Here is a 53,825-nt window from a genome sequence, read left to right as displayed (position 1 = left end):
CCTGCCCCTCGTCCTCAACCCCGCCCCTTACACACAAAACCCCGCCCCTCATCTACAAACCCCGCCTTTCATTCACAAACCCCGCCCCTCATCCACAAGCCCCGCCCCAGGCTGTGCAACTTCACCCACGGGCCACACTGATCAATAATTAGGGTTCAGTTAGGCATACTCTGGTTCTGGTTGATTTCTGCGCAAACACCTCATAAGTGGTTATCTCGCGCAGGTCGGAGTGAGTAGAGTAGTGATTACATTTTGAAGTGGGCCTTTTTGACCAAGTTGAGATCTAATAATAATAATAATAATAATAATAATATTCATTTATTGTCATTGCAACGAGTACAACGAAATTAAAAAATAGCCAATCCTGACGGTGCGTACAAACATATATGCAATAAATGCAAAAACAAATAAATACATAAATACAATTATATTAAGTACAAGATATTTTAACGGTGTTGCCTAGTGCAAAGGTAGTGTTCAGTTCTCGTATGGCCCTGGGGTAAAAACTGTTCTTAAGTCTGTTTGTTCGGGATTTGATCGACCTGAAACGTCGACCAGAGGGCAGATGAACAAACAGACGGTGGCCGGGGTGGGATGGATCTTTTATTATTTTGCCTGCTCTACTGAGGCAGCGTAGGCTGAACAGGTGCTCCAGGGAGGGCAGTGAGCAGCCGATGATCTTCTGGGCCGTCGTGATGACCCTCTGAAGGGCCTTCCTGTCCTTTTCTGAGCAGCTGGCATACCATGTGGTTATACAGTATGCCAGCACACTCTCGATGGAGCAGCGATAGAAGGACAACATGAGCTTCTCCTGCAGGTTGGTTTTCCTGAGGATCCTCAGGAAGTGGAGTCTCTGCTGTGCCTTCTTTACTGTGGTGATGGTGTTGGTAGACCAGGTAAGATCCTCTGCGATGTGCGTACCCAGGAACCTGAAAGCGGGTACCCTTTCCACACAGACCCCATTGATGTAGAGTGGGTCGTAATCTACACTGGTTTTTCTAAAGTCAATTATAAGTTCCTTTGTTTTGGAGGAGTTCAGGACCAGATTGTTCACTGAACACCATGCTGCCAGCCTTTGGATTTCATCCCTATAGGCTGTCTCATCTCCTCCTGAGATGAGTCCAACCACAGTCGTGTCATCCGCGAACTTGATGATGGTGTTGGTGGGATGGGTGGGGGCGCAGTCGTGAGTGTAGAGGGAGTAAAGGATGGGGCTCAACACACAGCCCTGTGGTGAGCCGGTGCTCAGTGTAATGGTGGAGGAGAGGTGAGGGCCTATTTTGATGGTCTGGGGGCGGTTGGTCAGGAAGTCCTTGATCCATTGGCAGATGGTTTGGGAAAATCCAAGGTCGGAAAGTTTGGTGACCAGTCTGCTCGGGATGACCGTGTTAAAGGCAGAGCTGAAGTCGAGGAAGAGCATCCTCACATAGCTCCCCTGGTGTTCAAGGTGGGTCAGTGCAGTGTGAAGAGCAGTGTCGATGGCATCCCCTGTAGACCTATTTGCTCTGTAGGCAAACTGGTGTGGGTCGAAGGTGGGTGGGAGGCTGGCTTTGATGTGCTGCAGGACCAGTCTCTCGAAGCACTTTGTGATGACCGGTGTGAGTGCTACCGGACGGTAGTCGTTAAGACCGCTGATGACAGACTTTTTCGGCAGTGGGATGATTGTGGCGGACTTCAGGCAGGGAGGGATGGTGGATTTTAAAAGGGACAGGTTGAAGATTTTTGTGAAGACCTCAGATAATTGGTCTGCACATTCCCTCAGCACTCTGCCCGTCACACCATCGGGGCCTGCAGCTTTCCTGGGATTCACTGCTCTGAGCACGCGCTTAACATCATACTCCTGCACAGTGAAGGTGTTGCTGTCAGGTGCTGGAGAGGGTGTTATGTCTGCCACTGTAGCTTTCACCTCGAAACGAGCAAAGAAACAGTTAAGTTCCTCTGCCAGCGAGGCATCGCCGTCGGCAGTCGTGCGGTTGCTGGTCTTGTAGTTGGTGATGTGCTGGATGCCTTGCCATACCCGCCGTGGGTCATTGTTGGTAAAGTGGTCCTCAATCTTCCTCTTGTAGGACGCTTTGGCATCCTTGATGCCTCTCTTCAGGTTGGTTCTAGCAGCACTGTATAGAGCTCTATCACTAGACCTGAAGGCGGTGTTACGGTCCTTGAGGAGAGACCTGACATCCTTTGTCATCCAGGGTTTCTGATTGAGCTCTAGTTGCTCAATCCCCTTTTTAAATGACTGAACATCGGGAGCGGAGCGTGTGTTGGGTGGTGACATGTTCCATTCCCTTATCGTCCTAGGGTAAAGGGAATATTGGTAGCAAAGTTTATTGAAATTCAGCGAGTTGGTGATGTAAGGACCGGTATTTTGTCTCATTTCATGGCAGTTGGTGCTCTGGGATGACGGGAGATTTGATTACGTGATTTTGTGAATCTCTTTGTAAATTGCAATAAGTCAGCCTGATTCTGCGGAGCTCTAGGGTATCCCATCTGAGAGAAGTCAGCATATTATTCACGCTTGATTTGCGCTTGTAGTCATTACATACAAAGCGAGCTGCTTGGCGTTGTACTTTCTCCAGGGTGATCTTGTTGTTGTTGTTGAAAGGATCCCATACAGCTCCACAATACTCCAATTTGGGCCTGACGAGGGACTTGTAGGCGTTCTCTTTGACGGATCTACTACATACGTGAAAATTTCTTTTAAGAAGGCCGAGCGTTCTATTTGCTTTGTTAGACACTTGACCAATATCACATCACATCAGAGGATCTGACATGGACAACACACATTGCCGTGCTGGTGAGTAAGGCAAGGCAGCACCTTTACCACCTCAGACAGCTGAGGAATTTCAGAGTCTCTCTGAGGATCCTCCAGTGCTTCTACTCTGGGGCTGTAGAAAGCAACTTGTCCGGCAACATCTCAATCTGGTTTGGGAACAGCTCTGCCCAGCACAGGCAGGCTCTGCGGAGAGTAGTGCGTTCGGCTGAACTACACTCGCCCCCCTGCAGGACCTATACATCAGGAGGTGCAGATCCAGAGCCAGCAAGATTATGGGGGACCCCTACCACCCCAGCAACTGACTGTTCCAGCTGCTACGGTCAGGCAAACGCCTCCGCTGTCACGCTGTGAAAACAGAGAGGATGAGACGGAGTTTCTTCCCACAGGCCATCAGGACTGTTAACTCTTATATCACCAGGGACTAATTTACTGTATTAATTTATTTTTTGTGATGTGTCTGTTTTAAAAAAAGTTCTATTCTGTTTTGTAGTTTTAGCACAATCCGCAGGCATTGCCACTTTCATTTCACTGCACATCTTGTATGTGACAAATAAAGTAGACTTGACTTAAAATATGCGTCGCCCAACTTAAATCTTTGTTTAATTTGACTCCTAGATATGGGTGATGGTCGACAGCAAATAATGTATGGCTACCCATGTTGTATTCCAATAAAAGTGGTTTAGTCTTGTATGAGGCATGCATGGTATGACATTTGGTTGTATTGAATGACATCTGTCAGGTTTCCCCCCACTCACAGAGAGCATCCAGATCCTTTTGTAAGGACAAGCTGTCTTCTGGTGTTTTAATCTCTCTATAGATTATGTCATCATCTGCGAAGAGTCAAACTCTGGACGAAACTGCATTTGGAATGTCATTGATATACAGTAGGAAGAGCAATGGACCCATGACAGTCCCCTGTGGCACACCTGATGTCACAGGAGTTTCAATAGACGTCTCTCCCTCCAAGAGGACTCGCTGGTGTCTCCTTGTCAAAAAGGTCTCAATCCATTTTAGGAGGTTGCCGTCTATTCCTACATGGTTGAGTTTGTACAGAAGCCGCTTGTGGGGAACCTTATCAAAAGCCTTACTGAAGTCTAATATAATCAGGTCAGTCTGACCCTTGTTATCGAGTGACCTGGCTAGGTCATCGATGAGTCCCGCCAGTTGGGTTTCACATGATCAACCCTGTCTAAACCCATGTTGGTGGTTTGTTAGTACCTTGTGGAAGTCAATATGGTCCATGATATGTCGGTGGATTATATGTTCGAGAATCTTGCATGGCATGGAGGTCAGTGAAACTGGGCGATAGTTTGCAGGATTTATCCTATCTCCTTTTTTATAGATGGGGACAATGTCAGCATTCCACCAATCTTCTGGGAGTTCTCCACTATTCACAGACTTCTGAAAAATCTTTTGAAAGACTGAAGCTAAGCTTGCTGCACAATTCTTTAAAACTCTGGCTGGTATCTGGTCTGGTCCTGATGCATTCTTTGATTTTGTTTCTTCCAATAATTTCTGCATCCTGTTCATTGTTACCTTAAGAACTGCAATTTTTGGAGTTTGTTGTGAGTTCAATGACGGGAATTTATCTAGGTTTTCTTCCGTAAAAACTGAACAAAACTGCTGGTTTAACACTTCGGCCGTGTCTGCTGCTGAGGATACTGTCCGCCCTATCGATGTGAGGCTTGAGATTCCAAATACTTCTTGGCTCATTTTCTTGATGTGATTCCAGAAAGGCTTTGTGTCTTCTGATGTTAGACTTTACCCTATGACATCATGGATGTATTTTTGATGCATTTTCCTGATTTGTCTGTCGGTTGAATGCTGAAATTTCATGAAATCTGTCCATGCAGAAGTTGACCCAGATTTTCTTGCCCTGTTATAAAGCCTTTGCTTGTCCCTAATTGCACGCCTAATTGATGAATTTACCCACGGTAAATTATATCTGGCGGAACTCATTTTTGATGGAATAAAACGGTCCATGAACTTGCTTAAAATCTAGCCACAAAATTTAGCTAAAATCTAGCTAAAATCTAGATGGGTTCAGTTCAAGCTGTTTATATCCGCTGCTGCCACATAATCTTCTGTTAATTTCTCATTAAATTTTGATACGAGTTCATCTATATAAGAGAAATTTGCCTTTTTGTAGAGGAATATTTTCCTTCTCGGTGGTCTAACTGTTTTGGCGGTCACCTTGGCTTGGACAATAACAGCATCATGGTCGCTTATGCCTGATATCACCTCACAACTTTCTACGAAGGAGGGATGGCTGACAAAACACAAATCAAGTATATTCCTGTCTCTAGTACGTTTATCAACCATTTGAGTGAGATTGAAATCTTTGGCCAAATCCAACATAATCTTGCTACAGGCGGTATTTCTTCCCCCAGTACAAAGAGTATTGCTGGACCAGTCTACATCAGGGAGATTGAAATCCCGCAGTAACCATACAGAAAGACTTTGGAATCTTGGATAAAGAAGCTTCAAGTTCTCTTAAATGTTCCTGTCCTGACGATTTTCAATATCTAAACAGCTTGAACTCAACACATTTATAGAAGGCGAATTCAAGCAGCCAATTAGATATTACTTAAATGCTTGAGAAAATACTTTTTCAGCACAGGGGAATTAAAATATTTAAAAATTCAGGCTGTTATGATTTCTCAAAATTCACAGGCTGTTATGGTTTTTAGAATTGAATCTGAGCAAACAAAAAACAAACATCATGAGACTAGCACACATTTCAAGAAAGTTTAAAGATATTCGGCTTTGGTGGCACGTTGGTCTCTTATTTTCTACAATACAGATCCTCATCTGGATTTCTAACCCTGGGCCTGCAACAGGCAGGTTGAAGAGGGCGAACTCGGGAGAGTTCGAGCATTTAAGCAGTACCTAATTAGCTGCTTGAATTCGCCTTATATAAATGTGTTGAGTTCAAGCTGTTTAGATATTGAAAATTAAGGGTTCGGGGCCTAAAACGTTAACTTTTTCTTTCCACAGTAGCTCCATTTTCACTCAGTTGCTGCATGCATAGAAGACAAGCCATAGTCAATATAAGAAAATAACTGCAGATGCTGGTACAAATCGATTTATTCACAAAATGCTGGAGTAACTCAGCAAGTCAGGTAGCATCTCGGGAGAGAAGGAATGGGTGACGTTTCAGTTCGAGACCCTTCATCAGACTGAAGAAGGGTCTCGACCCGAAGCCATAGTCAATAGCTGGTGAATGGAGATTGTAGCGGGGAACAAGGATAATTGTTTCCATTTTCCAATCTTTAATTGAAGGAAACCTCTGATCATCTACTACTCGATGTCATACAAATATTCAGACAATTTGATGACAAAGGAGGAGTAAAGGAAGGTGGAGGGGATGACGTGATAATTTCCAGCTATGTGGAAATCTAACAATAGTGCCAGAAGCATCGCACAGATTCAGAGCAGGTTTAAGGATGGAAACCTATGCGACAGGAAAAATAATTGCAAAGGAGGGAAGAGAGAAACTGAGCCAGGGGAAAGGTTTTCTGTGTACAACTTGAAAGGAGCTCAGCCAACGAAATCCTTTATCTTTGGTTGATCATGCGGAATGGTGGCCAACTGTATGAAACCCATTGACCACTCCAAGAGGAAGAGGAATTGGAAAAATACCCCAGTATGTAAAGCATTGGCGTATGGTCAGAACCTGCATGCTGGGATTCAAACATGCAGTTCTGGAAATGATAGAGAATTAGAGTTGAATAGTCCTCTCCAATCATGGCAGCAATTGCAATTAGATCACAGGAATACTTGTCTGTTTATAATAAATACAACCGGCTGAAGCTTTTTTTAAATTTATTGATATACATAAATTACAAAAAAAGCAAAAGTACACACATGTACATGTTTTAATTTTAAGACAGATTTTCAGACTGCACAAGTATATTAGACAGAGCACATACTGTGTAACAGCAGGCACCAGCCAATGCATCACCCATCTTTAACACCACTGATATTAGGTGCCTTCTGGAGATGCTATAAATTAAAAACCTAGCTGTACCATAATGAGAAACAGTTCAGGAGTCTGTCCTGAGGGTACAAAACCAGCTATCAAGAGGTTCCCTTCATGCCCAATGTGTACTGCATGTGAAAAGAAATGAGTAACCTATACACGACCACACTGTACAGAGTTTAGGATGTGACCTCGTGCCTATTCCCCAATCCCACCAGATTCATCAAGGTGTTATTCATTTTGACCCATCTCATGCACAGGAATGCAGGAACTTGGGATATGAAATGATTGCTCGTGCTGTCAAGTAAAGCTGGCGTTAAAATAAATGGCTTTCAGCATCCCCACTGTAAAAGAAAATGTTCCATCGCTCCTCCTGCATAAATAAAGTTACAGCATAGAAACGGACGTGTGGTGTGTTATTACCTTCACAAATCAGACATGAGGATAGCTTAAATTGTCATTGCACACACATGAAACATTAATAATGCCGAGCTGGTTAATTCACACATAAATGCCACCACTCCAGAATCACAATTAACAACACATTTGTAAATTAATTCATAGTTTATAATGTTTTTCAATACATTCTGTTAAGTCCAGTAGTGATTTTTAGGGCACAACCAAAAGCAAAGTAAAAAATCCACTTTCAGCTCTCTCCTTATTCTCCAGGTGAAAATCAAGAACAACAGATGTTACAGCAACCAGCAGTGCCATAGAGCTATACCATCATAACAGCACCATTTATATTACTAATATATACTAGGGAACTGGCCTGGAGAATTGAAGGGTGCTTAACAAAGCCTGTGGCAGTGGGTATCATAGAGAAGGAACTGCATTTGTACTTTTCCCTTAATTGGACATTAATAATTTTGCCATTCATGGGGTTCACTGGAGTAAAAACAGTGAAAAGATAGAAATGCCTAATTAATGTGGTTTCATCATAGCTCCTGACAAATCACACTAAATGGCATTTATTTCTACTTACTAGTACATGTACGCTTGCATGTTGAAGGTAAGAGGGTCTTCTGTACGTGTCCCATTGTATATTACTTGATTTTCAATTTGCTACAAAATCTACTTCACAGCATAGCTACATCAAGCCACTAGTATCTCGAGTAGAAATGCAGCCCAGGTTCCCAGCCATGGTTCCTGGTTATGTGGAGATTGGGATATTTACCTAATGTAACAGATCCCAACCAAACAGAGATCTTGTTCGGAAGATAGACACAAAGTACAGGAGTAACTCAGCGGGACAGGCAGCATCTCTGGAGAGAAGGATTGGATGATGTTTTGGGTCGAGACCCTTGCTCTCCCACATACATGTAATCAAAGCAAAAACATTTAATTCATCAGGTCCAATCCCTCTGCGCACCACCTTCAATCTCCTAGTGTTGTTATAAAGTTATTTAATCTGGAGGTAAGTCTTAAAAAAATCCGTCCCTCCCCCTGCAGTTAATCACGCAAAACTCCAGAAAATTGTCAATCAAAGGACATTGGCACAAATGTGCATACTTAAACAAGTGTCAAAACACAACAATCTCACATAACAACGGTTTAGGATTTTCTTTCAATAATCTAAGATGGGTTGAGTGGAGATAAGAAAATGCTTCACTTGTGGAGACAGGAAACACTTCACCATTGACGAATAATTAAGGAAGGATGCATAGCCTGGACCTCTTGGAAAGTAAACTCTGTCAGGTGATTGAACCAGAGGTTTTAACAGAGTGCACATAAAGCATGGGGAACAGTAAAACCAGAGGCCTTCAATATATATACACAAAAGAAAAACCAAGAATCTAAAGCAGTAGTTTAAAATAAACTTTTTTTCACACAGATAATTGTGAAAATATGGTACCTGCTATTACAGGGAAAATTGAGGTGAATAATTTGGACATATTTAATGGGAAAGATGTGATTGAGAAATGTTTGGGTGACAAAAGATCAATGAGAAAAGATTGCAGGATCTCTGAGTGCATCATTAATGTCAGCATGGCCTCTCAGGATCAAACAGACTTTTTCTATTTGAAGTCACGGCAATTCTGCAAAGCCTCCAGGCACAACCAACACCAGAGCAATGTGTGTTTATCGGCACACCTCAGATTTCCCTATTCAAATATATCATGTTAGTCAATGCTGTACCAACCCAATCAAGGAACTCCAATGAATGGTATCCAGTGAAATGTTTAACCCCATGTTTGTGGGAGCTACCACTTCCTGTATTTTTAAATTTTCATATGTAATAATAATAATAATAATATAAAAACCATGGTAAAAGATAGCCTTTGGAATCATCAGATCAATACCCCAGAGGAATCCATGTGTATCTGCTTAGGGACTACATACCACCACCACTATTCAACAGATTCCAACTATTTTCAATGGTACAATATTCAATGAGCACTTCACATGCAATCTGACTTCACTGTCCAAATTGTGCCCAATTTTGTCTCAGTGAGCATACAATGATTCCCAGGATTCGAGTGCTTATGGCAAAAGTGCATATTTCTGAGCCATTCTTGGCTGTACTTGAGAAGGTAATGATGAAGGGCCACCTTTTTTTGAGCAAAGCCAATACTATTGAGGTTCTCAAGATTTTGACTCAGATATGAAGATGGAATTATGATAAGTATCCAAATCAGAATTCCGTCTCTTCCTTGAAGGGGAAAATAGAGGCCTTCTCACACTCTTGGGGGAGATGTAAAGTCACAGCATTTGTTTGACTACAATGGTAACAGTGTATGCTAATTCAGCTCAAACTCTAGTTGTCACAAAGCATAAAGCTGAACAAATGCTTAATGTTCTGTGAATTTGAATATATCAAAACATAGACCTGTTAACTAAGTCTCGTGCTTTCCATGTACATTCTTATCATGAACTATTAAAGACAAAAACAAATTTATAAATACAGAACATTAAAATTCTACTTTTCCTGGGTACTGAGGGAGCAGTTTAGAATTAAGCTGTGCCTTGTTCACAGAGGAATACTTTTTGTTTCCAGGCAACAAATCATTAAGGACAACCAGTAGATTAGGCTAATATAAATTTACAAACATTTAAAATCATCATTAAAGCACTAACATCTTCCTTAAGCCATAGTGCTGTGGTGTAAAGAATAAAAGGAGAAAACACACAGTCCTGGAGCAGTGTCCATTGAAAACGGATACAATTTTAGGTTGATGAACTTTAATGGGACATTTAATTAAAAAAATTACAATTTCCTTTCTCTCCGTGTTAACAGCTCAGTTTCTCTAGCTCTTTATTTCAGATTTCCAGCATCTGCAGCATTTTGTTTGTGTTGAAGCTTCGTTCGCTCACTATCCTGTGCAGGGCTTCCACAGCTTTCTTATGTACAGCTTGTATATAACCTGACTTATGTACAGCCTGTATATAACCTGATTTATGTGTAGCCCGTACATACAGGCGAGCATTTGGGAGACTGTCAAGATGGATTTGCTGGCTGCAGACATCTTCTGCTGTGTGGGAACTCAGTTTGCAGTTGCAATTCCATCTCGTGCAACCAAACTCTGCCTTAACCTGGGGAGCACCAGTGTGTCGCTGTGCAACATCTTACTCTATTATTTTCTATCCTTAACTTACATAGAATATTCTTCTATCCTTAATTCATATAGAATATAAAAAAATAAAACAGACTGTTATCCCCATATGTGATGGACAAGCTAACAGATTTACTCAGTTAGCTTTATACATCAATATATTTAATTTTGTTATTACATTGATTTATTTTCTATCAACCAACCATCTAACCTATTCTTAGTTGATTTGCTCCATGATTCAACACCAACACTGGTAGTGTATTCAATGGCCTACAACACCTGACTCTTGATATGTAGTTCTTATGATTAAATACATATCCAGAAGCAGAGGATTTTGGTATTCGAGGAATCTTGAATACATCCACTTCAAATTCCTTCATAATGCTTGCATTTGTTCACTGCAACCTGATCATGCTTCCAAAAGCCATTACCAAGGAGTGTAAATTAGACATCCAGCAACTACATTCCCACAATTCTTAATTAACTATCATTTAGAGACCATAAAACAGGCTTGCTGTTATTCTGACCAACTGCACAACCTGAATGAATGTACGTTGTATCAAAGACGCCCTTTCCTCAGAAAACAGTTGCCACAAAGGTTTTAGAACATGGCAGAGGAGGTACATTAAGCTCACACTGTTATGTTGAAACAGGATGAATATGTCTGGGTAAAACAAAATAATAAAACTATCATAGGAACCTGCTGTGTTAGGGGCTTACAAACAGGAACAATGTCATATGTTTCTAAAGCAGAAGAAGAACCCCTCTCCATGTTGTGATGCAGAGAACGAAGTGTATCACATTTAATTTATATTATCAGTAACATTTAAGAAAAATCATAAATTATTTTGCTGTGAATAGTTATTCATAAATATCACTAATGCAATTGCAAAAAGAATTTTCACTGCACAATGCAGAACAGTCAGGATTTTCTGCACAAACATTATCAATCATTTTACACCCTAAACATTGGTAGTATTAATACAAGCTCATGATGAAAGAAATCTCAATATTCACCTGCCTTAATTAGTACAGGACCACCTGTCCTACTACATCACATGCTTTTATTCCAAATGAACATCATGCTCTTTCTGCATGAAAGTTCAACGTCCAGAATTAGTCTAAACTTCCTTTTGAAAGAGCTACAGGGAGAAGGCAGTTGTTCACTATCATGGAGTCTCAGAGTTCAATCCCAAGTCCATAACCCCATGGGTTAAGCTTCATTTTCTGCAGTGATGGGCATCTTGATTATTTTCAATAAATTCCAGATCTTTTTCTTAACCAATACTCTGCAAATATTTTCTGTTCTTGCCATGATTTTTATTTTGTTCACAGCATGTGTGTGTCTTATCCATTCAGTCCTGGTTGTTTCAAACACCCGCCTGCTGCAAAGAGTGCAGGGAATCTCAGAGTCTGAAGCTAACATCGAGCAATGCTGGCTCTTCAACTTGCCTTTTCTAAGATGCCTGGGCATTTCCAGAAACGTCGACAAGTTGACACTGGCAAGCTGAACCCTGGACTGTTCTGTGCGGTCATACTCTGAAGAACCTGCTGCAACCACACACCTCTCACACCCTCTTCCTCTTCCCTCTCCGATTCATTGATTGCTGTGCAGTCAAACACTCGGGCAAAATAGCAAGCAAGATGTACAACAAAGCCAAACATTACATACCTGCTTGAAATACTTTCCCATTAAGTCCCAAATTATTTTGCTGTACATGATCTACATTTGATGCAGTTTGATTGCAAGCAATTTCCTCTTGGAAAGATCTCTTTAATCAAAAAAATAATTGGCTGTAATATATAAAGCAAAGGAAAGGAAAGGAATGCAGAGAAACCAGCCGTGTTGTAGTTTGAGAGTCCCTTGTCCAGACTTGATTCATGCTATTGAAATTGAGAAGGGTCTTTGTAATCATGAAGCTGGCCCTCGTTGGGTTTTCTTTGGGGTACAGGCCACAGGCACAGCATCAGCTGAAGGCAGAAAGTGGAAAGAAGCAAATCCGAATGCTGCTCACAGCAACACAAGAGAGCACACCTTTCCCTTGTTGCTCCTTACACCACCCCACACTCAATTTACAACACAGCAATCACAATATGTTCCTGATTTTTGGTAGTGAAAGAATTCAGAGAGGTCTGACCATGTTCCCTAGCCTTCCCTTAAAAGACAATATTTCTTCACCAACCCCGTTGAATTTTCCTCACGGTTCCCACCGCAGCAAGGTTCCAGCTGATCACCTTGATTTGACTCCTATTAGCACGATGATGAGAATCACCACTATCACAAAGAGGATCACAATGACCAGCATCTTTCGATTCTTCTTCTGATGTCCCTCGGCCTGTAAAGTTAAATATTACACCATACGGTTTAATAAACTTACATTCACAGCATCCTACACTTCTTCAAGTCACATAATTCTATGCATCGTGCCTCCAACAGCTTTTCAATAAAGCCACACACTCACTTAAATATTGAATGGAGTCAGGATCAGCCTTATGGTTTGATGTTAGCAAACCAGGAAGAACATAGTTCCTTGAAAGCCACACACTCCTGAATTTTAAGGAGTGACCCAAATAGACTTTTGCCTCCACCTTCTAATTAAATCGAGTTAGTGATTAGTTGGCAGTCGGTTAGGCAGGCAGACCTGGTATATCAAGCAGTGGGCAAGGAGTTGAGAGGGAAGGAGCAACTGAAGATTGCAGAATCTAATGGAACTGATTGGAATGGAGAACATCAGAGGCGTGCTCTTGGCAGGAACAGAGGATCTGAATTGCTGGTGTGCCAGGAAGGGTGGACACGTGGTTAGGGCCAGGAACGGGAGAGGGGGTGCATAAAAGATCTGACACAATAGGGCTGAGGGATTGGAGAGAAATTAGAAAAAAAGTGGCTTGAGTTGGAATGAAATGCACAAGGCTTTGGCTATGTGGATCGATAAGAAGGGTTAATTCATAATAAAATGTCATAATATTTTAGGGTGTCCAGTCTCCTGAGGTAGTTTAATCAAGATCGGGCAGGGAATTGCAGATGGTCCTTTTCTCCTTTTAATTCCAATAATTTGAGAAAAGTGGTCATACAACGCAACATTTCCTATGGTAATTCATCCTGAGGTACAAGGCCTCATAATATTATTTAAACAACCATCTTTGTAATTCAGATGGATTTCTGAAAAAGGGTCTCGACCCAAAACGTCACCTATTCCTTTTCTCCCGAGCTGCTGTCTGACCCGCTGAATGACTCCAGCTTTTTGTGTCTATCTGTTTAATTGAAGCCACTGATTTTAAGAAAAATTTGGAATTTACTCCACAAGACAAAATCAAAATTATGGAATTCCCACAATAGAGAGAAAAATAGGCAAAATTAATGGCAATGTAACAAAATGTTGGGCGTCTTCTTTTGCTGGCCCTCGAAGTCAAGAACAATTTATTCCACTTGAGTTCTATGATGCTAAAATGGCTGGTGATGTTGCTGGTTGTTAGAGCACAGTTTATCTAATAGTTTCCATTATGCTCATTACACAGAGCTATATAAATACTGCTTGACAAGTAACTCTGGCTCAAACTGTCATCCAAAGAGTCTTACCTTCTGGAGTTGCTGCAAGCCTTCTTCCGTTTTAATACAAGATTGTTCGACATTGTAATCAATTTGATCCATGATGGTCCCCTAAAGTGGGTGTAAAAGAATGAGATAGCCACCAGATTATTGAAGCTTTTGTCATAACAGTCAAGTGATGCATGCTCTGTCACAGTTTCATGCAACCAATGCAACAAGCGGGCTAATGGGAAGTGCAGTCTCCAAAAAACATCTTTCTTTTTCAAGAGAGAGTTAGATTTAGCTCTTAGGGATAAAGGAATCAAGGGATATGGGGAAAAAGCAGGAACGGGGTACTGACTTTGGATGATCAGCCATGATCATATTGAATGGCGGCGCTGGCTCGAAGGGCCGAATGGCCTACTCCTACACGTATTTTTCTATGTTTCTATAGCAATGTGTTGAAAAACAATTAATAAATCAAACAGATTGGGAACATTATTTCCATGGAATGGCTGATTTTGGCAGCGATGTTTGCCACTTCCATTCTGCTCATGACTCTTAATTGGACTTCCCGACATCAGATCCGCCTGCCTTTCTCATGGGAGAATCTTCTAGTTGCAAAAGGGCCTCATTTTTAAATATGACTTCAAATTACCCACCTGTTCCACTATCATGGTCGCCAGTTCTCTGAAGATTTCATTCAAGTCTGAGATTGACTGCACGATTTGTCGAATCTCCTTCTCTCGTTCTTCCACCACCAGAGTATTCTCTTCCACCAAAAGTAACTGGTCATTTGTAAAACCCTGTCAGAACAACTGAGAATGAATAAAAAGCCAGTACATGAAACTTAAAGTCCCAGTTTGTAGTGAGAGCAGATCTCATCCAAGGCCTGCACTCAATTGTCCACTGCCTTCTCTAGAGTGTGTATGAGAGAAACTAAACATGCAAGTTGAGTACTAATAAACCACCTTTCTTAGTACTAAAGGTAGTACTTTCTTTGGTTGCAAGAAAGACTTCTTTCTTACTCAGAAAATACGCAAGTTATGTACGTAAGACTATCTTCCAGCTTATTTAAACAGAAACGCTCTGGAGGTGGTATCAGCAGGTGTACACACATAGGCACTGCTTCTACCAACACCACACTCATTAACACAAACTGAAGATTCATCCAAAAGTTAGCACTTTTAGCCCAGTTCACATTGAGCGACTGAGCATTCAAGACAATGCTAAAATTCACATCTATTCTGACAAAATAATGAGTTATCCAAAATTCTGAAGGTCGGACTTTTGAGCATATTTCTCCAGAAGCCGCAAAGTGCATTACCTGAACCTACATTTTGATGATTTAAGTCTTTGTAAACCTGACCGACATGCTAACACTATGGAACATTACACACACTGCCTGAATGACCTGAATAATTATTACAATGGCCACACCAACCCACTTATTTATAGCAGCTTTATGCCACCACCTCAGCTTTCTGTTTTCAGTTCCAAATGCGTAGGACAGGTGCCAACTGAAGACAAGTTGTTTGGGATTTGCTAAAACCTGATCTCACGGTGACCACAATTTTACTGTATTTTGTAAGTAGGCAGGTTTTGCAAAGCCAACAGCTCTATTTTCACAGCATCTCCAGCGAGGCAAGAAATCAAAACTGGATGATTGCAGAGTTCATCTCAAACAACATAAAAGCAGCTATTTAATGTTTATGAAAACTCCATCGTTGCACAAACCCTTGTCACACAGGGTCTCTGTCATGGCACTCAAAGGGCTGTGTCAGCTAGTGTTGCTGGCATTCTCTCCTACTTCTCACTAAAGTTGCAGGCAACTCTCATTCAAGAATCTTGAATATGAAACTCAAGCCAACACGGTTCATTACTGAGAGAATGCTGCATTGGCAGAGTTTCCATCTCTCAGTTGAGGCATGCAGGAAGACCCCATCTGTTCTCTCACGAGCGCAACAAATCCTACATTTTGGCGTTTTGGCCAAGTTTACCCTTGAATTGCTATATGCAACTTTGCTGGGCTCAAATTAGCGGCTAAATTTACATAATTACAACAATGTAATTAAATGGCTGCAAATTGGATTGATCTTAGGGCCAGCACACACAATTAACTGAATCGCCTCCTGTGGTGAAAAAAATATTTAAAAATATTTAGGATTTAGCATGTTGTAAAAGGAATAGGAATGGTGTGCCTAAATCCAAATTTATCTCTTATACACTCTACGGAAGGCAGTGAACAATTATGAGTGCAGGCCTTGGATGAGATTTAAGAGTTAAAAGTTAATTGTTAAGCTCAATGTAAACTCGTTGATTCTTACATAGAGCATTTTACAGTCACTTCTTATACAGACACTCCCCGACTTTTGTAAAGGTTACATTTCATAAACCCTTACAAAAATCAGATTTTTATGCAAGTCAGAATCATCTTAAAACTAGGTAGATATAAAGAACTGCAGATGCTGGCTTTTATACAAAATGACACAAAGTGTTAGATTAACTCAGCGGAGCAGCCAGCATCTCTGGAGGACATAGATGGGTGATGTTTTGTCTGGACCTTTCTTCTGACTGATTCTGTCTGATGAGTTACTCTAGCATTTTGTGTTGTTTCACCTTAAAACTAGGCACCTACCTGCACTGACGAGCCCTTCTTCACCAGCCGCTGCACTGTCTGGTTGACACAGCTGTTGTAACGGCTCATGTCGTAGGCCTCGGCTGACAGAGCATGCTTCAGGCCACCGACACTGACAGGATGTGCTCAAACACCATGGGGCCCCCTCCCCTCTCTCCAGCTGCTGCTTCTTCCCGTCAGCCATCGCTTTGTCCGCTTCCCCCCTCCACAGTCACCTCCTCCCACTTCTTCCCCACTGTCGCCGATATAATCCATCTTGGAATATGTCGGTGACTCCGAGGGAGGAGGAGGAGATGGCGGTGGAGGAGGGAGCGGCGGAGCGGCAGAGTGGATAAAATGACAGCCAGCAGGAAGAAGCAGGAGCTGGCGAGAGGGGAGGGAGCTCCACGGTGACCAAGCGTATCCCCTCAGTGGCAGCATCCTAAAGAAAGTGTTGTCAGCCGAGGGTTGCGACATGAGCCGCAACAACAGTCGCGTCAACCGGACAGTGCAGCGGCTGGTGAAGAAGGGCTCTCTGCTACACCCTATGGAAGATGTCGGCGACTCAGCCAAAACCTCTCTCATTCTCACTCGCCTTCTCAATGTCGCACCGACAGTGGCCAAAACCAGAAGGACAGAAGCCCGGGCAACACTTTTATATCTATAAGGCGGACGGGAAGTTCTCCCCATCCTCCCATTTCAATAACACGGATCATTCAGGAAACGGGATCACCTATTGTGAATAGTTCATGCAAGTGTGAGTTTACATAACATGCCTATTAAGTAGGTCGGGGAGTGCCTGTGTAAACTGAACTCAAACACTCCACCAGTGCTGGTGGGATTTGAATGATTAACCTATAGGCCCACCTTGTCGTAAAGGGTGTTGTCTTCAGCATCATCCATTAGCGGCACCGATGTGTCAAAAAAATGTTTTGATCGTTCTTCTCGATTCTTCAAACCTATGGCATAAAACCAAAATCCTGTTACTGGAATTGACCAAGCCAGTAAAACAAAAGAGAACATAATGACGCAACTCCAAAGAACTTTGGTTAGGCCGCATATGGAGTATTATATGCAGTTTGGTCGCCCCATTATAGGGAAGATGTGAAGGCTTTGGAGCGTTGGTTTACCAGGCTGCTGGATGGATGGACTGTTTTCTCTAGAATATCGGAGGTTGAGAGGCGATTTGATAGAAGTTTATAAAATTATGAGAGGCATAGATATGGTAGAGAGTCAGAACCCTTTTTTTCCAGAGTGGAAATGTCCAACACCACAGAGCTATAAGAGGGGCGAAGTTTAATAGAGATGTGAGGGCAAGATTTTTTTTTTACATACAGAAAGCAGTGGAGGCCTGGAACACATTGCCAGAGATGGCAGTGGAAGCAGATACTAACATGGTAGTTAAGAGGCTTTTAGATAGGCAAATGCAGGTGCAAGGTATAGAGGAATATGGATCATTTACAGGTAGATGAGATCAGTGTAACTTGGCACCATATTTGATACAAACATTGTGGGCTGATGAGCCCTTTCCTGTGTTGTACTGTTCAAAGTTCTATGTGAAATTAGGGAAGACATTTTGGAAATGGTTGACCTGAAATATTCTCTGTGGAGCCGGAACTGTCAATATTTTATGTTAGTGACTTTCACTAAGACTGAAAGCATTTCTGCACATTCATTTGCTGAAATTTTCAGAATTTATATTTAACATTTCCTGCAAAGGCATTTTATTTGTGTGGAACCTATTTCATCCATTTGCTGAATCAGGACAAGGTCATAAAAATGAGCACTCCAGACTCCCCTTGTATTCTTCTTCATGTACAGTAAACCCTTGTTATAACGGACAATGGGGCGGACATGGGGGTGGTAATGGTGTCTGTTATTGCCGATTGTCCGTTGTAACCAAGTACGGTTTTATCACTATATGTGGTTGAAACAAAGAACCATATTATGGTTAATACACAAAGGGATGCAAAGTGCTGGAGTAACTCAGCGGGTCAGGCAGCATCTCTAGAGATCATGGATAGGTGACATTGAGACCCTTCTTCAGACTGATTCAGTCTGCTGAGTTATTCCAGCACTCTGTTGTTTCACCTTCAAACTAGGCGCCGATGCCGCTGGTCTGCACCAGCGAGCCCTTCTTCACCAGCTGCTGCACAGTCTGCTTGAAGTGGCTGTTGCTACGGCTCACGTTGTAGTTCCTGGCCGGCAGCGCTTTCTTCAGGCTGCCACTACTAACAGGTCACATTCGGTCACCGTGGAACTCTCTTCCCTCTCTCCCGTCACTTTGTCCTCTCCCGATCCACCACCTCCTTCTCCCCCGTAGTCTCAACATCTTCCAAAGTGGAATATGTCCGCAACTCCGGTGCAGAAAGAGCAGTTAGTGATGACTGAGGAGCAGAGAGGCCGAGTGGACAAAGTGATGGCCAACACAATGAAGTGGCAGCTGGTAAGAGGGGAAGGAGCCCCATGGTGACTGAGCGCGTCCTGTCAGTAGCGACGGTCTGAAGAAAGCGCTGTCGCAGGGGCTATAACCCGAGCCGCAAGAAGAACCGTGTCAAGCGGACACGGCGGTGTGTGAAGGAGGGCTCGCTGGTGCGCCTTGCGGGCTGGCGTGCCACCAGAAGCCGGGGTTGGTGAGAGGGTGCAAGCCGGGGAGGCGTTAGCAAATCCATCCGCTATATTCAAAATCGTTATAAAGGGGTCCATTACAACAAGGGTTTACCACATCCCCATCTCACCCAGAGAAGCTTAGTATTTCCGAGATACAAATGCTGGTGTCATGCAATCCCTCACCTGTTCTCATGTGCAGTTGAGCTATACATGTCGGAAAATCATTCTACTGAAAAGTGCTGCAGAGACAAGCTTATTATGTCGTTTGTCACCTACATACACACTCTACAGAAGGCAGTGGACAATGAAACATGCAGACCTTCGCTGATATTTCCTCCCCACTCCAGCTATATCCAGGGAAGTAAGAAATCAGAGGATTTCACCATAAGGATAAATCTCCAGACATGCCTCATACCAGATGTTATTATCAAGTAAAACACAGCAATAATTGTGGGACTGGAACACACTATAACCATCATTCCTACAGATTTTAATCAAAGCCCCAACTTTGCTCATGGAGTCGTAGTGAAGAATGGAGCATCAACATCAAAAACAATGTGGTACCACCATAAGGAAAACAAAGCACTGTAGTAACTCAGCAAGTCAGGCAGCATCTCTGCAGGGAATGGACGGGCAGCGTTTCTGTGGAACCTTTGTAAGCTAGACTAGTGTGAAATCCCAAAACAGCTGGTGCTAGAAAATCTGAGACAAAGAACAGGAAATGCTGGAAAGGCTTGGCAGGAGAGAGACAGAGAAAGATCCTTCATCAGAACAGCTCTGTCAGGGGGACCTCTGACTTCAGGTGTTTGCTCTGTTTCTCTTTCCACAGATGCAGCCTGATCTGTTGAACGTTTCCAACATTGTCATTGGCTGGAGCAGTATGTTTATTTCTGGACATCAGGCTTTAAGTAGCTTTGGAGAGGATACAAAGCAGACATATATGAATGGGTGGATAAATAAAACTTCAGTGGAGAGATTAAATTTGTTTAGATTATCTTGCCTCATGGCAAAAATTTAATGGACCAATCACATGATGGTTCACTGGCAAGAGATCAGAGATCTGCAGCAGGGGAATAAAGATATTAAATAAAAGCAAAAAACAGTTGTAAAGGTGAGGGGCGCTTATAACGATTGTCCAAAAAAAAAATCACCACTGTCAAAGATACCTCCTGAAGACAGAATATTTTAGTTAAGAAAGCAGGACAAATTAATTTGGAGTCTGCTTTAGGATTCAGATGCCTATAAATTCATCACCAGTCCGCAGTAATAAATATGGTGCACAATGGTGACAAACAATACCACCTGCTGCTGCGCAATGAGTTTAGTGCTGCAGATGAAAGACGTATTTCACAGCATTTGCCAATGCCAATTTACCTTGGAAATTATAGACAATAGGTGCAGGGGTAGGCCATTCGGCCCTTCGAGCCAGCACCACCATTCAATGTGTCATGGGTGATCATTCTCAATCAGTACCCCGTTCCTGCTTTCTCCCCATACCCCCTGACTCCGCTATCCTTAAGAGCTCTATCTAGCTCTCTCTTGAATGCATTCAGAGAAATGGCCTCCACTGCCTTCTGAGGCAGTGAATTCCACAGATTCACAACTCTGACTGAAAAAGTTTTTCCTCATCTCAGTTCTAAATGGCCTACCCCTTATTCTTAAACTGTGGCCCCTGGTTCTGGACTCCCCCAACATTGGGAACATGTTTCCTGCCTCTAACGTGTCCAACCCCTTAATAATCTTATATGTTTCGATAAGATCCCCTCACATCCTAAATTCCAGTGTATACAAGCCTAGCCGCTCCAGTCTTTCAACATACGACAGTCCCGCCATTCCGGGAATTAACCTAGTAAACCTGTTAAAATGGTTAAACTAAATCAAAAAAAGAGCTCACTAAAGCATTTTGCCTGCCCGTCAAAAGCTGGGCTAACATAATGAACCTCAGCCAATTTTTAGTCTACAGGTGACATTTGGCCATGCCTGTATTCTGAGACGAAATACCAGTGAATAGCATCCTTCATACTGTTTTAGAAAACATTGTTTGCACTTCACATAAGGGGTAAATTACATCCAAGAAGTGTTATATGGATCAAAGAACATAGAACATGCATTCTGCATTCTATCAGCAGTAATACAGTAGAGGAACAGACACTTCAGCCAAAGATGTCCGCATTAAACAGGATGCCAAATTCTGCCTGCAGATGCTCCACATCCCTCCATTCTCTACATATTCACGTGCCTATCTAAAAGCATCCCAAACTGTTATTACATCTACTTTCACCACCACCAATGCACTCCAGGCACCTACTTTTCGCTGTGTTGAAAAAAAAACTTTCCCCGCACATCCCCTTTAAACTTTCTTCCCCTTACCTGAAGGTAATATTTGACATTTACACCTTGGGAAAAGCATTCCACCCTTTCTATTTCTCCCACAACTTTATAAACTTCTCTCAGGTTTACCCTCAGCCTCTGACGCTCCAACATTCCCCCATCTTGGAATGCTTACGTTTGAGGTAAGAAGACTGGGCATGTCGAAAGTCGGTTGACAGATCCTGAAGAGCTTGTGCAAGAGAGGAAACAACATTTCGGAGGACCCGCTCTTCCTGCTCCGTGCAGCTTCGTCCTTTGCTCTGCAGGTTCTGCACCGAGCGCTGACACCTGTGGAACATCTATAGGGGAACAGGGGACAATGGTAGAAGAGTGAGGACATCCAATTCACCTCACACAACACACAAATCACTATCGGAAAACATTTAGATTTAGAGATACAGCGCGGAAACAGGCCCTTCGGCCCACCGAGTCCGCGCAGCCCAGCGATCCCCGCACATTAACACTATCCTACACACACTAGGGACAATTTTTACATTTTACCCAGCCAATTAACCTACAAACCTGTGCGTCTTTGGAGTGTAGGAGGAAACCGAAGATCTCGGAGAAAACCCACGCAGGTCACGGGGAGAAAGTACAAACTCCGTACAGACAGCACCCGTAGTCAGGATCGAACCTGAGTCTCTGGCGCTGCATTCGCTGTACGGCAGCAACTCTACCACTGCACCACCGTGCCGCCCGATATCTACTTTATGCTCACACAATTATGGCTCTACTTATTCTTTGGCTCAATTATTGAAGCATGTACATCGGAATATGAATACTCTATTGTCACATGTGACTAGGCACAGGGAAATTCTTTGCTTGCAGACACGATGTATACAAATAGCGGCCACCTACAGCGCTGACAAAGTTACAAAGCAAGCCGGCTCCCCCTTATGTCCCCCCCCCCCCCTCCCTTTCTTGAAGGCAAGGATTGTCTGTTATTTCATAATTTAAACACTAAAACTTGCCATTAGTAGTTGTTCAAAACAAAAATGTTGATAATGGAGCTGATTCCAAAGGGATAATTCCCTTTTTTCTATCACACTGTTTTTGTTATAAATATTGTTATATTACAGGAAGCTTTGGTAACCTCAGTGGAAATTATACAGAATTTTAATTCATTCTGATGCGGTGAACACACCAACAGTTAGTTTGTAGAAGCCCTCATATCTTATGACAAAAAAGAACATTTCCTTAAAGCTTTCCTTAAATCGTTTGGGAAATATCCCATTTTATGATCCTTGCCATAATATCTAGGAAGGTCCTACATTCAAGGACTTCCAGCGTGCAAGCTATAAGTACATCAAGCCAGGTCTGAGAATTAAATTAAACAAGATAATCACCATGAGTGACTTATGGGTACTGCCGATGAAACATGTGCATCTCACCAACTAATAAATGGCATCATTGAGAAACACCAGCAGCAAAATAAGTGAATTGAGGAAAAGCACAGGTATTGGGAAAAGGAATATGATACATAGAAATGATGATTCCACATGTGCAGATGTCCAAAACCTCTTAAATAGAACATAGAACAGTACAACACAAGTTCGCTTCACACTGTCTGTGCTGAACATGATGCCAAGACCATCTCTTATGTATCTGCACATAATCCATATCCCTCCATTCCCTGCATATCCGTATGCCTACACAAAAGTCTCTTAAATGCCACTTTCGTATCTGTCTCAACCACCAACACCAGCAGCACATTGAAAGCACCACCATCCTCTCCTTTAAACTCCGCCCTCTCACCTTAAAGCTATGCCCTCTAGTATTTAGATTTAGAGATACAGCGCGGAAACAGGCCCTTCGGCCCACCGGGTCCGCGCCGCCCAGCGATCCCCACATTAACACTATCCTACACAGATTTCATTTTTTGCCTCCTGGGAAAAAGGTTATCTGCCTGTCTACCTTATCTCTGCCTCTCATAATTTTATATTCTTCTATTAAGCCTCCCCACAAACTGGCATTCCAGAGATAACAATCCAAATCTGTCCAACCTTTACCTGCAGCTAATACCCCCAAATTCATTCTGGTAAACCTCCTCTGCACCCTTTCCAAAGCCTCCACATCCTTACTGTAACGGGGCGACTAGAACTGCACACAATGCTCCAAATGCAGCCTAAACAAACTCCTATAAAGCTGCATCATGACTTCCTAACTTTTATACTCAATGCTCCAACCTATGAAAGCAAACATTGACTTTCCAATTGAGGGGTCATATTGTGCTCCCTTATCTTGCCTCCTAAGGTGCAATTAATTAAAGTAGGCCTAGCCTATCCCCTCTTAATTGTTCTTGTGTATCGCCCACCAAAAATGCATAAGGACTTCATCACCCAATTTGCTGATCTGATTTCTAGCATTTTGCCCAAATTTGACCGGATCATGATTCTTGGTGACTTTAACATTCATGTTTGCTGTCCCACTAAGCCTCTTGTGAGTGAATTTATGCACCTGGTTGAGTCCTTCAATCTGACTCTTCACACCACGGGACCCACTCACAAGTTAGGCCATACTCTCGACCTAGTGTTATCGTCCGGATTCCCAATCTACAACATTGAAACTACTGAGGCCTGTCTATCGGACCACAGCGCTATCATTTTTGACGCATCTCTGCCTTTATCTCCCGCAAAATCTCATCTCCCTGTTCGCTACTCCCGCGACATAAATTCATTGACTGCCAGTAAATTCTCCGAGGCTCTCACAGCTGCTCCCAACATCTGCACTATTGAGGCTTCTCCCCCCCATCTCAGCACTGAGGATCTCACCTCTTTATTTAATATCACTTGCTCTTCCATCCTGGATTCTATCGCTCCCCTTAAAATGAAAAAGCCTAAGCCCAAAGGTCGGCCTTGGCTCAATGACACCACCAAAGCCCTAAGAAGGGAGTGCAGAAAATCAGAACGGAGGTGGAAATGTGACAAGCTTCAAATTTCCTTCGAAATTCTGAGAAACAATCTTCTCAAATACCAGGAAGCAGTAAAGTCTGCTAGAGCACAATACTTCTCCGACCTTATTTCCAAAAACTCTCATAACTCCAAGGTCCTATTTAGCACAATTACCTGTCATATGTCCCGCCCCCAGTACCAGCTTAGTTGGGTCCCCTACTAAGTGCGAAGAATTCGCTAAATTTTTCACCAGCAAAGTTGAGAACATTAGAATGAACATTTCCCCTCCCACCCGTGACCTAGCTGTCTCACTAGTCTGTTCATCTAAATTGGACTGTTTCCAACCCGTCACTCTATCCTCCCTTGCAAAGCTTGTCTCCGCTATGAAACCTGCAACCTGCCCCCTTGATCCTGCCCCCACTGCCCTTCTGAAGGATGTCATTGCAATAGCCGGTCCCAGCATCCTCTCTATTATCAACAGTTCTCTGACCACTGGCACTGTTCCAACCTGTTTCAAGCACGCGGTGGTCCAGCCCCTACTGAAAAAACCTAACCTAGACCCCACCTTGCCTAGCAACTACAGACCCATTTCCAAACTGCCATTCCTGTCAAATGTCCTTGAAAAGGCAATTCTAAACCAATTAGTGCCCTACCTACACCAAAACACCATCCTGGAAAGTTTCCAGTCAGGTTTCAGAGCCCACCACAGCACAGAGTCTGCCTTGTTGAAGGTACACAACGACCTGCTTCTCGCCATCGACACCGGCGACTGTGCGATCCTGCTCCTTCTCGACCTCAGCGCAGCGTTCGATACAGTGGACCACACCATCCTTATTGACCGTCTCCGGTACGCGGTTGGCATTGATGGCACTGCCCTGAGCTGGTTCGCTTCGTACCTCAAAGATAGGAGTTTCGCCATCAACATAGGCAGTTATTCCTCTGCTCCAGCTAGCCTCTCCTGCGGAGTTCCACAAGGCTCCATCCTAGGCCCCATTCTCTTCTCTCTTTACATGCTCCCCCTTGGCCAAATCATTCAAAGGCACGGCATTTCTTTCCACTGCTATGCCGATGACACTCAGCTTTACCTCCCCCTGAAACCCAACAACCAGTCAAATTTAAACAGCCTCTTACACTGCCATGAGGACATAAAATGTTGGATGGCACAGAACTTCCTCCAATTAAATGAGAGCAAGTCTGAGGTCATCCTATTCGGCCCCCCCGACTCCATCAAATCGATAACAGGCAGTCTTGGAAGCCTATCCTGCCTAGTCAAACCGCATGTCAAAAACCTCGGCGTGATATTTGACTCTGCATTAAAATTTGACAAGCAAGTCAACGCTGTGGTAAAAGCCAGCTTCTTCCAACTTTGTACCATAGCTAAAATCAAACCTTTCCTCCAATTCGACGACACAGAAAAAATAATGCACGCTTTCATTTCCTCCCGCCTAGACTACTGCAACTCCCTATACACTGGGATCAGCCAATCTTTCCTGTCCCGCCTGCAACTGGTCCAAAACGCCGCAGCTAGACTCCTGACGGGTACCCGTAAAAGGGACCACATCACCCCGATTCTGGCCTCTCTCCACTGGCTCCCTGTACGGTACAGAATCAACTTCAAGCTCCTCCTATTCACGTATAAAGCCCTAAATGGACATTCCCCCCCCTACATCAAAAATCTTCTAACCCACCTCTCTAACTCCAGGTCCCTCAGGTCGGCCGACTTGGGGCTACTCACTATCCCGCGGTCTAGGCTTAAGCTCAGGGGTGACCGCGCTTTTGCGGTTGCAGCTCCTAGACTGTGGAACAGCATCCCTCTCCCCATCAGAACTGCCCCCTCCATCGACTCCTTTAAGTCCAGGCTCAAAACCTATTTCTACTCCCTAGCGTTTGAGGCTCAACTGTTCTGTATGTGCTGTTAGGTTTGCGTGCTACTGTATGTTTCATTTTTTCCTTAGTACCTAATCAGATGTACAGCACTTTGGTCAACGTGGGTTGTTTTTAAATGTGCTATACAAATAAAATTGACTTGACTTGACTAAACATTTCCTCTCTGTCAAAGCTGCCTCGGTATTCCCTACCTGAGTTATTTCTTGGGTGGTAATCTCTATCGCGTGTTCTTCAGCAATGCTGTCATCCAATGTCGGTCGGTTCAAATACTTGTCATGTAAACTTGCAAGCTCCTTCATCTTCTGCTTTATTCTAGTGATATCAAACTGAATCTAAAGGGGAGAGAGAGAAAGGAAATACACACATCATTAAATGTTAACTCACAGCTGCTCATCCTGACAGATCCCTCTGTTGATACATGTACTGATGTGAACTTTCCAAAATAGGTTTCCACGCCGCTGACATACTGAAATAAGCTTTAGCAAATGGTATTTTATACGATTGCCAAGATAGAATAACTAACTCTTCTCGTCCTGTGTACAGCTTACAACTGTTGACCACACCATTCTCAAATATCCCCCTAGTGTTCAGTTACGAATATTCTTTCCTATCCACCCAAAGTTACAGTATATATATATATTTTTTCATTCCTGCACTATTATATCCGAGATCCCCAGATTCATTCACTGCCTCTCTCGTTACTCACCTGCAATGTCATATCATAATTCCATATCATAATTCACAAACTGACCAGGTTCCATCAGTGCTGGACACTAGTTCTGTCCCACTACCACCATCTCCCTCACTCTTTCCAAAGCTTCAAGTTTGCCTTGTGTGACAAGCAACAATTAATAAACAAAACCTTGTACCCTAATTATGAGGAAGGTCTAAAAATTGCACCCTCAGCAAACACTATTCTCACCACCATTCCCATAAAGACCCTCAGGCCTCGACTTGGATCGAAATAGAAAGAATCATAAAAAGAAAGACTTTCTCCAATTATGAAAAAACGAATGAAAGCCGATGTGGAGCCCTGAGAGGCTGAGACAGGAAAATTCAAATGCGAAATAAAATATGGATATGCATAATTACCCCAAACATTAAACTTTTTTGTTTCACAACTTTTTGTGTAGCACAGGTATTTGTATCTTTTCCACGGAAGCCAAATAATCTACCAGATATAATGAGAAACCAAGGATTTAATGAGAGTAAGGAACAATTGTTAAATAAATTAATGGACTTAATCATGGAAAGATCACTGGATTTGTCAGGCTGCATTCATGATTCTAAAAGAGGTAGCAACAAATGTAATGAATGCATTGTTCACAATGCTCCAGAATTCCCCAAAACTCTGGAATGGTCCTAGTGAATAAGAAGGTAGAAAGATGGAAGACAAAGTGGAGAGCTGTAATACATTCAGTCCGGCAGAAGTTGCCTGGAAAATAATGAAATCCATTATTAATGACAAGGTAATAGAGCACATGGAAAATCGTGAAAACGATTCTGCAAACAAAGCACAGTTTTACAAAGGGAAAATCATGTTTGAATTATGTTTAAGGATCTAATTAACAGGGTAAATAAAAGGAGGAATAATAGGGTTGGATTTTCAAATGGCATCTGGTAATGTGATACAGAAAAAGCTGTTAAACAAAAAACGCATCATGTTTGGGATAATGTATTAAAATGGAAAGAAGATTGGGAGAGGCTACAAGCAGCAGAAACTCTTGTTGACAGCTGTGCTAGCAGGATGCTAGATCAGGTCAAAGATCAGTTATAGTAAAGCTCGATAATCCTCTACTCCAATATTCAGAAATCCCGAATGAATCAGCACCTGGACCACCGGCTGGTGCTTCAGCTCCTGACTCCCTTTAAACTGACTGAGCCTCCAATTCATTTGACTAAAATACACTTTCAATTCATTTTACTTTGCTGTCACACGGTAGAATGATAAACTCACTGAGCCTCCAATTCATGGTTCTGCTTCCCAATCTCCCTTAAAACTCTGTGAGGCCTTGCTTCCTCCCTTTAAACTCATTAAGTTCCCACATTTCCATTGAACTGGATTCTCTGGAACATTATCATTCTACCGTGCGACACCAAAATAAAATGAATTGAAAGTGCATTTTAGTATTAATGGGAATATGCCCAATGATCGGAAAAAAACCTGACGTTCAGCTCCAAAGCCCTGAGTGGGCCCAATTAAGGACTTTTTATTGTATTTACAATCTATATCAGTTAATTTTGATAAAGAGACTAAGTGCAATCATGCTTGCTGACAATGCAAAGAAAGGTGGTGGCAAAACGACCTGTGAGGATAGCATAAAGAAACTGTATAGGGAGATAAATAAGTTTAATCAACAGGCCAGGAGATGGCAGATGGAGTGTATGCTGGGGAAGCATGATGCATACATCTTAATATGAAGATAGAAAATCAGAATTTTTTAAATGACGTTGAAAAGCCATTATAAATTAATGTTCTTATATCATGCATGTCAGCAGGCAATTATGAAGGTAAATGCTATGTTTTATTTCAAGTGTGTTTGAATACAAAAGTAATGAAGCTTACTTCAATTGAGCAGAACTTTGTGAACGCAGTCAGGAGTACTGTGTGTAGTATCTCCAGCTAAGAGAAGGCATACTTCCCTCAGAGATGGTGTCATGAAAGTTATTTAGATTAACTTCTGGCATGAGCAGATTGCTGACAGAGAGAGCTCAGCATAGGTCTGTCTATATTCTCACAGGTTTAGAAGAATGAGAGATGCCTCATTAGAATGGTGACATTTCTGAAATGGTGCACCAGGTAAAATCCTTCCTTCACTTGGATGTCTAGAACAGGGTGCATTGTCTCAAAATAAGGGGAGGACCATTTTTAGAACTGGGATTAAGCAGGATTTATTCCCACACAGTTGCCAATCTTGAATCATCTGCCCGCAGGGAGCTGTGGATACTTTGTCATTGAGTACATTGAAAATTACAGTATTAAAGGGAAATGAAGATCAGCTGATGAAGGGCTCCACATCTGAAATGTTAACTGTGTCTTTCACCACAGATGGTGCTTGACTCACTGAGTGTTTCCAGTATTTTCCGTATTTATTAAGAGATTATGGGGATATGATTGAATGATGTATTCACCCTCCAACTTTCTCAGGAAAGCAGAGGCTGCATCAACCAGAGATGTTCTTGTTACTTACTTGCTCTGTTCCATCCACCCATTTTGGAGGCAGTCTATTGCTGACATTAATGGCAGCCTCTGGATCCAAGCTGATTCCAGACACCAAGGCCATGCGATCATTGGCAATCTGTCAACAAGGCAAACATGCAGTTAGTGCTCTCTTCCCACACATCAGACAAACACCAATGCTTTCGGGCTGCACATCATTTTCAGTGCTTTCGGGCCTTGGGTATAATTACTCGAGTCCTTTCATGTGACTCTACTTTCCTTCAACCTAATCAATCTGTACACAGGATTAATGGTCTCTGTGCATACAGTAACGTTTACAGCACAGAACATGCTTTACAATACCAACCACTGGCAGCTGATATACAGTCCTCAATGTCAAGATCAATGGACGAGGAAAGAAATGGCAAATGTCAAAAACAACCAAGTTATAAACTGCGCACCTCACACTTCACAGGTCAGACACGTTCTGTAACAGGATCTCCTTTGTATCAATTTGCAAAGGAAAAGTGAATGTCCTATTTAAGGGAATTACATCAGTTTCGTTAAATGGATAATCAGTGGTTTGGTTTGTGGCCAGGATTAAACTGAGGGAGAAAACTGGAGTGTGCTTTCAGAATACAACCATATTTTAATTTGGTGGCCAAGGACAGATTGGCCATACCCTGGGAATAACAACGCTCAATCCTCACCTTCAAACATTTCAATTTTGGCAACCCTCTCAGTAGTATAACCCAAAACAGCACTGCACTGTAACCCCAGATTCCCAGAGACCGTACCCTCCACTTATCCCATCGACCACAGATGAATGTGGTATCTGATAGAGCATGGTATCTGATTTACTGGAAGAGTCATAATTTGGTCACCTATCAATAATCCACAAAATTCACACTTCTGTTGCACAATCATTCCGATTATAGAATCGATTTATAAGGATCCTTGAGGTTTTTCAACCAAGTGGAGATATTTTTATTGCAAGAATGTTTGCTCTTAATTAATATTTTTGTTTGTTTTCTCTTCTCTGTATTGCTAAATCCAATTCACATTCACATCACCCAACTCTCTTCTCTCATGACTGGAGGAATGTCGTATTTTTCATCAATACCCAATTGTCTTCAATTTGGCTTTGTTCTTTCCTTCATTCTTTCCAACATCAACAAGTTATTTTCAAAGCAAGGCAAATACAAGAGAATCCAGAACTCCAAAACAACAAACCACTGAGCAATCTCTCGGAAATTTACTTCTAGTCAGTTGCAAGATATTCCCATGTTCGCAGACAATCTGAAGACTCCATTATAGGTCCACCATCGATTTTCCGGCAACTGATGGTCGAGCATCTCCTTTGATCCATACAAAATCTTGAGATCGCACTTGATATCCTACCCGGAAGTCCCCCCGAAAATGTGACACCTAGGCCGGGTAAGGCAGCCGATCTTGACCACACCAGGACTTCCACGCCAATGGGCGGGTTGAATTTGCCCCCTGTGGTTGGGACTCTGAAACTCCAGCCTGGCCAGAGCCGGCAGATCCCGGAGCCGACAGATCGGTTCCCACAGTCATCTTCCTCAGCCGATCGGCGGGTCAAATTTGCCCCCTCCTGCCAGGGATCTGGAACTCTGGCTCAGCCGGAGCCCGCAGATCCGTTCCCTTAGCCGACGTTATGGGCCAGTATCTTGGCTTCCTTTCCGGTACTGTTGGACTCCTCTTCCAGTCCGTGACCTCTGTTGGTCCAGCAAAATGGATAATCCAGAAAGGCTCTGGAACCAAGTGTGCCGCAAAATCGGTGGTGGAACCGTAATACACTGTAAGATTCATTTTCCCTCGTGTGCACCAATGTAACCCCATTGGCTGTTCGTTTGACTCAAGCATTCTTTCACCGCATGGGAGAAATAAAGACCCTATTAAAATATTTAGAATATTTCTTAACGCTCAAACACAGGGTGGTACATCATGCAACTATTGCTTGCTAATGAAAGTGCATTCAGCAAACCTAAACATCCACATACAAGCTATAATGTAACAACTTAATCTCAGAAAATAATACTTCCGAAAGTCACAAATGTGTCATTAATATCAGGCAAGTTAATATTCTGGGTTTTCAAAGGGGAGGATGGGAAATGACAGACTGATAAATAGTTCAAAGATGTTGCTAGTCCTCCAACAAAGTAAAAAGGGCACTGAGGCCGAGTACGAATTCAAGAAAGCACAACAGGTTACATTGGACAAGGTTGTCAAAATACTATAAAGAAATTAAAATGAGGCGGAAGAGGACTTACTGGGGAGATTTCAAAAGGCAGAGAAAATGCAGTGCGTGTTAAGACAAAGTTGCCATTGTGGCGTTGCAGGTAGTATAGCAGTCTCAGAGCTCCTGCAACCCCCGATTCTCAACTTGAATGCCGTGAATGGAGTTTGTACGCTCTCCCTGTGATCCTGCCAACCCAATCCAATGTGACCTATTATGCTTTCTTTCATTTATACTCACCAAGTTTCCACCAGGTGCTCATATTTTCTCTCACATCCTGAAGATGTGCTGACTGTTGGGTTAATTGACAACTGTAAATTATCCTCAACATAGTTGGGTGATATAAGAATCAGGAGGGTGTTAATATGCACGTGTAAGAGAATAAATGGCATGGGGGAAAAAATGGAAGAATAGGACTGCTTGGAATCGGCATTGATCCAAATGGCTAAATGACCTCATATGTTACAAGAAAACATAAATATGAATAAATGTGAATGCAGGACAGGACCCTGGCTACAGAATTCTGATAAGTAAATGACAAAAGTATATATCTCTTAGATCATCAAGTATCTGACAGCTCCCATAAGAGCAATATCATCAGTCCCCATTCCTTGATCTTTCTCCCCAGCCTTACAATTTATGCTCCTTCAAGTGTTAAACAATTCCCTTTAGAAAACTCTGATTCAGTTTATCCTTTCTACACAATGTGGACATAGCTGGCAAGGCAAAATTTTATAGCTGATTTCAAAGCTCTCTTGATAAAGTTTTCATCTCAAATTGCCATGATCACTGGAGGGGAATCGCAGGTGGTGGTCTTCCAATGCCCCCTGCTGCCTTTGTCCTCCTTAATGATGGGGGCTACATTTTGGGCAAAGTAGCCTAGATGAGTAGTTGCAGTTCACTTTGTGAATGGTACCCACCATAGCCACGATCAGGCAGTGGTGGAGGGAATGCATACTTCGGTAGTGGATGGATCTCCACTCAAGCCTACTGCTTTGTCCTGGATGGTGTTGAGCATCTTCAGCAGTTGGAGTACCATTATCTGGGCAAGGGAAGAGCATTATTTGAAGCTTGTAGATAGGGAAAGGCTTTGGGATTTTAGTGAGTGAGTCACTCATTGCCGATACTAATCTCTGAACTATTGAAGCCACAGCATTTATGTGGCTGGTCCGGTCAAGTTCTGATGAGTGATACCCCCAGAAAGTTGGTTGTGAGGGAGTTTGCAAAGACAATTCCATTGAAGTCAAGGGTAGTTAGACTTCTTCTTGTTGGAAATGGTCATTTTTCTGGCACTTTTCTGGTACAAATATTACTCACTACTTATCAGCTCATGCTTGTATTTTATCTATGCCTTACTGCATGCAGGTGTAAAGAGTTTCACTTGTGAAGGAGTTGTGAATGGAATTAAATAGTGTGTGAATACAAGCATACGTCCCCACCTCAGACCTTACGACTGAAGGAAAGTCATTGACGACACAGCTGAAGTTTGGGCAGAAAAAATGTATCTCAGTTCTTTCATTGATCTTAGTACGTCCTGAAGAACCAGCATACCTGGTCTATTCCTGACAACCCAAAATCTATATTTTCTCTTCCTGAACTATTACTGTCCTATTAATTGTTTTAAGGAAGAATATAGGAATGTCACCAGCCCATAAGAACGCCTGAACAATGTTCTAGGACTGGAATGATTGACCTCCAACAACCACCTTCCATTGTCCAAGATACAACTCCAGCATAGGTCACCATTGTCTTTGGTTTTACTAGGATTCCTTGACAGTGCACTCAGTCAAATGCTGCCTTGATGTTAAAAGCAGTCACTCTCACCATATGTTTGGAATTCAGCCTTTTGGTCCATGTTTGGCTGTGATGAAGTCATGGTCCTGGTGAAACCAAAACTGGACATCGGTGAGCAGGTTATTGGTGCGTAAGTGATGCGTAATGCCATTGTTCACAACACCTTGCTGATGATAGAAGTGGAAGCCCTCTTGCTATTGAGGGCGTGCAGCGTAGGTTTACTAGGTTAATTCCCGGAATGGCGGGACTGTCATATGTTGAAAGGCTGGAGCGACTAGGCTTGTATACACTGGAATTTAGAAGGATGAGAGGGGATCTTATCGAAACGTAAAAGATTATTAAGGGGTTGGACACGTTAGAGGCAGGAAACATGTTCTCAATGTTGGGGGAGTCCAGAACAAGGGGCCACAGTTTAAGAATAAGGGGTAGGCCATTTAGAACTGAGATGAGGAAAAACTTTTTCAGTCAGAGTTGTGAATCTGTGGAATTCTCTGCCTCAGAAGGCAGTGGAGGCCAATTCTCTGAATGCATTCAAGAGAGAGCTAGATAGGGCTCTCAAGGATAGTGGAGTCAGGGGGTATGGGGAGAAGGCAGGAACGGGGTACTGATTGAGAATGATCAGCCATGATCACATTGAATGGCGGTGCTGGCTCGAAGGGCCGAATGGCCTCCTCCTGCACCTATTGTCTATTGAAGGTGTGTAATTAGTCAGTATTGAATTTATTCTGTTTTTTAAAAATTAATTTTCCCGATGCCATTGCTGATATTATACAATTGTGGCCAGTACTGGAATACAGGTCTTCAGTCCTGCAGTCAAGATGTCCTTTGTCCCATTGTCTTTGCTGTCTCTACGGCTCTCACCCGTTTCATATCAGGTGGAGTGAATCAATTGTCTGAGGCCTGGTTTCTGCAGTGGTGGGATCTCATCTGGTTGAACGTGGTTATAAAAAATCTCAGCCACATTTTTCACACTCACTTGCCCGGCCCCGTAATATGGACCGCATTAACCAAACTGATCTCCCGGTGGCCGAGCACTTCAACTCCCCCTCCCATTCCCAGTCTGACCTTTCTGTCATGGGCCTCCTCCAGTGCCATAGTGAGGCCCACCGGAAATTGGAGGAACAGCACCTCATATTTCGCCTAGGCAGTTTGTAGCCCAGTGGTATGAACATCGACTTCTCCAACTTTAGATAGTTCCTCTGTCCCTCCCTGCCCCTCCTCCTTCCCAAATCTCCCTCTATGTTCCTGTCTCCACCTATATCCTTCCTTTGTCCCGCCCCCCTGACATCAGTCTGAAGAAGGGTCTCGACCCGAAACGTCACCCATTCCTTCTCTCCCGAGATGCTGCCTGACCTGCTGAGTTACTCCAGCATTTTGTGAATAAATCGATTTGTACCAGCATCTGCAGTTATTTTCTTATACTACCCATAATATGGACGATGGGGACACCTACTTTTCCATTTGCTGTTTATTGTTCATTGTTGTTCACTGTACGGTGGAATTCCGTGGTTTTGTATATTGCACGCAGTTTTTGCAATTTAGCACACATTCAATCAAAATTGCAATTTGGCATCTCATTTTTATGTACAGCCTGTCCTCCTGCACTCCTAACTGAAGCAAACGCAGAGTGAGGGATAAACCTGTGGGCAGTGGGTCCTAGATCATAACCACATTGGGTAAAACTTTCTCCTAACATTTCCTTGTATTTCTTGCACAAAATGTTAAATCTGCACCTGATGATCCTTAAACCATAAACGAAAGGAGTCCGTTTACTTCAATCTAGCTTATATAAAAGAGTAATAATCTCATTTTAATCTTCTTTACTCTAAGAACAATATCAGCTTCTCCAGTCTAATAAATTTCTGAAATTTCTCATCACATAATTCTCAGGATATACAACTACACAAGCACAGACTCAGGTTTCAATGGCAGAAGCCAAAGGAGATCAATGGTCATTGAACTGTTTGTAACTGACCAGATACAAGGCATATTCAAAGTCATGCAAAAGGCTGGGTGAATTTTCATCAATTGGGTATATCATTGGAAATAAATGATATTAGACTATACTGTATGATATGAGACTTTTGACAGCTGTATATAAATATTGACTTTAAACTTTAGAGATACAGCGTGGAAACTGGCCATTCAGCCTGCCAAGTCCACTCCAGCCAGCGATCACACTTACACTATCCTACACTCTTGGGACAATTTACTATTTTTACCAAAGCCAATTAACCTACAAACCTGTACATCTTTGGAGTGTGGGAGGAAACCAGAGCACCTGGAGAAAATCCATGCGGTCACAGGAAGATAGTACAAACTCCGTACAGACAGCACCCGTAGTGAGGATCGAAACCGGGTGACTGGCGCTGTGAGGCAGCAGCTCTACTGTTATACCACTGTGCCACCCTATTGCAAAAATATTGCAAATTATTGTTGGTGCATTGTTTCACTTCAAAGGCTATTACTGCTAAGGAAGCTGCCTTTCGATAGAAATCCAGAATCAACGTCTAGAGACAATTTAGGAATTTGTGTTAAGCATGAATTTTCAGCACAAAATTAGTTTGGGCTCTGGAACCAAAAGGCTCATTCTTTGCAGTATTAAAATGATAAATTGGACAGTACCTCATCCAACTCCTGCAGCGATTGGTAGCATCCATCAACCCAGCCAGCCAAGAACAGAGAACAGATACAGATTGTCAGATCGGGTGGCAAGAAAAAACACAGTTGACAGTAAATTAACAGACCCAGCATTCCCAACAACTGTATCACTACTTGTACCCAGTGCAATGCCAAAGGACAGGCAGTTAACATTTTCCAGAGATAAACAAAATTCCTCTGAACAATGGAATCGATCCTGGAACTTTATTTCTTTTCAACAGCAAAGAGGAGTGGAAGGAAAACTTTTAATGAGGTTAGATGAAGTAAACTACCGAATCTTGAAGAATCTTGGTGGGGGCAGGTGGTGGGTGAGAATCAACTGTACTGAGCCAGCTGAATTAGTCTGCAGAATGAAAGCTGTGCTGATACTTTAGTAATTTGGCATGGCAGGTCTAACTCATTATCCCTTCATGGATTCTCACTGTAAATAATTGCTGCTTCTGAGGATTTTCGTTTCTGAAGCAACCAACACTTCACAGAAACATTCATGATTTTGAAATGCAGATTCTATCATATGTGCAAATGTAACATCCATTTTGCCATCAGCAAGATCCATCAAAAAAGCCAACGACAAATAACCCATGGAACCTATTTTCTGATGTTGGTGATTGAAGCTGACATGTTGACCAGAAAATCGACATTCTTCCATGGCTCTAATTATCAGCTCAGTACATTAACTCAGGAACTCAGAGTGCAACACTGCCTCTGAATTGTGTTTCAATCCAGATTATTTAGTAAAGTTATTATGTAGTAACGGTGGTTTAAACATTTGCACCTTGGAGAAATCATCTGCAAACAAGGGTGCTAATAACACCAAGCTACTGTCACTGTACTGGCGTCACTAACCCAACATCCACCATGTCCTCTGGAAAAACACTATGATGGCCCATCTCAACATCCCCATATAAAGTTTTACAATGTGTCTAAGTGTGCATGACAATAAACCAATATTAATACTATAACCAACTCTATTCCTTAGACACCGATTCAATTTTCTTCCTCAGTAGACATGCAACAGATTGCTAGCAATTGTCATGGTTTATTGCTCCTGAGCTGAACGTTCCATCTCCTCTTCATTAAAACTTCTGCCCACCTCTAACAAGGCCACAGCTATCCTCCACCTTGCTCCTGTTACGATTGAGAACCTCATTGTCCCTTCAGTTCCCTCCAGGCCCGACTATTCCAATTCTCCCCTGGACTGGTCACTCAACTCCTCCCAACATACATTGCACCACCTTTCCATTTGCAGCGGGGCCCAACACTAGAGACGTAAATTTAAAAGACGAATTAGCCCAATGAATTCAGGAAAAATATTTCTATCCAGAGTGTGATGAGAATATGAAACCTTCTACCACAATGAATGATTGAGAAAAATGAAATTAACGCAAAATAACAAAACAGCCAACTGGAAAAAAAAAAGCGAAAAAAGATGTGCAATGATTATGTGCAATGTCTGCAAATGTAATTACATACATCTCTTGCAGTGTGATATCCTAATCTAGCGACCTTATGAATCTGCCACTTTAAATTTTTCATGGTTGTGTTTAAATGCCTTCACTTCTACTTTTCCTAATTCTGCAACATCTTGAATCCCTTTACATCAGACCTGAATACTTAAGTTCACTTGACACCGAGTTTGTGAAATTATTCACGTCTCCCCACAGATGTCAGCATAGCCTTCAACAACGTCGTCTGTGCTCTCTCAACTCCAATTTCTTTCTTCCTCCTTTCTGTTTTCAATATCTTCTTAAAACTCATCCCTATTAACACCACACCTTCCACTTCACCCTCAGTGGCTCGACAAACATGTTATTAATTAGGTGTCAATGCTAGTGCAATGTTTCCTCATTATCTAAAATATATATATCACATGTACATTCCTCAGCATTGCCCAGAAACCACATTCATCCTTACCCCCAGAGACCCCAATGTAAAATGCAATAAATAACACGTAGTTTCATCTAAATTGCATAGCCTTTCAGTTTATAACAAAACTGTCTCAAGATCTTTGTTTCTACCTACATTATTCTTCAACGAACAGCACTGTGACCCTCTGCCACAATACATGTTATCATTCCTCTCTGTGATAGAACTCACACACTTGAATTGTTCAAACTACTGGAGACTTGAATACAAAATTTAGGCGGAGGCTAAACTTCTCCAGTGCAGGGCTGTTGGAGGTGCTGTATTTCAGAGCAGACCCATCTTAGGTAGGCATGAAAATCAGGGTAGTTTTACACAAATGTTGCCAATGTGCATCTCTAACACCAAAAGAGGTTAACAAAACAAGGTTAGTTTCCTCCAAGTTCATTTTGGGAATTTGTTGTGCATAAACTGAATAATGTTCTTCCCCACTTTATAACCATAACTCCATTTTCGAAGTTACTTTGAGAGTGCCTTTTGGTTGTGAAAGATATTGTGTAAATGCACTCCTTTCTGTGAAGCTCCCGTTTTCTCAGATCTGCGTAAACAGAATCCTGTGGAGTAATGCAAGAGGAATAAACACATACCAGACTGTTAGAATTTTGTACCACATGCACATAAATAGTAATAAAAACAGCTAATGTGTTCATAACCCTTCTTGCAATTAAATGATGAAAATGAAAAATGTCACATTTTGAAATAACGGAAAATATACCCTTTCTTCTGCACACTGTGGGACCAAGCACAAGATTGACACTGTGAATTCAATAGATTGAGAAGATTGACACTGTGAATTCAATAGGTTGAGAAGATTGACACTGTGAATTCAATAGAATGAGAATTTTAGCAAATCATTCAGGGCCTCTCTCTGTCAGCACCAATCCTTTTTTTTTTTGCTGCTTAAGTGTACTCAGTGTGAGTAATGGTCTATTTCAAGCACCCAACATCAACCATTCCCATTCAATTTTAGTGTGAGTAAATTGCAGAATAGGCTCCCACCACATTGCCCTCACCCACATTTTTGAGTGCCCATTACTGTCTTGGGTGCTCTGGCACCCTGACATGCTGTGGCCTTTCTAAATGGAATGGTCAATGTGGTGACTACTGCTATATGCAGTGGAGCTATTACCATCAGGAAATGAGTGCAGACAGTCCAAACATCATTCACACTGGGTCCAGAAGGGTGTACAAATCCCCAAACCAACACATGCAGCATTCCTTATTTACAGATCACACCCCACAGCAACACATTTCAAATTGCACACCGAACACATATTGCATTTTCCAATATGTAGTTAACTCTCCAACAAATGCAATATATAATGACAAAGCTTTGTCATTAATCACTGCCAGTAAAGATCTTTTACATTTCTCCCCAATGAATTTAACAGACAAGAAACATGTTTTAAAGATGATGATAAATATCACATTTATAAGCATGAAAAAGCATTGAAAATAAACTTCCCCTTGGAATTTTTCTAATACAATTCTCTTTTCGGATTAATTTTTGAAGAGGTTAGCACCAACCTGGGACGGCACCAGGAGTTTTTTGGCTATTCAGTTCATTTGAGCTCACTGTATAATCACCAGAAAAATGTTCCACTAATTTTCTCCTCGTCCCAACCCAAAGACTCCACGGCCAATGTAATGTTCCCCTTACCATTGCTCTGTTGTGATATTGTGACATAATGGACCCTCAAAATTCACTATTATTTGCCATGGTATTAGCTGACTTCCATGGCTGGTTATTAATTTTGCTGATTATGTATGTTCATGTGGCTGTCTAGTCTCATAGAAATTGTTCTGAGCAAGGTGCACAGATCATGAGGGGACAATCGGCCGTTCCTTGTTTCCACACTGCACACATTTCATGTCAGGTTCTGAGCCCAAGTCCAATGCTGTCATGCATACTATTTTACGTGATACACAAGGTTGCTGCCACCAGTAACAATAAACTAAATGTTTTTACAAAGTAATTGCAGGCAGACGACAACACGGCAATTAGAGAATATTGCAAAAGTGTGAAGTAAAGTTTCTCACAGATCCCGCACCGCCTCAGATACATCACTAATCACTTTTCATAGCTTTAAGATCAGACCCCAGCTCTAAATCACACTTTCCTGTCGACTTAAATCCTTTCTATCTCTCCATCGCAGTGAGCAACTCCCAATCAGAACCAATCCAAAATTTAACTCTTCATAAACAAACATCTCAAGCGTTTTTAATACTGGTGAATGTTTTATTAATATTTATTGTAGTTTTTGTTTTAATGTGGTGGTGATTATATTATCATTTTTATGGCTTCATATAACATTGAAAAGTACTGCACAGGAACAGGCCCTTCAGCCCATGATGTCTGTGTCGAACATAATGCCAAGATAAACTAATGTCGCCTGCATGCACATGATCAATATCCTTCCATCCGCTGAGTATCCATGTGCCTACCTAGAAAACTCTTAAATTCCTCTATCATATCGGCCTGCAGCGCATTCCAGCCACCATCCTCGGGAAATGACTTGCCTCGCATCTCCTTTAAGCATTGCGCCTTCCACCCTGGGCAAAAGGCTATGAGTCTCTCCCTATCTATGCTTCCATTATTTTATATACTTCTATCAGGTCTCCCCTCAATATTTTCACTATTTTGTGTTCTTACCGGTAATGTACAGTTGTTTGCAGAACTTGGTTAAATTATATTTTAATTCAGTTCTAGGACATGAGCATCACCAACTGGCTGACATTTATTAACGTTTCTTTATGGCGCACGAGACATGGCAGAGTCATCCACTGGACCACAGCTGCCTTTTTGATGAAAGCACACATCGGACTGTTGGCAGAGGATTCCAGCATTCAGATAGAACATAAAAGTGGTTCTTTATGTTGTCACGTATGGAAGAGTAAAGCACAGGATACTGCCCTCGTCTCATGTCTGTGCCGAAGATGATTCTGAATTAAACTAATCCCCTATGCCTGCACATGATAAATATCTCTCCATTCCATGCATATTTATGTGCCTTTCTAGAAGCTTCCTAAACACCCCCAAGTGAATCTGCTTCCAGCATCACTCCTGGCATTGCATCCTAAACATGTATCAGTCTGTTTAAAACATGTGCCCCACACATCTCCTTTAAACTTTCCTCCTCACATTTTAAAGCTATGCCCTCTAGCATTTTACACAGCCACCCTGGGAAAAAGATTCTGACCGTGTACCCTATCTATGCCCGTTATAATTCTATCTATGCCCCACCGGGTGGCGCCAGCAATGGCTGCCTCGCCAACAGTTTGAATGTTCCTTTCTTCTTTGTTGTTTTTTTAGTATGTGCTAAATGTACGTTTCGCATATTTTATATGTTTAGCTTATTTTATGTGGGGGTGGGGGAGGGAGTTAAGGGAAACTTTTTCTAATCTCTTACCTCGACGGAGATGCGATTTTTTTCCTTACCGTATCTCCGTCTGCACTGTGGCCTAACAGCGAGGAGTTGGAGGCCTTTGCTGAAGACCGACTTTGAGAGCTCCACCGCGGAAGCCTGTGGACTTACCATCGTGGAGCTCGCCATCCTTTTGCCAGGAATCGACATCTGAGCTCCAACCGTGCGGGCCTGCGGACTTTAACATTGTGAGTTTGCGGTGTCTGCTTAGAGACCGACATCGGGGACTCCAAGCCGCGGGAGCTTCGATCGCCCCGACGCGAGGGCTTCGATCGCCCCGACGCGGGAGCTTCGATCGCCCCGACGCGAGAGCTTCGACCGCTGGCTACAGGAGCTTCGATCACCCCCATGGATGGTTCGACTGCCCCGACCGTGGGGAAAAAATGAGGGAAGATTAGACTGTATTGCCTTCCATCACAGTGAGGTATCTGCTGTGGTAAATGTTAATGTAAACTTTTATGTAGTTGTGTGTCTTGTTGCTTTTTTAGTATGGCTGTATGGTAATTCGCATATCACTGTACCTTAATTGGTGCACGTGACAATAAAAGACCTTTGAAACCTTTTGAAATCTTTAAACTTCTCTCATCACCCCTCAGCCTCTGACTCTCCAGATGCTGCAATATATTTACAAGTCAACGTTATAGGTTCTTTTCTTTTCAGTCACTGCCTGGCACTGGGGTGCAAATGTTATTTGGAATTGAATGTTGTTCAGTTCTTGGCAAAAAAAAATCCCCATTTCTAACATGATGCTGGATGCGTTCTTGATAATCAACATGGAATTGTGAGCAGAAGGGGCAGTTTTTGTGCAGATTTACTGTGTGACAATTGACAATGGGTTGGTCCCCAAATCACTACAGCCGATGGACTTCCTGCAGCAATGCCCAGGGGCTGAGATGGCTGACCTCCAAACAACCACAATAATTGTCCCGTGTCAGATGCAGCCAATGGAAAAAAAAAATCCCCTTGGACTTAAATTTCACTAGGGCTACTTGAATCTGCATTCGGTTAAATGCAACATTGATGCCCAGAATAGTTACTCTCGCCTCATTACTGGAACTCACCCCTCTGGTTCACAAGTGGATCATGGCTGTTAACAGGTTTGCAGTCGAGTGATCGAGATAAAACCAAAACTGAAATTAAAACTCAAAGTACTGGAAGAACTTCGAGGTAATAATAATTATATTCTTGATAACCCCTTAGCGTACAGTTACTTAATGCTTTCTAATCTATAGACAATTGATGTTAAGAAAGATATTCCTATATTTTGCCTGGTATTGTTATACAAATGGAGTTAGACAGCATCTGTTCAGAAAATTACAACTCAACTGCAGAAAGTGAGATTCCAATTCCATTTAATTGCAAATACAGCAAGTAAATGGATAATCCATTTGTAAAATCACCACTTATCTGAATTGACTAGATTACCAGCACATCTAGCATCAGATACTATGTAATGTTTACATGATGGCTTTCCGACGTTATTTATTCTCAGCTGCTCAGATAAACAAAAACATATCAAATCACCATCCCACTTCATTGATGAGCAAACAGGGAGCTCCTCCTACTAGAGGCCATCAAGCCTTGCCCGAGCCTCGCTCAATGCCAGACTTATCTAATACTCAGCTTAATACCAATCCAAGGAAAACCTTCCCTGAGAAATGACAACAACCTGGTTCCCACACCAAGCTCAATACCCACCGAAGGGAAGTCATATTACTGGGGTGATTAGCTATGAGATAGGAGGGCCATACATCTCAAAAAAGACACATACAAATCTGAATTTGTCTTCCTGATCCATAATATAAAAACAACAAACTCCTCTGATACAAACACTCAATCAAATTAAATTTGCCATGCTGTGCAAAACATGCTGTCTTAGCTTACAACTTACTGCCCATTATGCCTCCTGGCATGTAGGGCAACAACGAAGGTCCTCCACTCCTGTCTGTTCTGGGCTAGTTTCTGGACACTACCCCAGGTCAATTCCATAGTTTTCATTTCCTCCTCTACAGTTCGACGCCATGTAATTTTGGGTCTCCCACTTGTCCTTTTCCCTTCTGGTGTCCAGTGCAGGGCTACTGTTGGGATGCTGTCTGTTTCTCTTTGGCTTTCACCATTGACATTCATCCTAGCGTCTGTCGATAGCCCTGGAAGTCCGTCACGCCCAGTAGTGTTGATTCCTTCAGTTGTTGTTTGCGTAACATATTGGTTTTACGAGGCGGGATTGTTAGCCCTGTGCTTAACCCCCAACCTGGAGGACCAGTGGATCGCTCTTCGTCTCGTCTCTACCCTTCAACCTGTCCAGCATGGGAAACCCTAACAGCAGACGAATCTCCCGCTGGCATAGGTCTAGGGGTCACTGAGACACACAAGCTCCCCGACCACGACAAGGTTGCAATCCAACGGGGAGAAACATGCTGTCTCCATTCCTAATAAACATTTCAAGATTCAAACAGTTTCTAGGCACCAGTCTGAAGGAGGGTCCCGACCCGAAACGTCACCCATTCCTCTCCAGAGATGCTGCCTGTCCCGCTGAGTTACTCCAGTATTTTGTGCCTATCTTCAGGGTATCTGCAGTTCCTTCCTACACAATTTCTAAGCACCACTTTGATACACTTCCTCATCTATTTCTCACCAACTACATTCCACACAGGACCCTATCATCTGGCTCCTTACATTTGTCTGCACGAGAAACAACACATTTGCAAAACGATCGATCCAACTATAATCGTACCAGTTTAATGATAGACTGCAAAGAATATTGCACCACAACATCATAAACCAAGGGAGAGAGATGTCTCTTTCATCGTCAGTTGCAAAGCTCAAAAGAACACAGGCAGAGGCCGGTGCAATCAGCAACCCCTGCCTATGCACACATTTATTATAAGCAAAGAAAGACAACTTTCCCCCACATTAGAAACTATTCAAATACAATTTTTGAAATTAAATTTAGCAATTAAATAATTTTAAGTATTAAAGAATTGCACAGGATAGTCACATGGGAATTAAAAGGAGACAGAGGCCTGATGACGTGTTAGGATTTCCACCCCTCCAGATCCAAGTCAATCCCAATCCATTTGTCAGAGTTCTGATGTGGCCCAACTGCACGTCAGGCTCCCAGCAGGATTTTCATTGCCATGGAGAACAACCAAAGGCAGAAAATAAATCGGGATTGCAAGAAGCAGTGAGTGATCAAATACCAGTCAAGGTTTCAACTGAAGGCTTCACTGTGCAAATATTTGGTATCAAATGTAGAGAGAGGAGACATCTACAATGCCCACCTACCCCATAAGGGGAACTCAAGTCCTTCAATGTCACTCACTAGAGCCTGATGGCTACACATTGTAAAAAGGCATCGTGCCCTCCACCCACCAAGTCATGGATGTGGAAGGAGTAGATAAAGTCCTGGTAGAAATAAGGGAAAGGAAGTGAAATTGTAAAATATTGCAACTACTCATTGGGGCAGTCTGCATCTGATGACTCTGAAGTAGGATTAACCTTCCAGGTCAATTACCTTTTATCAGAATGAATGGAGAGGTTAAATCCTTGTAAGTGCGGCACGGTAGCGCAGCGGTAGAGTTGCTGCTTTACAGCAAATGCAGCGCCGGAGACTCAGGTTCGATCCTGACTACGGGTGCTGTACTGTAAGGAGTTTGTACGTTCTCCCCGTGACCTGCGTGGGTTTTCTCCGAGATCTTCGTTTTCCTCCCACACTCCAAAGACGTACAGGTATGTAGATTAATTGGCTGGGTAAATGTAAAAATTGTCCCTAGTGGGTGTCGGATAGTGTTAATGTACGGGGATCGCTGGGCGGCACGGACTTGGTGGGCCGAAAAGGCCTGTTTCCGGCTGTATATATATGATATGATATGATATGATATATTTGACTGGACAATGTTTCAGCCACATTCCTGCACACCCTTTTGACTTTCCATATGTACATGTGGCTCTTGGTGAAATTGGCAGGTAGGTAAGTAAAACTGTACAATAAAATAGATTTTGAAAAGATTGAAAGGAAGCAATACATGACAGTTGAAGTTCAAAGGGATGAAAGAGCAATAACAGATTGCTCTTTATTTTCCTAATGTGGGATAATTCTGTAAAATTATATAACTTGGCACATGAACAATACTTTTGTTTCATGAATTATTCCTTTTAAATGTGTCCATTAACTCAAGTAATTAGCATTGTTTGTTACTTTGAATGTTACTCTGAATGTACACACTGATATTAATGACATGCGCTGCTGATGTATGAAAGTGCTGCAAATGCGCACAAGTGAATTGCTGAGCAAAAATGTGCATTTCGGCTGCAAGTGGCTGTAAAATGACAGATAAGGGGCAAGGCTGTCTCTCACTGCTCTAAAATTAACAGGTTTGCGAGGCCATTTCAGAGGGCATTTAATAGTCAACATCACTAGTCACGAAGAGGTTAGAATGGGAAATATGACAGATTTCCTCTCCTAAAGGATATGTGTGAACACCTGTGTTTTTACAAGCTAATAATTTCTAATTACTTTAAAAACATATGTTATTAACTAAATTTAAATTCCACAACTGGCAGAGTTGGTTTGGAACATGGGTCACTAGATAACCAAGTAACCAGATACCCAGATTCCTAGTCTGGTAATTCAACCGCTAAAAAATGTGCCACCACCATAACCAATGCAATAATCCCAAAACCCTGGGCCTGAAGATAACAGAATACAAAATAATCCCAGAGTCCAGACCATGTGGCTATTCTGATATTCAGTGGTTCAATGGTTGCTTTATTATCACGTGTACAAAGGTACCGTGAAATTCTTTTTCGGCATGCAGACTAGTAAGATTATTGCCATACACAAGTAGAATAAGCACAAAATACCTAGAAACAGTCCACTGAGTCTATATGCAAGAGTCGCCAAGTTTTGGTGCCATTTCACAGTCCCAACTGCAGCTGACCATAAATGATATATAGTAAACCCAGGTCACCGAACTGTTGGTGTACCAACATGTCAATAGACAATAGGTGCAGGAGTAGGCCATTCGGCTCTTTGAGCCAGCACTGCCATTCAATGTGATCTTGGCAGATCATTAACAATCAGTACCCTGTTCCTGCCCTCTCCCCATACCCCCTGACTCCACTATCATTAAGAGCTCTATCAAACTCTCTCTTGAAAGCATCCAGAGAATTGGCCTCCACTGCCTTCTGAGGCAGAGAATTCCACAGATTTACAACTCTCTGAGAGAAAACATTTTTCCTCATCCCCATTCTAAATGGCCTACCCCATATTCTTTAGCTGTGGCCCCATGTGCATTGTTCCTGTGCATACATTGATTAAAAAAATAACCCCTGTGCACCAACACAATGATATGCTGATATACAGGCACACCAGGGCCCTGACTCTGGGAATGTAACAAAATATCACATGGATGATATATCAGTACATCGACAGTACTGTCAGTGACCTGGGTTTACTACACATCACAACACATGCATAATGCACCTGGATGACAGCTTACTACTTCGATAGAATCCTCTGGTTATAGTGATATTTAATAAATTACAAACCCCTATCACAGTGAATATACTGATGTATGTATGACAGTCCCAAAGGCCTTACTCTCTGAATATTTATATATGACCCTAGAGCCCTGACTCTGTGAATATATTGATCCATAATAACCCCAAACACTGTCACCACAGATATATTATCTTGCAACCCCAGAGGGTTAACTGTGGATATAATATCAGAGCCCTAACTTTGAATTTATGTTGATACATAATAACCCCTCAGGCCTGACTGCGTGGATACATTGATGTAATGAACTCAGAGCCCATTCTGGAACCCAGTGGATGGGCATCTACCGTGTAAACCACAACCTGACTCTGCGAATAGATTAGACAGCTTCTGCAGTTCCTTCCTACACATTTTGGCTGTGGATAGATTGGTCTACGTTAAGCCCAGACCCTGCCACGGTGCTAACTGGTCACCCAGAGGCCCGCTGTGCTGTGGTCAGGCAATCATTGCTGCTCCAGTCGTGCCGGCCCGAGTTGCTGCTCCTCTCCCGCAGTTCACGGCACTCTGACGGGGACTCACCACAGCGCCGAGGCCCAGGGCCGCATCCGGCTCGCTACTCACTTGCTCGGCCTGCAGATGCCGGCTCTGGACCGCTCGGTTGCGCATCAGCACGAACGGCTCCGTCAGGCTGCGGGTCGCCATGGTGGCGTCGCACCTCACTCGCTGCCGAGCCCCGGCCTGGCGTCAGCAGCGGGCTCCCCGGCCTGGCGTCAGCAGCGGGCTCCCCGGCCTGGCGTCAGCAGCGGGCTCCCCGGCCTGGCGTCAGCAGCGGGCTCCCCGGCCTGGCGTCAGCAGCGGGCCCCCGGCCTGGCGTCAGCAGCGGGCTCCCCGGGCCTGGCGTAAACAGCGGGCCCCCGGGCCTGGCGTAAACAGCGGGCCCCCGGCCTGGCGTCAGCAGCGGGCTCCCCGGCCTGGCGTAAACAGCGGGCCCCCGGCCTGGCGTCAGCAGCGGGCTCCCCGGGCCTGGCGTCAGCAGCGGGCAGCGTGCCCCGGCCTGGCGTCAGCAGCGGGCCCCCGGGCCTGGTGTCAGCAGCGGGCCCCCGGGCCTGGCGTCAGCAGCGGGCTCCCCGGCCTGGCGTCAGCAGCGGGTTCCCCGGCCTGGCGTAAACAGCTGGCCCCCGGCCTGGCGTCAGCAGCGGGCTCCTCGGCCTGGCGTAAACAGCGGGCCCCCGGCCTGGCGTCAGCAGCGGGCTCCCCGGCCTGGCGTAAACAGCGGGCCCCCGGCCTGGCGTCAGCAGCGGGCTCCCCGGCCTGGCGTAAACAGCGGGCTCCCCGGCCTGGCGTAAACAGCGGGCCCCCGGCCTGGCGTCAGCAGCGGGCTCCCCGGCCTGGCGTCAGCAGCGGGCCCCCGGGCCTGGCGTCAGCAGCGGGCTCCCCGGCCTGGCGTCAGCAGCGGGCAGCGTGCCCCGGCCTGGCGTCAGCAGCGGCCCCCCGGCCTGGCGTCAGCAACGGGCTCCGGCCCCCGCCTCCTTCTCCTGGGGGAAGAGAAAGGAGGATGAACGCGGGCCATTTCCGGGCGGTGTTGAAACCGTGCAACCTCCAAATCCGTCCGACTGCGAGAATTAGCGCCCTCCAGCGGCTGGTGCTGCAATCGCCTGGACTTGAAGCATTCACTACTACTCTCTCCACACCTGCTGCCTGGCCTGTTGAGGGATTTGTGGAGACTGGGAAAATGCTCCTCGGATATTCCCAAGGAGCTTTTCGGAAAATATGATGCGTTCTACCAGAATTTGGCTCCCTATCCTGTAAGATTTGAGAAGTTTTCCCTCATTCTGCAAGCAACACCAAACCAAAGAGCAGCAGTTTGGACATTTTAAACGGGAGACTGGGGCTGATAGCGGAGAAAGGCTGCGGTCAGTTTACCAAGGGATGTCACAATCTGTGGGTCCTAAGATGGCTGCAGGACCTCGTGACCAGCCACAAAAGTAAAAACCTTACAGCCCAGTGTCTAGGTTTCTGCAAAGCCACGGCCAGAACAATGGATGCGTATTGGCCATGCAGAAACCTGCAAAACCAGGTCGAAGTCCAGATACTGGGGCGCTGACATCAGCATACTCACAATGCCCCAAGCCGACCTACACAGTTAATCTCGTTAAGGGGGCACAATAGCCCATAGAAAACTACCTGGTAGGTGATGGGAAACCAGTTAAACCCATCACCTCGCAACGAAATACCAATTAACACCGTCTGGCCATCCCCGGTACCCCCCGGACATAAGCGCAGATCAGAGAGAAAACTCAATACATATCTTTTAAACAAAGAGATCCCGAGATCTGGCGGGAAATAGGACGGGCCAGAATTAGTATAACTGGCCACGACTTTTGGGTTTTAAACTCATGCAAGAAAGAAGTCAAACGGATGCAGGAGGAAGAAAAGACAGGCAAGAAGAAGCGAAGTGCACGCAACTCGAGAAGAAATACTGCAAGAAAACCTGCAAGGAACGCAAGAAACGGAAGGAAGAAGCTCAGGGGACAAGCTGAGGGGTCTAGAACCGTAGGGGGTGAGTGGGTCGAACCACTCACGGGGAACCAGTGTGCGCGGCCTGGTCAAGGGATCAGAGCAAGGCACGGGGACCTTAGGTCGGGCGAAAGCTCGGCGCAGAAACCCCTTACAATCCGACAACATCTCCATTCTAAAACTGCCATCGCTACAAAGGGAACTGTATTCCCTTCATGACTTTGCCTCTCCCTACGCTGAAAGTTTCTCTCTGCTCTCTGAGATATCTGCCCTCCTCATTAACGTCCACCCACACATTCCTATTTTTCATATCTCCTATAAATTATGTCTCCACCTTCAGTTCTCTCATCTAGGCTCTGTCCTAAACCTCTCTAACGGTCTCAATTCTCCCTTTTCGATCAGACGTTTTGTCGTCTGTGTCATCGTCCTTTGTGGCTAAGTGTGGAATTTGCTTTGCAGGTGTGGGACTGGGTGGGAATATTTTACTATTTTTAGAGGGATTATATAAATCAGGCTGTTGTTGAGTCCTAATATGCATGATAATATTGGACTTTGGATCCGGTTTTGGATTGTAATGTAAACTACAATGTTAGTTTCTCATCTTCATTTGAAAATTAGTTGATAAAAGCAGTGAAGATTGTAGTGTTAAGCTGTAATTTTGTTGAACATCAGTACATTGTGCCATTGGATTGGAATATGGATTCTAATGTGAGATTAAGACGCTGGCCAGGAAGGGGTTAAACTGCTTGAGCCTGGAGGTATAAAACAGATGATTGTATTAGGTTGCAACATATGTTAGATTGTAATAATATACCATACCGTCCATTGACTAATTGTAACATGAGTTGCAATTAACGACCTTTGGTGAAAAGCAAGTTTTCTGCAACTCAGTTGTACATGGTTGACCTCCTTATCCAGAGAAATGACCCTGGTTCTTGTCTCCACTCTGAGGAAATTACCTTTCAGTTTGTGCATTGTGAACAGTCTTCAAAATGTAGTATGTTCCCAGGAGACTATCCCACTTCCTTCTTAAATTAGGTCATCTGTGCTTGAAGTGTAACCTTCAGCCTGGTATGTGTAATGCCCCCAAGACAAATTGGTTCTTTCATAGATATGGAAACCAAGAATGCACATGGTTCACCCGCAGCAGTCTCACCAAGGCTCTGTCCCATTTGGTCTAATCTAAGTCCTAGAGGACTGGAGCAAGAACCTTTTAATCAACATCCAAGATTCTTTAAAATCAAAACCATTAGGCCTGTCACCTTTTAAATTGCTTGCTCCACCAGTTTTTAACGAGGCATTTCATGTTGTTGTTCGTCCTTCGGGTTCGAAGATGACCATGACTTCACTTTCAGTTGGAGGATTGGTGACTGTGGGTCCGGAAGTGACTGGTGAAGCCAATCCGGGCCCGGAAGGCACGCCCACACGTAGGACACAAGTGGATGGGTGCTGCAGTGGAAGTGGAGGTAGCCCGGGCCTTGCGCGCGGGCATTTCATGTATTAGTGCATCAAGAACATGATTTACTATGCACAAGAGATTGAAGATGGTGAAATCTAGAGCAAAACACACAAAGTGCTGGAAGAACTCAGTGGGTCAAGCAGCACCTGGGGAGGGAATGAACAGACAACGTTTTGGGTCGATTTAATCTAAAGATGGGTCCTGACCTGAAAGGTCACTTGTCTATTCCTCTCCTAGATGTTGCCTGACCCACTAAATTCCTGCAGCACTTCGTGTTATGCATCATTATGTACTAGCTTCTTACCATTATATCAGTTTGCACAGGAAAAGGCCCTTTGATGTACCATCTAACCTGACTAATCTCATCTGCCTGCACATGACCTGCATCCCTCTATTCCTTGTCTGTTGACGTGCCTCTCTAAATGCCTTCTAAACATTGCTATCTTGTCTACTTCTACCACCTCTCCTGACAGCACATCCCAGGCAGGTACTACTCTCTATGTTAAAAAAAAACCTCTTTTCACCTGTACCTAAACCTGTACCCTCTTGCATTTCAAATCTCCACTTTTGGAAAAACACTACCTCTGCCTCTCATAATTTTATATACTTGTAACAGATGCCTCCTCAGCTGCCAATGCCCCAGAGAAAACAATCCAAGATTGTCAAATACCCTCATCCTGAAACGTCACCGATCCACGTTCTCCTGAGATGCTGTCTGACCCGTTGAATTACTCCAGCACTTTGTGTCCAAGTTTGTCTAATTTTCCCTTGCAGCTCAAGCAGGTGATCACTGTGTTACAGCCATTCGAGTAACAGAAATTCATTCTTGCAGAATTCCACAAATTAATATTCAAAAATACGCGGTGTTTGTGTGAGCCATGAGGGAGGGAAGTACAATGGCACATTATACAGTTGCTGCCTCACAATTTTCCAAACACTGCATATTCTTCCTGTGAATGCAAGGATTTCCCCAGTTTCCCCTCGCATTCCAAAAACGTGCAGGTTGGGAGGTTAAATGATCACCCCTAGTATTTAGGTGAGTGGGAGAATAAAATAGGATCAATGTAAATGGGTGCATGATGGTCGGATGGACGTGATGGACCAGGAGGCCTGTGCTCTTGTTGTACGACTCCAACAGAAAAACATTTGGCCAAGATGCTGTCTGTCTTTTCAGGAGGGCATTAAAAATGTCAGTCAGCTGTTTCCCCAGTGATCATCCAATGTTCATCTCCCCAGGCAACTATCACCACAACTGATCATTTTCATTTTGTGTATTTATGTGAAGTACAATGAGGCATTCTATATTAATGAGTAAATAATGCAGGAGGTATAAATTTGCCTAGGTTATCATATTAAGCTGTAGTAACTCAGCGAGACAGGCAACATCTTTGGAGAGGAATGGGTGATGTTTCGGGTCGAGACCCTTCTTCAGACCCGAAACGTCACCCATTCCTTCTCTCCAGAGATGCTGCCTGTCCTGCTGAGTTACTCCAGCTTTTTTTGTCTATCTTCAGTTTAAACCAGCATCAGCAGTTCCTTCCTATACAAGTTATATTAATATGTGTTAAGCATTACAATTCCAACAATTACAACTACAACTTTGCAATCAGCTCCACATCTGAGAGTGTTACATGTGTTCAGTGTTAGGTTAAGAGAATTCATCTTCAGTCAACATTACTTGTTCATTTAATCAAGTGTTTGGTTAAGTTGGAAGACAAGAAAATAAAGATCTAAACCAAAAGATCAGTCATGAGACAAGAACCACATCCTTTGACAGTGTCAGAATATGTCAATGGCAAAATACTTAAAAATAAAAATCTGACTTTTTTTCTACAATGGCGTTTTGGAATGAAGCATTGTTGTAGCTTTAGAATTGTTGGAATACAGTAGTTATAACTTGTACATGGCAAATTCCAATAAGTAACCAGATAATCTTTATCAGTGATGTTGGTTGTAGAAAAAATCCTTTGTTCTTCATAGTACTGCAAGATCTATTACATGCCACTGAGGGGCAGTTGGAGCCTTGTTTTAAGGTCTTGGTCAAATATTATTGGTTCCAACATTCCATTAAATTAATACTACAGAGGGAATGTCAGTTTTAAGTACAGGTCTCTGGAAAGTGACTCAATATCACCCTTTTTATCTTCACAGCAATCCAGCCAGCTAGGTCAAGGCTAATTATATGAAAGGAAATTACAACCTTCCTGGTTTAAGAGAGCCAATACATGGGGCAGAGATCTGGGTTTTGTGCGTCAATGGACTACAACCTTACGCTTGACCTTCATCATTGTGACAAATGCCCTGTGGAATGTGTCTCCGGTTAAGCATTCTTCTGCTAAACCAAGTAATTAATCCACCCACCAACACCAGCTGGGGGACACTTTTACAAATCAATTGGATTGAGGAAAATATTTCTTTAAATTCCTGTCAAACCTGATTACTTGTGAAATTCACATCTAGAAGTTCAAAATTTCCTCTTGAAGTCAAAACTTTATTAACGTAACTATTGCTGCTCTGTGCTTTAATAACCTTTTCTGCTCTCAGCCTAGAGCTTTCTGGAATAATTCTGTTGCTTCAGAGGTCAGAGCTGTTCAGGAATGATTAATAATTGTATTTAAATCCGTTAATAGATGCCCCCTCCCTCCCTCCTTCATGATGACAACGGCGATTTCATATTCTAAGATATTTTTCTGTACTGAATTCAACCCGATCAAACCCAACTACCTGCAACTTAGAAACAAAATGAATTCATTTTTAATCTGTAGAGTCTTTTCTCAGGGCTTCAGCACAGGATGAATGACAGTGAGATACCTACAATAATTTTGACGCAGAAGGCCAATCAACCATTGAGTTCATGTTAGCTACTTGTACGATCAATCTGTTCCATTGCTATTGAGGGCGTGCAGCGTAGGTTTA

General features: G+C 43.2%; 1 protein-coding gene across 4 annotated transcripts; it reads right to left on the bottom strand.

Annotated features, from left to right (window-relative positions):
- Positions 1-6,581: 6,581 nt before the first annotated feature.
- On the bottom strand, positions 6,582-48,467 carry stx16 (syntaxin 16). Of its 4 annotated transcripts, none has more exons than XM_078418663.1 (9): positions 48,374-48,467; positions 47,555-47,987; positions 29,402-29,509; positions 26,402-26,542; positions 21,569-21,731; positions 17,320-17,411; positions 14,498-14,641; positions 13,887-13,967; positions 6,582-12,645 (listed from the first exon to the last, which is right to left on the bottom strand). In XM_078418663.1, the coding sequence occupies exons 2-9, from the start codon at positions 47,633-47,635 to the stop codon at positions 12,541-12,543; spliced, it is 915 nt and encodes a 304-aa protein (XP_078274789.1). In that variant the 5' UTR covers positions 47,636-47,987; positions 48,374-48,467; the 3' UTR covers positions 6,582-12,540. The 4 variants fall into 4 exon arrangements, with proteins under 4 accessions (XP_078274789.1, XP_078274790.1, XP_078274788.1 ...); XM_078418664.1 differs by adding an exon at positions 36,050-36,061 and having other exon boundaries at positions 47,513-48,460; XM_078418662.1 differs by having other exon boundaries at positions 47,555-48,460.
- Between the last annotated feature and the right edge of the window lie 5,358 nt (positions 48,468-53,825).

Source organism: Rhinoraja longicauda, chromosome 22, assembly GCF_053455715.1.
Source record: "Rhinoraja longicauda isolate Sanriku21f chromosome 22, sRhiLon1.1, whole genome shotgun sequence".
In the NCBI taxonomy this organism is placed as follows: domain Eukaryota; kingdom Metazoa; phylum Chordata; class Chondrichthyes; order Rajiformes; family Arhynchobatidae; genus Rhinoraja; species Rhinoraja longicauda.
Note: the sequence above shows the minus strand (reverse complement) of the source record. Positions and strands in the feature narration are given on the sequence as shown.

Coding starts and splice junctions, on each gene's coding strand:
- stx16 (XM_078418661.1), bottom strand. CDS start 36,238: ATGTTAACTGCCTGTCCTTTGGCATTGCACTGGGTACAAGTAGTGATA. Junction 14,642..17,319: donor ACAACACCCTTTACGACAAG/GTGGGCCTATAG, acceptor TTGTTCTGACAG/GGTTTTACAAATGACCAGTT. Junction 12,646..13,886: donor GCTTGCAGCAACTCCAGAAG/GTAAGACTCTTT, acceptor TTAACTTTACAG/GCCGAGGGACATCAGAAGAA.